Consider the following 72,089-nt stretch of genomic DNA (forward strand, 5'->3'; position numbering starts at 1 on the left):
AGTTGTGGTTGTCGCAACCCAAGGGAATTAGAAAAGAGCTATACGCGCGGGTTGCGGATCATGAGTCGTGAGTTGAGTGCTTCATTGGAGCGAGCGGTTCCAACTCTGGGTCAGACCAAACTCTCGAGTCTGAGTTTGGCTCTGGTGGTGCGTTGGGTAGGCGGAATGAGATTCTGGATTTTGAGGTGGATTCCATGATAAGGGGAATTGTTTATCATTTGATGTCTCAGACCTGTGTGGGTCTGTACTCGGGTACGGGAGGTACCGCGAGATGCATGGAACTATGAGCAGTAGACAACAGAGGTCGGGGTTGAGTTGATTTTCAGTTGGGGGTGTAGCATTCGCTTGGGGTAAAGCGAACTTCGTGACTTGTGTGTCACAATGGGCCGGTGTAGTTATAGGGAAGAGGAGACGGTTGGGATAGTGCAATGGATGGCCTTGGAGGTCCAACTGATGGGTCGAGACCAGACCTGGTACTCAGTGTTAAAAAGGGGTATGAGGAATGGAGCTGAGGCTTATGATTTTTTTGATGTCAGAGGATATTTCTGAGCGAGCACGATTATTCTCTCGTGTCTGACGGCAGAGTGTTGAGAATTCTTTGTTCGGATGGGTTCTGATAGCAGTTCAGTGGATGAGCCCTGGTGGGACGTAAACCCTTCCGTTTCTTGGGGCGTGATTCAGATCGTTGCTATGTTTGGTATGAGTGATCGGTAGCCGATTGTTGGATTATATCTGGAGAGAATCAGAAGGGTTGGTTTTCTTTTGGGATTGGGAATCCATGTTTGGATTCAGGTGTCCAGAGGGGGGGGGGGTGATAGCTATTCTGTGGGTTTCCAGCTTGGATCTGCAACTTTGAGGTAGTAAATCGATCCCTTCTTCTATTTAGTAGGAGATCCTTGAATTTAGGGTTTTCTATACCCTTTTATTGGCTTGAAATGATGAGTATATTGTCCCTTTGAGTGTTAGACTCTGGATCTGGACCTTTAGAGGTCCAGAGAGCCTTATCCAACCTGCTTTATGTTGTTCCATGGAAGATATGAACTTAGGTTGCCTTTTTAGAGATGATTTCACCAAAAGGAGCCCTATGTATGTTGCATGAATGTAAAGGTCGGACCTTTATGTGGTTATTGTGTATGGGAAGGGCAGATCTATAGGTTAGAGAAGCAGATATGACCTCAGAAGGTCATTTGAGTGTTGCCATGGAAGCAACTCGCCGAGTTCATAAGTGGACTCGACGAGTCGAGTCGGGGTTGCCCTGCGATTCGTGACCAGAGTAACCCTTCGAGTAAAGGGATGACTCAACGTGCCAAGTGAGGCTAGAAGGATTCAGAGGACCCGCATGGACTCGCCGAGTCGCCTATGTGCACTCGACGAGTCGGGTCAAAGTTTGACCGTTGAATTCAGTTGACCTTAGGGTTTTGGTCAAGCTGATTCAAGAGAGTTCAGGGAGGGGTAGAATGGCCTTCTACCCAATCTTCAGAGATGAGACTATGAGAGGGCATTGATCAGGAATGTTATTCGGATGATAGGAGGAGGCTAGGTCGGGACGTCGACCACGAGAGTTTATCCGACTTCATACGAGGTGAGTCTTCTCACTATACATTACCTAGAGTGGTATCTATGTGCAGACCGGAGGGTCTTATGTGATATGTGTATGTTGAGATTATGTGCTTTGTGTTATATGTATGCTATGTGTGATATAGACCGGACCGAAGGATCCAACGATATAAACCGGACCGGAGGGTCCAACGATATAGACCGGACTGGAGGGTCGTACTGTAGCCACGAGTGGCGTAGGTGTTGTATGTGGTATTTTGGGGAGCTCACTAAGCTTCGTGCTTACCGTGTTATGTGTTATGTGTTTCAGGTTTTTCTCGGTATCTCGGGACGGCACCGGCTTGATTGTACACACCAGTGAAAGAATTATGTTTCGAGGATCCGAGATTATTAAGTAATTAAGAAGGGATTGTGTTTTGTAAACTAAACAAATGATGTTTTATGAAATGTGTATTGAGAATCATATGTTTTTCAAAAGAAAAATTGTCTTGAAAATTTACAGTGTTACAAGTTGGTATCAGAGCCTTGGTTTGAGGGATTCGGATGCACCTTCGGGTATATCTGGACTCAAACTGAGGAATTGAGGAAAATTTTCAAAATAAATGATTTTTCTAAAAACGAGTGTCTAGACTGAGATAAGATGTGAAAGAGTTTGGGGCCAGAAGGCCATGATGAACGAGTTTTAGTGGAGCATCCCTGGAGAGGGAAATAGAGTTAGCTCCGAGGGATTGTTGGTGATATGCCAGTTGGAGTTGCAAGACTCAGGGATGAGTAGGGATGGTGCGTTATGGAAGAATACGGTCTGGGCCGGGTGACCGACCGATAGTGGAAATGTCACTTTCTGTGACCTGAGTAGTGCTAATTCCGTTTCCTGTGGGAGACGTAAGAGGTGTTGAGATTTCGGTTCCTGAGTTTGGGGGTGAGCTCTGTGGGATTGCACTGAGGGTGATCTTCAATCAGAATATATGGTAGTGGGCCTGCCGCGAGGTAAAGATATAGCTTTATCAGGTCGTCAGTGGGGACCGAGATGGTCAAGGACCAGGATGCACCCGACTGAGTATAGTAGGGCATGTGTTAGCTGCAGTGTCGGACGATCAAGAGGGGTATATCAGGGCGGTGGCTCTTATTGTCTTGGATGGGTATCGAGAGTGGTAATGTGGGTTCTACTCCTATCATGAGAGACGTGATGGGGCGTGGGTTGAGGAGTCGAGGATGAGGAGGATGACAGTTCACTATTTCCAGATCAGGGTTGACACTGGACAGTTGGGAAGTCCGGTGATGGAATGAGTGAGATTCTGACTAACTAGAGGCAGTCATGATGGGAAGTTCTGAGGATTTCATCTGAGATTCGGGGTATTGGAAGTTGCTGGATCTCTGTCGAGGAGATCATCGAGCGTTGCATAGCACCTTCCAAGAGTATGTGTGATGTTACTAGCGGAAACAGTCTGTGGGATAGATTGTTGGTGCACCAATTGGTGATGGTTCGAACCCTAAGTAGGGGAGAACAAGGTATTTTATTAAGGGGATCAGAGATTTGTTCGAGAGAGGTTAAAGATCTGGATATAGAGACCCGTTGTGCGGATTCATGAGTCCAGGGTTATTGGTGACCGAGGATAGGTGCAGAGGGAGGTAATGCATGTGGTATGTGTTGAGAAAGGATGAGTGAATTGGAAGATTCTTCGTGGCCTGTGCTTCTCGGGGTTAACATATGTCGAGTTCGAGTGCGATCGGGTCGCTGGATTGCGAATTCAATTGCTGAGATTTGCAAGTGAAGGTATAGATTGTAATCTATACCCCTGAAAGGGGCAACAGTTGATTCGTCAACCAATTTCAAGGTTGAGATGAGTAGTTCCGTATGATTAGTGACCAGTAGAGGGGAAGTTTCGGGTTCTCGACAACATGTTCGGAGTCATTATCGATGCCTCGATGTTTTAAGTTGGGAGATGGAATACTCTGAAGGTTCAAGTGGTGCGAGAGGAAGATCGGTTGAGAGGTTCCGAAAGAGCAATACGGTATCCAAGAACGGGGTTGTGATTATAAGATCAGTGGATTGGACAAGACATCGTGAGATTCTGTGTTGGTGTACCAAAGTATCCGGGGGAAGCACAGCGACTAGTTGATGTTAAATGAGATTATTAAAGAATGAGGATTGCAGCGAGAAAAGAAATTGTCGTGTCGATTGCCGTCAGGAGTAGTGACACTTACTTTTGGATGGGTATGTGTGCACTTATCTATGTCGGGCAGTGGAACGTGGGTTAATGGATGCAGCGTGTGGAGCCGACTTGAGGTTGAGACCGTGGGTGGTAAAAGAAAGTGAGGTGAGGCTGCAGGGAGCTGCAGCATGCACGAGTCAGCGAGAGGGTGTTGTGATACTGCAGGGAGCCGTAGTACTCACTAGTCAGCGAGAGGGTGTTGTGATACTGCGGGGAGCTGTAGTATTCACTAGTCAGCGAGAGGGTGTTGTGATACTGCGAGGAGCCGTAGTACTCACTAGTCAGCGAGAGGGTGTTGTGATACTGCGGGGAGCCGTAGTACTCACTAGTCAGCGAGAGGGTGTTGTGATATTGCGGGGAGCCGTAGTACTCACTAGTCAGTAAGGGGGTGTCATGGTGCGGCAGGGAGCTGCGTTATTTGTTGATCAGAGCATGACGCAGGAGAGTTCTTAGGCTTGAGTAGCCTTATTGGATTGAGTATTCGGGAGCCTGGGGGCCAGATCAGGAAAGAGACGGAGGTCCCTATATTTGTCGGGGATCGTTATACTCTGATTTGAGTGGTGGTTGTCGCAACCCAAGGGAATTATAAAAGAGGTATACGCGCGGGTTGCGGGTCATGAGTCGTGAGTTGAGTGCTTCATTGGAGCGAGCGGTTCCAACTCTGGGTCAGACCAAACTCTCGAGTCTGAGTTTGGCTCTGGTGGTGCGTTGGGTAGGCGGAATGAGATTCTGGATTTTGAGGTGGATTCCATGATGAGGGGAATTGTTTATCATTTGATGTCTCAGACCTGTGTGGGTCAGTACTCGGGTATGGGAGGTACCGCGAGATGCATGGAACTATGAGCAGTAGACGACAGAGGTCGGGGTTGAGTTGATTTTCTGTTGGGGGTGTAGCATTCGCTTGGGGTAAAGCGAACTTCGTGACTTGTGTATCACAATGGGCCGGTGTAGTTATAGGGAAGAGGAAACCATTGAGACGGTTGGGATAGTGCAATGGATGGCCTTGGAGGTCCAACTGATGGGTCGAGATCAGACCTGGTACTCAGTGTTAAAAAGGGGTATGAGGAATGGAGCTGAGGCTTATGATTTTTTTGATGTCTGAGGACATTTCTGAGCGAGCACGATTATTCTCTCGTGTCTGATGGAATAGTGTTGAGAATTCTTTGTTCGGATGGGTTTCGATAGCAGTTTAGTGGATGAGCCCTGGTGGGACGTAAACCCTTCCGTTTCTTGGGGCGTGATTCAGATCGTTGCTATGTTTGGTATGAATGATCGGTAGCCGATTGTTGGATTATGTCTGGAGAGAATCAGAAGGGTTGGTTTTCTTTTGGGATTGGGAATCCCTGTTTGGATTCAGGTGTCCAGAGGGGGGGTGATAGCTGTGTGGTTCGAGATCCTATCGATGGCGCTAGATCTATATGTTGATAAGGAGCGATTTCGAGGGCGAAATCTAATTTAAGTGGGGGAGAATTGTAACATCCGGAATTCCCAGGTATTCTATGTTATTCATTTATTTTGAATTAAAGAGAGGGACTCGACGAGTTGACGCCTAGACTCGTCGAGTAGGATCGCGATTTGCTGACTGGATTAATGAATGGACTCGACGAGTCCGTGCTGATGGCAGAAACCCTAAATCTTTGGGCCTGTGCCCTATTTAAGGGTCCTTATAGCCCTCATTTGCGGCTACCAGTCCAGAGAGAGAACCCCTAGAGAGCTTGAGCGAGTTGGGTGAAAGAGAGAGCCTTTTTGATCCTTGTTAGTGTGGCTTTGCAAAGAAGAAGGTGTTTCTAGCAAGAGGAGGTCAAGGGGATTGCTATTCTGTGGGTTTCCAGCTTGGATCTACAACTTTGAGGTAGTAAATCGATCCCTTCTTCTGTTTAGTAGGAGATCCTTGAATTTAGGGTTTTCTATACCCTTTTATTGGCTTGAAATGATGAGTATATTGTCCCTTTGAGTGTTAGACTCTGGATCTGGACCTTTAGAGGTCCAGAGAGCCTTATCCAACCTGCTTTATGTTGTTCCATGGAAGATATGAACTTAGGTTGCCTTTTTAGAGATGATTTCACCAAAAGGAGCCCTATGTATGTTGCATGAATGTAAAGGTCGGACCTTTATGTGGTTATTGTGTATGGGAAGGGCAGATCTATAGGTTAGAGAAGCAGATCTGACCTCAGAAGGTCATTTGAGTGTTGCCATGGAAGCAACTCGCCGAGTTCATAAGTGGACTCGACGAGTCGAGTCGGGGTTGCCCTGCGATTCGTGACCAGTGTAACCCATCGAGTAAAGGGATGGCTCAACGTGCCAAGTGAGGCTAGAAGGATTCAGAGGACCCGCATGGACTCGCCGAGTCGCCCATGTGCACTCGACGAGTCGGGTCAAAGTTTGACCGTTGACTTCAGTTGACCTTAGGGTTTTGGTCAAGCTGATTCAAGAGAGTTCAGGGAGGGGTAGAATGGCCTTCTACCCAATCTTCAGAGATGAGACTATGAGAGGGTATTGATCAGGAATGTTATTCGGATGATAGGAGGAGGCTATGTCGGGAAGTCGAGCACGAGAGTTTATCCAACTTCATATGAGGTGAGTCTTCTCACTATACATTACCTAGAGTGGTATCTATGTGCAGACCGGAGGGTCTTATGTGATATGTGTATGTTGAGATTATGTGCTTTGTGTTATATGTATGCTATGTGTGATATAGACCGGACCGAAGGATCCAACGATATAAAGCGGACCGGAGGGTCCAACGATATAGACCGGACTGGAGGGTCGTACTGTAGCCTCGAGTGGCGTAGGTGTTGTATGTGGTATTTTGGGGAACTCACTAAGCTTCGTTCTTACAGTGTTATGTGTTATGTGTTTCAGGTTTTTCTCGGTATCTCGGGACGGCACCGGCTTGATTGTACACACCAGTGAAAGAATTATGTTTCGAGGATCCGAGATTATTAAGTAATTAAGAAGGGATTGAGTTTTGTAAACTAAACAAATGATGTTTTATGAAATGTGTATTGAGAATCATATGTTTTTCAAAAGAAAAATTGTCTTGAAAATTTACAGTGTTACAAGTTGGTATCAGAGCCTTGGTTTGAGGGATTCGGATGCACCTTCGGGTATATCTGGACTCAAACTGAGGAATTGAGGAAAATTTTCAAAATAAATGATTTTTCTAAAAACGAGTGTCTAGACTGAGATCAGATGTGAAAGAGTTTGGGGCCAGAAGGCCATGATGAACGAGTTTTAGTGGAGCATCCCTGGAGAGGGAAATAGAGTTAGCTCCGAGGGATTGTTGGTGATATGCCAGTTGGAGTCGCAAGACTCAGGGATGAGTAGGGATGGTGCGTTATGGAAGAATACGGTCTGGGCCGGGTGACCGACCGATAGTGGAAATGTCACTTTCTGTGACCTGAGTAGTGCTAATTCCGTTTCTTGTGGGAGACGTAAGAGGTGTTGAGATTTCGGTTCCTGAGTTTGGGGGTGAGCTCTATGGGATTGCACTGAGGGTGATCTTCAATCAGATATATGGTAGTGGGCCTGCCGCGAGGTAAAGATATAGCTTTATCAGGTCGTCAGTGGGGACTGAGATGGTCAAGGACCAGGATGCACCCGACTGAGTATAGTAGGGCATGTGTTAGCTGCAGTGTCGGACGATCAAGAGGGGTATATCAGGGCGGTGGCTCTTATTGTCTTGGATGGGTATCGAGAGTGGTAATGTGGGTTCTACTCCTATCATGAGAGACGTGATGGGGCGTGGGTTGAGGAGTCGAGGATGAGGAGGATGACAGTTCACTATTTCCAGATCAGGGTTGACACTGGACAGTTGGGAAGTCCGGTGATGGAATGAGTGAGATTCTGACTAACTAGAGGCAGTCATGATGGGAAGTTCTGAGGATTTCATCTGAGATTCGGGGTATTGGAAGTTGCTGGATCTCTGCCGAGGAGATCATCGAGCGTTGCGTAGCACCATCAAGAGTAGGTGTGATGTTACTAGTGGAAACAGTCTGTGGGATAGATTGTTGGTGCGCCAATTGGTGATGGTTCGAACCCTAAGTGGGGGAGAACAAGGTATTTTATTGAGGGGATCAGAGATTTGTTCGAGAGAGGTTAAAGATATGGATATAGAGACCCGCTGTGCGGATTCATGAGTCCAAGGTTATTGGTGACCGAGGATAGGTGTAGAGGGAGGCAATGCATGTGGTATGTGTTGAGAAAGGATGAGTGAATTGGAAGATTCTTCGTGGCCTGTGCTTCTTTGGGTTAACATATGTCGAGTTCGAGTGCGATCGGGTCGCTGGATTGCGAATTCAATAGCTGAGATTTGCAAGTGAAGGTATAGATTGTAATCTATACCCCTGAAAGGGGCAACAGTTGATTCGTCAACCAATTTCAGGGTCGAGATGAGTAGTTCCGTATGATTAGTGACCAGTAGAGGGGAAGTTTCGGGTTCTCGACAACATGTTCGGAGTCATTATCGACGCCTCGATGTTTTAAGTTGGGAGATGGAATACTCTGAAGGTTGAAGTGGTGCGAGAGGAAGATCGGTTGAGAGGTTCCGAAAGAGTAATGCGGTATCCAAGAACGGGGTTGTGAATATAAGATCACTGGATTGGACAAGACATCGTGAGATTCTGTGTGGGTGTACCAAAGTATCCGGGGAAGCATATCGAGTAGTTGATGTTAAATGAGATTATTAAAGAATGAGGATTGCAGCGAGAAAAGAAATTGTCGTGTCGATTGCCGTCAGGAGTAGTGACACTTACTTTTGGATGGGTATGTGTGCACTTATCTATGTCGGGCCGTGGAACGTGGGTTAATGGATGAAGCGTGTGGAGCCGACTTGAGGTTGAGACCGTGGGCGGTAAAAGAAAGTGAGGTGAGGCTGCAGGGAGCTGCAGCCTGCACGAGTCAGCGAGAGGGTGTTGTGATACTGTGGGGAGCCGTAGTACTCACTAGTCAGCGAGAGGGTGTTGTGATACTGCGGGGAGCCGTAGTACTCACTAGTCAGCGAGAGGGTGTTGTGATACTGCGGGGAGCCATAGTACTCACTAGTCAGCGAGAGGGTGTTGTGATACTGCGAGGAGCCGTAGTACTCACTAGTCAGCGAGAGGGTGTTGTGATACTGCGGGGAGCCGTAGTACTCACTAGTCAGCGAGAGGGTGTTGTGATACTGCGGGGAGCCGTACTACTCACTAGTCAGTAAGGGGGTGTTGTGATACTGCGGAATTCCCAAGTATTCTATGTTATTCATTTATTTTGAGTTAAAGAGAGGGACTCGACGAGTTGACGCCTAGACTCGTCGAGTAGGATCGCGATTTGCTGACTGGATTAATGAATGGACTCGACGAGTCGGCGAGGTGACTCGACGAGTCCGTGCTGACGGCATAAACCCTAAATCTTTGGGCATTTGCCCTATTTAAGGGTCCTTATAGCCCTCCTTTGTGGCTACCAACCCAGAGAGAGAAACCCTAGAGAGCTTGAGCGAGTTGGGTGAGAGAGAGAGCCTTTTTGATCCTTGTTAGTGTGGTTTTGCAAAGAAGAAGGTGTTTCTAGCAAGAGGAGGTCAAGGGGATTGCTATTCTGTGGGTTTCCAGCTTGGATCTGCAACTTTGAGCTAGTAAATCGATCCCTTCTTCTGTTTAGTAGGAGATTCTTGAATTTAGGGTTTTCTATACCCTTTTATTGGCTTGAAATGATGAGTATATTGTCCCTTTGAGTGTTAGACTCTGGATCTGGACCTTTAGAGGTCCAGAGAGCCTTATCCAACCTGCTTTATGTTGTTCCATGGAAGAAATGAACTTAGGTTGCCTTTTTAGAGATGATTTCACCAAAAGGAGCCCTATGTATGTTGCATGAATGTAAAGGTCGGACCTTTACGTGGTTATTGTGTATGGGAAGGGCAGATCTATAGGTTAGAGAAGCAGATCTGACCTCAGAAGGTCATTTGAGTGTTGCCATGGAAGCAACTCGTCGAGTTCATAAGTGGACTCGACGAGTCGAGTCGGGGTTGCCCCGCGATTCGTGACCAGAGTAACCCGTCGAGTAAAGGGATGACTCGACGTGCCAAGTGAGGCTAGAAGGATTCAGAGGACTCGCATGGACTCGCCGAGTCGCCCATGTGCACTCGACGAGTCAGTTCAAAGTTTGACCGTTGACTTCAGTTGACCTTAGGGTTTTGGTCAAGCTGATTCAAGAGAGTTCAGGGAGGGGTAGAATGGCCTTCTACCCAATCTTCAGAGATGAGACTATGAGAGGGTATTGATCAGGAATGTTATTCGGATGATAGGAGGAGGCTAGGTCGGGACGTCGAGCACGAAAGTTTATCCGACTTCATACGAGGTGAGTCTTCTCACTATACATTACCTAGAGTGGTATCTATGTGCAGACCGGAGGGTATTATGTGATATGTGTATGTTGAGATTATGTGCTTTGTGTTATATGTATGCTATGTGTGATATAGACCGGACCGGAGGGTCCAACGATATAGACCGGACTAGAGGGCCCGACGATATAGACCGGACTGGAGGGTCCAACGAGCTATGACCGGACCAGAGGGTCCAACGTGCTATGGGACTGGAAGGTCCCGCTGAGACACATCGACCGGAGGGTCGTACTGTAGCCTCGAGTGGCGTAGGTGTTGTATGTGGTATTTTGGGGAACTCACTAAGCTTCGTTCTTACAGTGTTATGTGTTATGTGTTTCAGGTTTTTCTCGGTATCTCGGGACGGCACCGGCTTGATTGTACACACTAGTGAAAGAATTATGTTTCGAGGATCCGGGATTATTAAGTAATTAAGAAGGGATTGTGTTTTGTAAACTAAACAAATGATGTTTTATGAAATGTGTATTGAGAATCAAATGTTTTTCAAAAGAAAAATTGTCTTGAAAATTTATAGTGTTACACATAAATATGAAACCATAAGCACAAAGCTTAGTGAGTTCCACAAAATGCTACATACCAAAACATACAAGTGTCATGGGCTACCCCCGTGGTCTTTCATTGCATTGCCGAAGGCCAAATCCTGGTCTTACATATAAGTGCCATGGGCCAGATCCTGGTCTTTCATACAACTGCTAAGGGCCATATCCTGTTCTTTCATACAACTGCCAGGGGGCAGATCCTGGTCGTTCGTACGATTTCCAGAGGCCAGATCCTGGTCTTTCATGCTGGCATCATAGAGAAAACTAGCATTCCACATAACAAGTAATGGGCCGGCATTGGTGCCTTCGAACCATGGATATAGTGAGAAAACTCACCTTATAGTCTGAAAGAATAGCTGCACTGATCACTACTCTAAAAGCTATCTCTACCGGTCACCTATATAATTAACAGGAACCCAAATCTCAAACTATAAATCAAATTACCCAAAATGCCTTTAGGTTAAACTTGGTCAACCCTGGTCAAAGTCAAAGTTAACGGTCAAGGTCCAAAAGCCAGTACTTCTTCCCGACGGAGTACGCCCTGCGTACCAAGATAGTATGCCTAGCGTACTCTGATGTTGACCAAAAGCGGGGCGCTGACCACGTACACACAATGTACCACCAGGTACGCCCAACATACGCAACCCAATCCTAAAACTCCATTAAGAGCTTATTCCATTAAGCTCCTACATACAAAACTCTAATCCAAGCCCAAAATGATGTCCTAAGTCATAAAGTTTCCAACTTTATGACTTTGCATGGCTATAAAGTGCTTAATGTCCAAAACCCTAAGTTCATAACCCAATAAGACATAACAAGTCTTCTATGGAAGGGATATAAAGGTCAAGATCAAATTTTTATGGTTCATAATAGCTCCATATTGGATAAAGGTTCCAACTTTATCCATTATAATGGTCCCAACAAAACAAGATCTAGTCTTTAAGTCTCAAAGGGACCCAAGAGTGCATCTTTTTCAACTTAGTCTATTAAGTACAAGTCTCTAACCACCAGATCTGAATCAAAATGATGTTTAGATGGATAAAAACTTTCCAACTTTATCCATAACAAGGTCACAAACTTTCAAGATGTAAACTTTTTTTTTGAAAAGAAAAGCAAGAACTTTCAAGATCTAAACTTTATGCACTTAAAGTGACCAAAAGCTCATAACACCCAAAACTATCTAGATCTAACAATTTCATCATCAAAATTCAAACTTTATACATCTAGAAGAAAGATCAAGGTGAAGAAAGTCTGGATCTACAAGCTCCAATGCAACCAATACTTCTTCAATGAGTTCCTTCTTCTCTAAGGTGCAACAAGAACACTACAAAGCACTTAAAATACCTTATTTTGGCTCACAAGGATCAATCTAGGGTTGGGGTTACAAGAGAGGGTGTTGGAGAGGTGGAAGCCGAGAATGGAATGAGTTTGGGGGAATTAAAGGAGTCAGAGTGAACTTTAAGCCGAGATTCAAGATCTCTATTCACATTATCAATTTTGCTTTGAATCCGATGCTCCTAAGCATTGAGAATCACATCCACTTCAATTCCTGAGACATAATGATTACTGCCTGCATTTGCTTGAAACTATAATAAAGAATTGAGTTTCCTATTCAGGATCTTAAACTGCTTTCCGGACATTATCATGTGATATGTGATATTTTCTTCCTCAGAATCAAACTCAATTTCAGCAAACGAACCCTAAAAACTATTCTTCATCAGTTACTGTGTCTTGAACTGGTGAGGTATTGGTGGATTGGGATGGGAATAAAGTGATAAAAGGTTGTTGTAAAACAGTATTAAATGTAGGAGAATGAGTGGAAGAAGGAATATGGGATGTATTGAGTACAAGAAATGGTGGTAACGAAACTGTAGTATCAATAACAGATGTTTCGAAAGTAGATGATACAACAATAGAAGGATTACCTTGGGCTTCATTTGTCGAAACTCCATCACCCTTGTTGACATTTACATCCGTATCAGATACGTTTGCAGTGATGCCTGAGGTTCGAACCTCCACATTAAATGACTTAGTTTGCGAGATCTCAGGTGGTATGACCGTTGTCTGCTCAGGATTCGAAATCTTTGGTTGTTCACTGTGATTGATGGTTGTGTCTACTTGAGAAATTTGAAAAGATCAGTGCAGACACTACGCGACATCGAGGTGAGTTACCTTCCAGTAGCGGTGGGTCTATGGCCACAATGCCGGCCCACCAGTAGGAGTTGTATGTTGGATGATTGTCTTTGTGATATTCATCTGGGTTTGCTACTACCTGATATGTTTATGTGCTAACATGATATGCTATATGTGATAGTGGTAGTAGGGGGGATATAGCCCCAAGTTTGGTCGTTAGGACTGAAGGGTAGGTCGAGCACCCCAGAATTGTCTGACCGTATGTTTATGCTATTATGTGGTAGTAGTAGGAGGTGAAATAGTCCTCGTGTGTCGGTCGTAAGGGCCGACGGGTAAGTCAAGCACCCCAGAATGGCTTGACCTAGGTAGTCAGGTACCCCAGAATTTCCTGGCAGAGTATGTGTGTTATATGGAAGTGGTAGGGGGTGAAATAGTCCCCGGTGGTCGGGTGAAATAGACCGACGGGTAAGTCAAGCACCCCATAATGGCTTGACCTGGGTAAGTCAAGCACCCCAAAATGGCTTGACCTGGGTAGTCAGGCACCCAAGAATTGCCTGACAGTATGTTACTGTATGGTATGTGGTATGATGAGGGAACTAACTAAGCTTTGTGCTTACAGTTTACAATTTTGGTTTCAGGTACCTCTTCAACGAAGGGGAAGGAGCCGGCGCGGTAGCGGCACATCACACACACTCCGGATTCCGCACTATGATAATCTTGGGAACGTACTCTAATTTTTATTACTATGGATGATATGGTTTTGAGACACGTTGTTACAGTTTTATAAATCGAATTGATGTTGGTGATGTTTTTGGGTAAACTATTTTACGAGTTACTTAATTAAAAATGAAGATTTTCGCCTTGAAAATTGGGATGTTACACATGCTCTGCTACATGTCTCTGTGTATATCTCCTATATATACTCAGTCATATACATACATGCTCAGATACATGTTTTTTTTATGTATATTCATGATGCATTTCCATCTAATAACTTAATGGCATTCACTTAGTGCCTCAAGGTTCTCATACATACATGTAAAAATACATAATTTAAACATATATATCATTCATAAAGAAAGAGATAGAGTGATAATTCACCTTATCAGAGGGATGAGATGACAAGCACGACAACTGTGGTGGTGGTGTTAGGTTTTTGTCTTCTTGAAGGTCGTTGGTGGAAATCGACGGAGGTAGGATGAAGCGGAAAAAATATGTAAAACAAAGGTGGTTCATTGGTTGTAGCAGCGATGACATGTGAAGGTTATGGTTCGATGGAGATCACATTTATATGGTGGTTGCTGGTTCACCAGAGGCGCTGGTTTGGTCGCTAGAGAATGTAATGGTGGTAGTATATCTGCTAGTGTTGGCCAAGGAAGATCAATTTTTGTCCGATTTTGTTGCAAAAAATAATGGTTATCCACCAGTGATCGTAGGATGTGACAGATGAATATTGGTGATGGTGGTAGGGTTGTCGAAGGAGGTGACAAGGTTAGGCCTGTGGCAGCGATAACGGTGATTTCGTGGATGTGGTAGGAGATAAAAGATGGTTGAGAGAATTTGAGTTAGTGGTTTTGTGTTAATCAAACTACAAATCATCAGATAAAGTTATGATTAAATATTTAGGTTCTTATTTTTATATATTTACCATTTTTCCATTCCTTTTATTGATAAACCAAAAATACCGTTTATAAAGTTACAACATATATTTGACAAAAAGATATATATATATATATATATATATATATATATATATATATATATATATATATATATATAATAAGCTAAAAATAAGTGGCTCTTAACTTTTAATGGTTTTCATTTGATCTTTTACCTCTTTCTTTCTCTCTCTCCATCTCTCTCTCTCTCTCTCTCTCTCTCTCTCTATATATATATATATATATATATATATATATATATATATATATAAAATAAAAAATGATATAATTGAATATAAACCGGTTGTCTAACCTTCTTTTTAAATATTCTATCTCAGTATATATATATATATATATATATATATATATATATATATATATATATATATATATATATATATATATATATATATATATATATATATATATAACAATGATAACCAGAGAACAAAGGAGAAGATTGTGTTTATTCTATATATTACAATTGAACATGACACCTTTATTTATAGGTGTTATACAAGAACTAAAAAAGGAAGTTATTAAAGTACTTTGTACACCCTATAATTCCAAAGAAAATATTGAGCTGGGATATGAAAAGAAGATCGATCTCATGATTGGCTCACACATTTGACTTTCCTTTCTCACACTCCCCTTCAAGTTGAGTAGTAGGATCTCCAATACTTAACTTGGCTAGACATTCGTTGAATATTCTTCTGTTAACTGCCTTTGTCAAGATGTCAGCTAGTTGATCTTTTGATTTGACAAATTTGAACTCTATTATTCTTGCCTCTAGTTTCTCCTTGATAGAGTGTCGATCCACCTCTACATGCTTAGTTCAGTCATGTTGCACTGGATTTTCTGAGATTTGAATTGCTGCTTCATTGTCACATATGATATTACTGGTTTTGGTTTGGAAAAAACCCATTTCTTTTAGAAGCTTTCGTATCCATAGAATTTTTGTCAGTCCTCGGGCTATTCCTCGAAACGCTGCTTCTGCACTGGACAAGGAAACAACCTTCTGTTTCTTGCTTCTCCATGTGACAAGGTTTCCACCAACCATAGTGAAATAACCTGATGTTGAACTTCTATTCCCTTTATCTCCTGCCCGGTCTGCATCCGTATATCCTTGGATGTCAAGATGACCATTTGGTTTAAAAAGAACACCATGACCAGCTGTCCCTTTGAGATACCTAATAATTCTCCATACAACTTCCATGTGAGAGACCTGAGGTTGGTGCATGAATTGACTGACCACCCCTACGGTGTAAGCAATGTCTGGGCGAGTATGTGAGAGGTAGATTAATTTTCCTACTATCTGTTGATACCTTTCTTTGTCTGCTAACTTTTCTCTTTCTTCCATATCAAGTTTTAAGTTAACTATCATAGGAGTATCTGCCGGTTTACATTCCACCATTCCAGTTTCTGCCAATAAGTCGAGGAATTTTTTTTTGGCATATAAAGATGCCTTGCTTAGACCTTAGAACTTCTATTCCAAGAAAATACTTAAGTCTTCCCAAGTCTTTCATCTCAAACTCGGTAAACAAGTTTCTTTTTAACTTTATCATTTCTTCCTCATCATCTCCGGTAATAATCATATCGTCAATATAAATGATCAAACACGTTATGCGATCACCTCTCCTTTTTAGGAACAAAGTATGATCTGAGTTACTTTGTTTAAAACCATAACTCTTCATAGCAAGAGTAAATCTTCCAAACCAAGCCCGGGGAGATTGTTTAAGACGAGCTTCCATATAGACCTCTTCTCTTAATTCTCCATGAAGAAAAACATTTTTTACGTCTAATTGATGGAGAGGCCATCCTTTATTGGCAACAACTGAGAAAAGAACTCTTATTATGTCAATATTTGCAACTGGGGAGAAAGTTTATGAGTAATCAATCCCGTATGTCTGAGTATACCCTTTAGCGACTAGACAGGCTTTATATCTTTCAACTGTCCCATCTGGTTTGTGTTTAACAGTGAATACCCATCGATATCCCACCGGTTTCTTCCCTCATGGAAGAGAGCATTTCTTCCAAGTTTCATTCTTAACCAAGGCTTCCATCTCATTTTCCATTGCTTCTTTCCATTTCTTTGATGCCAAGGCGTGTTCAATGGAGTTGGGAGTTTCTTCCGTGTATAGGGAGGATGTAAAAGCTTTAGCTTCCTTTGATAAATTTCCATTGGCTATGTTTGCCATATGATACTTTACGTTTTTATTTGGTTGCTTTTCTGGAGAGTATCGTTTTGGGGGAACTCCCCTGTTTGCCCTAGGTGGAAGAGTGTATCTTCCGGTTGTTTCTTGATTATGACTCAAGGTTTCTTGGTTATCTTGATCTGCTTCCTGATCATTATGATTAGATATTTCTAACTCTCTCGAAGGATCATTAGATGGAAGATATTGAGAGGAGTTACTAGATGAAGGATCATGAGAAGCACTTACCTCGGATGACGTCAGGTTAGGAAGATTTTGTTCAGTGACACTGATCCTTGGTTCACCGGATTGTGAGGAGCTTGATGACTCATTTTGGATACTGTGATTGATTTCTCCTGATGATGGTATCCATTTTAGCCAACTTATTGTGTCAACTTTTTCTTTCTCCCTTTGACCACTTAGTTGGGAATTGTAGAAGAAGTCGGTTTCCAAGAAATTACAGTTCATTGCAGTGAACATATGATGCCTTTTTGGGTTATAACACCGGTATCCTTTTTGGTTGACTCCATATCCCATAAAGACGCATTTTTTGGCACACGGATCGAGTTTTCTTCGGTTATTTTTGGGTATGTGGACAAAAACTGAACAACCAAAGACCTTTGGTTCAAGAGTGAGGGGAGGAGGAAGTGTAGTGAATTCAGTTAGGGTTTGGATGGGAGTTTTGAGATTAAGGGCTTTGGTTCGAAGACAATTAATGAGGTAGGTGGCTGTGGCTAAGGCTTCAGGCCAAAAAGACTTTGGGACTTGAGATTCAATCAAAAGTGCACGTGTTATCTCAAGAAGGATACGATTTTTTCCATTCGGTCACCCCATTTGGTGGATTATTCCCTTTGTTTGACAGAATTGTTTCATGAGCTCATTAACGAATTCTCCCCCATTGTCAGATCGAAGGATTTGAATACTCTTTTTGAATTGGTTTTGAATAATTGTATAAAATATTGTGAATTTTTCAAACACCTTTGATTTCTGTTTTAAGAAGTAGAATTAGGTCATCCGAGTATAATCATCAACAAATATAACAAAGTATCGATAATTGTGCCCACCACATGCTTCTGTCGGTCCCCATACATCAGAGTGGAAAAGTGAAAACGGAAACTTAACCCTAGTATTATTTGGTTTAAATGTATGTCTGTGATTTTTGGCCAAAACACATGTTTCACATTTAAACTCTTTAAAGGGAATAGTTTTGGAAATAAAAGGTGTAAGTAACCAGCAGAGGGATGCCCCAATCTTCTATGTCATAACCAAGCTTCTCTATCAATACTTCCATGAGCTAACATCACAGTTCCTTGTTGAGTCACCTAGTCCACATAGTACAATCCATGGTGCTCAGTGCCATGCCCAATGATCATTCCCGTCCTGATGTCCTGTAAGATACAGAAAGTGGGGTGCATTAGAACTAAACAATTTAACTCTTTTGTAATGTGTCTTATTGATAGAAGTTTATGTGATAGAGCTGGTATATAAAGGCAATTTGATAATTTCATTGTTGGTGAAATTTCAATTGTTCCTCCTCCTTTCACATGTACAATACCCCCATCTGTAGTTTGAATGTGTGTTTTTATAGGTTTAGATTTTGACATAAAATCTGAGGATTCAAATGTCATGGTGTCAGTGGCACCACAGTCAAGGATCCAAGAATTATCTCTTTTTTCACATTCTTTTACAATATTTGCTTTTCCAATTAAATTTTCATCTTCTCCTCTAAAGGATAATAATGGATCCCCACCATTTAGCAATTTTAGAATTTCAGGGGAGAAAAATTTCGGGTTTAAAAAGGATGAAGACAGAGTGTTAATTTTAAGACTAGAACGGTTAGAATTGGTAGAGTTTGAGTTAAAAAACTCAAACCCTATACCCGCGGCATCACCTACTTCTTTTTTTACACCGGTTGTTAATCCACCAAATCCCTCATCTCCTATGGTGCTTTTCTGGTAGTCACCATTGTTGTTGGTAGTGTTTGCGTTACCCATGGTGGTGGCTGCCATCCCTTTTTCTTTGCTTCCCCGTTTGTGTCCATCATTCCGCCATTTCGGGTATCCAACTATTTTAAAACATTGTTCTTTGGTATGTTTAGTCATACCACAGTGGTCACACTTGAGTTGGGACTTATCTGCCCGAGATGATGATGCAGATCGTTGCCCTTCTGACCGGCGATGTCCCTTTGTTGCAAGCCCTAATCCTCTGATCTCGTTGGGTCCAGTAGCAACTAGACCAACGGCCACGTCTTGATTAGATAAAGAGTCTACTGAAGTTGCTCCAAGAATATTATGGTGAGCGGTTTCTTTTCTGAACTGCTGCATAGGCGCCTTCGGATGATGGAAGAGGATCCCATCGGAAAATTTCTCTTTTGATTGGGTCATACTTGCGATCAAGAGCATTTAAGAACTGAAATAGTTTTTTTTTGGTTCTTATCTTGTTATACTTGGTGATGTCTTTTGCACAGGTCCTTGGATTGGGGCTCTTCTTTCAATTTCTCCCCAAATTCCCTGTAATACTATCCAGAAATCTTCCAAAGGTACACCATTTTGCTTGAGTTCATTAGCTTTGACATGGAGATCGAAGGTCTGGAGTTTGTCCTTGTCACTACTATACGTAACCATGAGTGCATCCCACAACGTTTTTGCTGTAGGGAACTCAGTAAGATTACTTGCAAGAGCCGGGTCAATATTCTGGATAAGCCAAGAGAAAACCACAAGATCATCTTGTTCCCACTGCTCATATTTTTCATCAGTGGGTTCTGGTGGGTTTGTGGTAAGGTGGTTTAAAAGAGATTTCGATTTCTTCCCTATGGCAACTCGTATCATACGAGCCCACAAGGGATAGTTTTGGCTAGTGAGGTTAAGGCTGATTTTAAGGATATCAGAGAGGTTCTATTTGTGGCTTTGGGTTTGAGAATTGAGGCCATTTTTTAGGAGATTGGCTATTTTCATAGTGAGGTTATCATGATTTACCCCTAAGCTACCGTCTGATTCAGACATGGCAACTTTGCTGATTGATATGGGTAGATGATGAGCAATATTGTTGTAAGGATTACCAACACTGCTCTGATACCATGTTAACAATGATAACCAGAGAACAAAGGAGAAGATTGTGTTTATTCTATATATTAAAATTGAACATGACACCGTTATTTATAGATGTTATACAAGAACTAAAAAAGGAAGCTATTAAAGTACTCTGCTATGTTACAGCCTGCAATTCCAAAGAAAATATTGAGTTGGGATATGAAAAGAAGATTGATCCCATGATTGGCTCACACATTTGACTTTCCTTTCTCACACACAAACACACACACACACACACACATATATATATATATATATATATATATATATATATATATATATATATATAATGATGTTAACTAGCCGTTTACCCGCGCCAAGCGACGGGTCCGAATAATTTTTTTAGAAATTAGTTTTTAAAAGCCATTAGTTCTTTTGCGTAAATAGTTTAAAAAAGAAAACTTTGTTATGGATTAAAAATAAATGCATATTGTTATTTTTATATGTAAATGTACATTGTTGATTACAACCCTGATTAAACCATTGTTTTTTCAGTATAATTATGATTTTTGTTGTTTTTTTGTCACAACGGACGGCAAACATGTTCACTCAACAATTATTTCAATTTGAAAATATGTTATATTTTAAGGAACACAAATTACTAACAATGAGCATGTTCAAGAATTCTACATGTTAGAAGTTATTTGTATCGTCTATTGGTTTCATTAAAACTATAATAAATTCTCTCTTGATCTCTAGATAATTTTTCTTTATAGCAATCAATTTCTTCTAAAATCATTTTATTTTATATTCCAATGAACACAATATATGGAATAGAATGGGATATAAAAACTTATTTATACACTTTATTTTTTTCATATTTTTAATTATATGAAGATTTCATTTTTGGTTTTGTTGTAGTTTGTTTTACTTGATTTAATAAAAATGAATGATTTTCATTAATGTCTATATTTTCCTAAGTCCAACCAAAAAAAATCTTATTAACAAAATCCAATTTCACACACACACACACACAAAAATATATTATTGAAATAGAATCTCTTCCATTTTAAGTGAAAACCATAGCTATTAAACTAACAATATACATTCAATACTTTAAAACATAAAATAAAGATTCAATCTATCACAACTAAAAAGCAACACGTTTCCAATGCTTTCCATGTTTTCATAAGAAAATGGCCAATGGCCAATGTATTATTTCGCTTAACAGGGTTTCATTCATTAGATATCAAAACTTCAGTATTTAACATTTTTATAAACCAAATTAGAATATTAATAAACCCATTAAACAATAAATAAGCACAATATAAAAAAAGTAAAATAAAAAACATTAATCCTCCTCTATTATCATACGAATACAAATTACAAACCATTAGATAACGAATATAATAGTAAAATACAAAAAAAAAAACCCAGCTTTGACACTTTAGTACATAGGCATCATCAATTTGAATCAAAACAGAGTAAAAAGGTAACCAACCAGATGAATCTGGAACATAAGAAAAAAAATACTAAGTATAATAACTCAAGATGAAATTAAAGTAAGTCATATAGGAACAAATTTACCAGATTGACCTTTGAGTATTGGCAATCATTCATGTAAAGGTTTCTTATGTGGTTGTTGTAGTGATTCATGAAAAATTTAGGCATGCCAAAGTGATGTAATGAAATTGTTATGAATCATTAAGGTAAATATTTCTAAACTACCCAGAAATGAAATTAAAAGTGAATGTAGCATGCTTTATACCCAAAGACACACAGTTGACAAAACAACAAACTTACAAATAGCACAACATGCATACACTAAATAATCTACCATACTAATGCAATTCATTCAATAATCTACAACAATGTTTAAAGAAAAAAAATGTACATCTGTTTAGGCCTATGTAAACTGGTGTATGAGATCACATACATACATATCAGATCACACATACATATTAGATCATACATACATACATATATTCAGATCACATATTACACACACATTTATAGATCATATCGCACACACATATGACAAATTGCTAGAAAGTACAAACTATATGCAACTAACTAAAGTATAATGGTAATGATGATTGACCATTTTACCCTTACCTTAAACAATGAAAAAAACCAACTGAACTCACAGACAAAAGGTAAAATTGATAATTATATTATATCCTTCAAACACATATCGATATGAATTATGCAATAAAGTTGCAATGAATCAAACATATCCATCATCAAGGACCAACCCAACAACACGAACCTTGATATTCAAACAATAATCATATTAGTTTCTAATAAGACTTCAAATGAACTGGTAAAATTTAACCAAATCATATTCAAATATTGGAATCAAGAGAGGAAGAAACATATAAAAAAGAATAAGAGCCCAGTTTTACTTGGTGGTGATGGTCGGTGGAAGTTTTAATCCACCTAAATTTCAAGATTAAAGGACAAATTTGAAATGGATGGGTCAGGAGAATGATGGGGGTGCAAATAAAGTGTTTCATTTATAAAATTAGGTAAAGAGTTACCCAATTGTTCTTAAAACCAGAGAATTTCAAAGCATAGTGACCTATTTAACATAGAAGTATTGATGTAGTGTTACCATTTAAACAATGTAAAAACCCCATCGATTTGTGCATTTAGAATGAGAACATACCAGATTGATTTCTCTTGTGTCTATTTAAACAACTCAAAAACCCCAACAATCTGTGCATTAACCAAATCAAATAATTAGCAAACAGAAAGATAGATGTCTGGAGGAAGGGACAGAGTAACCAATACAAGAACATACAAGGCTGATCATCCCCTAGCCATTTGGCTTCTTCTGCATCTTCTATCAAAACCATTTCTAGATCTTCATCAATCAACCTAGACATTGAAGGAAATTGTTTGTGTTGGGTTCATCTAGGGAAAGGGTTTATAGAGAGAGTGGAATTGAAGGGAAAAAATATCACCTGAAGTGTTACCCATGTCGAATCATAGGAGAGTTCTAACATAGATCTAGATAATTGCAACCCCAAAATTTACCTTTCGGTTTTATGAGGTATCTGAATAAGTCACAAATTCCGGTTCATATCCAGCTACAATCTTTCATTTGTCGTTCAAGTTATTACAGATAAATCAAAATCATTTTGTCTTCGTCGTTAATATCCAGATGAAAAATTAATATTAGGTAAGGATCTACCAATGTGAGACATCATATGAACCTTAGTGATTCCTTACTAAAGACAACGATACAACACTTCCAATTGCAGCCCTTCAGTAGAGATTGATGTTTATCAAAAGAAAAAGAAATACATGAGAGAGATTGTTTTCCTTCAAGCCTTCCTCATTGATGTAGATGCTTACTCGCCTTCCATTGCCACAAAATATTTGCACAAAAACAAAAGTCGACAATCCAAAATCAAAAAATCAAAACTACAAATAGGAGGTTTACCACTTCCAAATTTACCTTCAATTTCACGGTAATGGTGGAGAGAGAGTGTGTTTGTGTTGTTTGTGTATTTATATATATGTGGTAGTAGTAAACAGATTTAGCTTAAATTCCAGATTTACCTCTTCATACACTCCTTACATTCTCATAACCATTGATCAAGTATTGTCTCCTTGGTGGCATTGAGTCATAAAAACATCATCGCGTTCTCTTCCTCCACTGTCAAAATCAATAAACCATGAGATCAGTCTTTTAAAATTCCAGCACTTCTTCTCGTAAGCATATGAGAAACACTTGCCAACCTTGCAAAATTACAACCAATCATACATGCAACAAAGAGAAAAGACAAACCATTGATTGAAAGCGCTTGAAACACATCATAGATGCCTTAGTGTTGAATATGAAATCACCAATCGGGGGGTACAAAAGAACCCAAAAAACTGAAATCAACATCAACAATCTTATCAGTGTTACCAATTCTCGGGTAGTCTGCTATGTTGGAACAACGGTAAAAAAACAAAGAAATCGCAATTGAGACTAATCGCAATTGATAGGGTAGGATGGTAAATACATATGAGACTCACCTGGAGGTGTTCTTTGACTTTTAACCCTATATTGACACCATCTGCAAAAATGCAATAACTCTTCAAGCTTTAGCTAAAAGGATAACAATGGATCAAGAGAAAAATAAAAACAAATCGCACCTGAGAGAGATAGAGAGACACAAAATAAGATCGTGGTGTGGTTCATCGTCGGAATAATGGTGTAAGGGCAGTGACTTTGTGGAGACGGTTAGGGTTGTGGAGACTGTTAGGGTTTCTCGTCATAACAGAAGGTAAAGGAGGAGTAAGAGAGGAGGTGACAATGGCAGTAGCTAGATAGGGTTTCAAAAGCTATATCTTAATTAGACACATGTGCGATTGGGGTTTTGAGAAGAGAAACAGAGGTAAAGAAAAGTAGAGTTGCAGGGCGTCGATCATCCAGGTTAGAAGGAATCATCAGGAGGAAGAGCATTTGAGTGAGCGAGGATGGTGATACCGCAGGTCCAACAGAAATTGAAGCGAGTTAGAAGAGAGGAGATAGAGGGGGTGGGTTTGACGCCATCAGATGTTGTGTCTAGGAGGGCTAGGGTTTAGTGTTTCCAACAATGATAGAGGTACGATTTCAAGCTTAATAAGATTGTAGTATATGGTGTAATAAGTATACCTCTTAAATTTCAAGAAACATGCAATATGCTTAATAATATAGTAAGGATATTTTATCTCATGATTTAGTTAAAGATGTTATATTTAAAAATAACAAAGATACAAGCAATTAATACATAAAAATGTTAATTTTTGTTGAACCACGAACTTTATTAAAAAGCAACATGGGAAGCTGGAACACAAAATGATACAAATAACGAAAAAGAAAAGAAAGAAAAACAAAATTAAAAAAATTAACTAAGTAAAATATTTTGCCATCGATAGTTATACAATGTTAGGCCACTCGGAATGGGCAACGGGAGATCCCGTTATTCCGACGTGGATATACAAAAACGGCGTCATAACGCCTCAACACCGCGCCCTCTTGAGTTATTTGGTGTTATGGTAACATATGTTATGGTGGTGACGGGAGGAAACGGCTAATTTGATTGAAACATTCAAAAATTCGACCGTTTGCAAACGGTCACCAATATAAAAAAAATTCTCTATCAATATAAATACACAACATTTTTATTTCAATTGTATCTACCAAACCAAACAAATCTTTTCAACAATTACTATTCCTTTCAATTTCATTTTTTTATTACTCTATTTAATTAAAAATGGAATATTTTGATCCGTTCCATCCATACAATCATGATATCGACGAGGATGATATGTTCGTGAGTATGATGTATCAATATGTTACCGATATGATGCCGCCAGAACCAGCTCCAACCAGGCGTGCGACGTTGAACAAAGATCGTGAAGAAGGGCATATACATCTACTACATGATTATTTTGCAGATAATTGTGTCTACCAACCAAACGATTTTAAAAGAAGGTTTCGTTTGCAGAAAAACGTGTTTCAACGGATAGTCAATGCAATGGAAAGCAGGTACCGTAATTACAGTTGTTTCAAAATTTTAATATATGTTCTTTAGAGTATTAAATAATTGTTTTAAAAATTTAATATATGTTCTTTAGATTATAAAATAATTGTTTTAAAATTTGTTCTTTAGATTATTAAATAATTGTTTTAAAAATTTAATATATGTTCTTTAGATTATTAAATAATTGTTTTAAAAATTTAATATATGTTTTTTAGATTATTAAATAATTGTTTTAAAAATTTATTATATGTTTAGGTATGAATATTTCGAACTAAGGTATGATGCGAGAGGTAAACGAGGTTTTACTGGGTTGCAAAAATATGTTGCTGTAATCAAGCTTATGGCTTTGGGAGAATCCCCCGATTCTATTGATGACTATATGAGAATGTCAGAGCGAACTGCACGAGAAAGTTTGTATAGATTGGCGATAGGTGTTATCGAAACCTTCAGTGAAAAATACTTACACAAACCTTCATTGAATGACATGCAACAACTATATGCGGTGCATGAAGAACGAAATGGTTTTATGGGAATGCTTGGAAGCATTGATTGCACAAAGTGGATATGGAGAAATTGTCCTGTGGCGTAGAAAGGTCAATACACAAGTGATCATCTTGGATCGTCTTCGTTAGTATTCGAGGCTGTTGCGTCACAAGACTTATGGATTTGACATGTTTTTTTCGGAGTTGCGGGTTCTAACAACGACGTAAACATTCTTTATCAGTCCCCAATATTTCAGGACCTTTTGACAGGAAAGGCACTGGATGCTCCTTTCACAGTAAATAGCCATGAGTATAAGTTCGGGTATTCCCTCACAGATGGAATATAGCCACCATATTCCATGTTTGTGAAGGCGTTTCGACACCCAATAGAACCAAGAGATAAATTTTTCAAGAGAAGATGTTAAATAAAATAAAAAATTATAGTAATAGAATTACCTTTAAAGAAGAGAGATAAATTTGGATTTAAAGGAATTTATGCCTAGAGTAGAAAATCTCGATGAAGTAGAATGTAGGTTTTAATGGTACGAATACCAAAATAGCATCAACAAATCATGTTTAAAGGTGCATATTATAAACTTTGCATCAAAAGAGTGGGTTTAATGGTGCGTTTGTTTGAAACGACATTAAAAAAACATATTTAATCCGATGGGTTGAACATAGGGATGTCAACGGGACCAAACGGGAGCGGAAATAGCTGCCCAAGCTCCCGCCCTCGAAATCAGTTATTGCCCCCGCCCCCGGTCCCGCTCCCGGATCCCCTGTTTACATAGCCCCCGATTACCTCCACCGCCCTCGGTCCCGCCCCCGTTCACCCGGTTTATAGGCTTAAAATTGGATTACATAAATCAACATTACCAAATCACAAAACTCTAAAAAAATCAAACCCAATACATAAACAATAAATTGTTGCAATGCGTGAAGCCCCGGTTGGCTAGTCACAAGGCTCGTTGAATCAAGCCCCAACTTGGCTGACCTGAAGCTTCTCTCCCATATAAGTTGAAGCTTCTCTCCCATATAAGTTAACAAAGGAATCGGCATAAATCATTGAACGTGGTCCAAACGTTGAAAACTTCACATAAATCACTAAATGAAAACGTGGTCCAAATGTTGAAATCGACAGAAATCATTGACTATTAACAGAAATCATTAAATGAAAACATCATAGAGGAAGATTGTAAGAGGAGATATAAGAAATCAGGCTACCCTATTCGTGTAATCGTGTTCGAATTGTGGAGAGACGAAAGTCGTTGGACGTTAAAGATGATCAGTCGATTAAGAGTTAAGACCGGCAACGCCCTTAGCGAAGTCGTTGTGCCGGTGAGGCGGTGACTCTGTCACCGGAGAGACGGGATTGGCCGATTGAGCTCGTGGCGTCTTGGCCTTTTGGATGGGAGTGTGAAGTCGCCGTGAACTCGTGAAGTGAAGATCGAAGAAGGAAACGGGAAAGTGAAACCTAAACCTAAAATTAGAAAATCTATTTTGTATATGTATTTTATATTCAATATATATTTTTTACATAATTGTATAAACGGGGCTCCCGCAGGAGTACGAGACGGAAATACCGACTCCCGACCTCGGTCCCGAAAATAAATGAAGTTTAATCTTGCCCCCGCTCCCGCTCTCGGTTTTTTAAAAAATTTAGTCTCGTATGGTATCGCGGTCCCACAAGATTTTTGACATCCCTAGTTGAAAACACACCAATAAATTTTTTAAGTGATGCGATTAATTTTTTGTTGATCCAAAATCACAATTTTATGGTTTTAGTATTACATCTAATAATATCACCACATCAGCATATTAAACTTGGCATCAAAAGAGTGGGTTTAATGGTGCGTTTGTTTGAAACGGCATTAAAAAAACATATTTAATGTGATGGGTTGAACACGCACCAATAAATTGTTTAAGTGATGCGATTACTTTTTTGTTGATGCAAAATCACAATTTTAAGGTTTTAGTATTAGATCTAATAATATCACCACATCCCCGCACGTTGCGCGAGTATTTAATTACTTAATTAAAATAATAACTTTTAACAAACTTTAATTTATTATTTATATATGAAAAACCAATGTTAGTAGCAAAACAAAACATATAGTTACCCTGTTCGTTTTATGAACAACCATGGTTTTATGTCATTGGTTATTTCTACTATAAATTGATAATTTTAAAAACAGTTTTAAGTTGTGTAAATTTTATATCAAACGTATTAAGTTGTGTAGATTGTATAAAAATGTATGTTAATATCTAATATAACGAATAACAAATAGTATGGAAAAAAACTACAACTTTTAATTATGTAAAACCTCTACAACATCTACTATAACATTTATATCAACAAAACTTATTAAACCTTATAAATCATACAAAAATATATAGAAATCAACATACATTTTGTATAGATAAACATTATTATCTCCTAAAACAAATTGTGTTGTAATAACCATTGATGCGATAAAACTCATTTTTTCGACACTTCATATTTAAAATCACAAATCTCTTCAAACACATGATTTTTTCTATCACAACTTACTTGTATACTACTAATATAGTTATAATGTGTATAGATAAGAGGAAAATAAAAATACATTACATATTAATAACCATATGTTAAAAACTCTTGAATGTGTAAATATTTAAATAATAACATGCATAAGGCTAATCTTTATATACAATTATAATAGCTCAAAATAATAATAAAAATATGCTATAAATGTGATGTTACAAATGTGTTTATATATATATATATATATATATATATATATATATATATACACACACACACAAACATTTTAGTCACCAATAACTTAGATAACCCATCTTCACGAAGTCTTGTCTTACCTATTTTGCTTATTGTCTTGATCTTTTTGGAAAAGAGAAAGAAATTCATCTTAATTTATTTTCCAAACACAATGAAATAGTCTTCAGTTATTGTGCTCGGATTTGTTTATCATCGGTTAGTTGTCATACAATGAAGAAAATCATCTTCCGCTTACTTTTTTCATATATAAGATTATCTATAAAAGAAAAATCATGTTAAAACGTTAAATAAAACAAATCAATGTTTTTGTTCGAAAAACGAACACGCATAATATAAAAATAGACCTTGAAAAAAATTTGTTTTCTTCACATAAATCATTTTGTTTGAAGCTTCCAATCTACCATACAATCACCCAAAAAATTATAAATCCTACCAAAATAATCTACCAATGTGAACTATATATATACCAAGATTAATCAATCAGTGTCATAAGTAGCATTAAGTATAAAACTCTTAAATGGTAATTAAAAATCATTATTACAAAGAAATATGAAAAGACATAAGTTTCAAATCAATGTAGTGCTTAGAAAAATGTGTCTATTATAAGATATGAACTTATGGAGTGTGTGATTTTCTTGGAATGGGATTATGTGTGATTAATTACTTCGAAGGTGAAAGGGTGTGGGGGTTTCAAATACATGAGGTGTTGGCAAATTTTTATGGAGGTTTCAAATGCATGAGATTCAAGATAAAATGCTAGCTTTATAAGTATGTATGATTCTATTTTCATCCTTTTAACATTTAATATATTAAATTTATATCCCACTACTACACTCGTTGTTTGCAAGAACAATTAAAACCATAAGATAGAATTAATATTACATTACTTAAATATTATTTACTGTTCTTCCATTTGATTTTCTGAAAAGTTAATTCATTTTATTGTTGTTTTTTAAATAAGTGTCCATAATTTCATTTTTCTATTTCTTTTTTAATAAGTGTCTATTATTTTGTTTTAATGATGAAACAAAAAAATAAAATTGAAAAACTTTTTTAAATAAATGTCTATTATTTTGTTTTATTAATTTTATTTTTGAACATATTTATCTTGTGTAATTTTGAATAAAAATAATCCATCTTATCTATAAATAAATTTAGATGTATGATCCTTCATTTAAGATATATTGTTTTTTTATTCTAATCCTTTTTCTATTTTTAACATAAATAATGTTACATATATGTTTCTATATTTTAAATTTATCTTTTATTTTGATCTTAATCTTTATTTTCAATATATATATATATATATATATATATATATATATATATATATATATATATATAGAAAAGGGTTCAATTGAGAAACAAAAGGTTGAGAATGAGGGAATCATTCTCAGCCACGTATTTATTTTGCCGCAAAACACTTAGACGTACCGGCGGAATGTGTAACGGATACACATGTGTATTTCCAACCAAACATGTTTCCTTAAAGTATGCTAATCATTACCTTAAAATAAAAAAAAACACATATATATATATATATATATATATATATATATATATATATATATATATATATATATATATATTTATTTATTTTTAGAATCTTATTTTTATCGAAAATTTGTTTTAAAATATCAAAATTCATAATTTTTTATTTTCTATAAATAGAAATTTATATTGATATAATTATAAGATAAAATAATTTTTTTTAGAGTTTCAGCTATCGTTATTCATAAGTGAATAAAAACGCATCAGATTTTTATTACAGTACATTCATTATTCACTTATGAATAAAACACATGCTTAACTTTTTAGAGTTTAAATATCGTTTATATATGAATATAACACGTTATAAAGTTTTTTTACCTAAAATATTTTTTACATCATCTATTGTCACATGTTATATTTATATATGAATAAAACGTGTATTAATTGTCGTCATATGTTATATTCATATATTAATAAAACATTTATAAGATTTTTGTTACAATTCATTTGTTATTCATATATAAATAAGTAGTATGTTAAAAAAACGAACTGTTTTGAAAATTTGAACTACTTATTCATATAGGAATAATAAATGAACTGTAACAAAATTATGATAAATGTGTTCTTCGTATATAAATATAAGTTGTGAGGAAAGTCAATACACGTTTTATTCATATGTGAATATTACATGTGACGAGAGTTGATGTAAGCTCTAAAGAATTTATTATATGTTATATTTATATATAAATGATACTTAATATATAAAAAAATTAATTATATTTTTAATTCATAAGTGAATAACGAATGTGCTGTACTAAAAATCTGATGCATTTTTATTCACTTACGAATAACGATAGTTGAAAATATAATTTTTTTTTTAATTTTATCTTAAAACTATATCAATATGGATGTCTCTTTGTAAAGAATAAAAAATCATGAATTTTGGTATATTTAAAATTATTTTTAGATAAAAGTAGCTTCTTAAAATTTTAAAAAAGGAAAAAACTATGTTTTTATATATATGAAAGTAATTATTAGCATAGTTTAAGGAAACATGTTTTGTTGGAAAACACATATGTATTCCTTTCCCATTTCCGCTGGTACGACGGAGGCTTTTGCAATGAGTGACTGAAAATGATTCCCTCATGCTCAACCTTTTTTAGTTTCTCAGTTGAACTTACCTATATATATATATATATATATATATATATATATATATATATATATATATATATATATAGGGTTAGGTTATTTTGTTTTTACTAACTATTGTGTGCCAGAATGCACAGATTTGGACCACCGGATGGAATATAATCAAAGGTCATGATCTGAGAGTCTATGATATTACAATAGGGTAACATGCACCATATAATCACATAATTTTCTACATAAGGGTATTTTGGTCAATTTACCTATATTAAAATAGGAAATTTCCGGATTTTAAGTAATAATTAATTCCTTTATTTTTAAAAATCTGAATATTTTAAATTAATTCAAATTTAAAAATCTGATTTTATTATGTCCGAATGACAAAATATTTTCGATTTTATTCTTGCAGAATACATTTCAATGCATTAATATTTGATAATTGACCTGATATATTATTCATATACATCCAACTTGGGTCTATGAATTTATTCTTAATATACATCCGAAATTAAATACAAGTTCATACAGACTAATATCCATATACATTTTAATATAGTTATATATATTCTAACAGAATATCATAAAAAATGAATAAAATTCTTAAAAAATAAAATTCTTGAATATACAATTATTGAACAAATACAATTGATCCTCTTCAATAGTCCATATAATCCACTTGATCTTCACATATATTCTTGTTGTTGAACTCGATTCTAAATCTTTCTCTTGTATGATCAATATTGAAGTCCTTCTCCATGCAATTCTGAAAGAATAAGATACATTACTCGTTAGTATTAGCAGTTAAACAAATATACTTGTTGTTAACAAACATTCTCAAATACATTCTAACAGAATGCATTTATATTCTCATAGAATGAAAGTTGTGAATTGCACCAAAACCCATATGTAACAATTGAAGAAAATGCACAAACCAATAAGTAAGTGCAGAAAAAATAACAAGTTTTAGACATGATAGTTCATACAAAATTCAATGCTTAGGTTGAATTGGAACTTAAGCATTGGAATCCAAGAGTTCATTCTAACAGAATTGGAATTCGAGATTCCATTCTGGCGGAATTACTCTCATCATATTAGATACCAACGTGATTTTGCTACTGCTACTAATTGAAGATTATTCCTTTGGTGCTTGATATTCATGAGGATACACCCATAATAAAAAATTTGTGGTAATTATCCAATCATAAGAATCAAAATTACAAAAGGAGAGAGAGGTATAAAGGACTTACAAAATGCATACCACAAGGTTAAATTCTTTAGATTCTCTTTCAGGCATTTCAACAAACACTTGTTAGGCATTATCATTAAACAAGCCAAAATTCTGTGAAAGGCTTAGTGTGATCGGAAGCAAAATAAAAAAACATAAATTCTTTACAGAACATCAAAGTTTAAGTTTTTCAATACTGAGACTTGGAAAAAAAATACTTACGTGAATGAAATATCTCCAAAAAGCTGAGACTTGGAAATCGAGAATGGTAGGCAAGAACGGAATGCAAATCATCATCTTCAACCCACTAATAACAATATTTTAATAATCAGCAACAAGAGAAAATGTGGAGGCGGTAATGGTATTGATCGATGGTGATGCAACCTATGATGGGAAGAGAATCGATTGCCGACAAAGAATTCCAACTTCGACGTCCTCTCTTTTTCAATCGCAGGAGGGTTATGGATGAGGTCCGACCCTGCTCTCTTCTTCGATCGTCGGCGGGTTAATCAGGGGGAAGAAGGTTTCTGAAGGATGAACGAATGGAAGAAATATGAAGGTTTGATTATTAGGTCAACATATTTATTTTGGTGATTTTAAATCAAATCCCCCATTTATCTCAATTACCATAATTGTAGAGTCATTGTTTACTAATTTACCCTTATTCATTTATTTAATTATTAAATTATTGCTAAATTCTCATTGGTCCATATATGCATACAATACTTGTAGGAAACATTTGAACCTAGCTCTCTCTCTCTCTCTCTCTCTATATATATATATATATATATATATATATATATATATATATATATATATATATATATATATATATATATACACACACACACCACAAACTAAAAGGGGAAAAAGTAAAAATATAACACTATTTAGTTTGAATTGGCAAACTGGCAAAGTGGATTAAAGTAAAAGGGAAATATATGAAAATACCACACAATAAAATTTCATGGATTTAAATACCAAGAAAAGTCAACCATATCATTTCAAAAATAGGGTCATCATCAAAAATTCAGATGCTAATAAAATCCCTCATAAAAAAATCATGGCACCAACAAATATCTTCTGTACTTATCTTCTGTACCAGTGGGAGTGGCATTCCTTAAGCAATATATCATTCCATTCTTTAAAAGTAAACAAACAACTTTTTTGGGAAATTATGGAATTGTCCATTTCATTCCTTTAACCATTCCTTGGTATCAAATGGTCAATAAAGATATACAAAGCAATTTCCATTGGTAACGATTGAAAAGAAAAAATTGAAGTTAAAACACAGTGTTATAATTCAGTAATATATTCAAACTAGAATTCTTTAATAAAATATATAAAGTTGCTATTATATTCAATACAACATGTGCTAGAGAGATGGTATGTTGAAAAGGTCTGGATGTTTGAGTCTGCATTCTATTAATTTTAAACATACGTTATAACTTTTATTTTGAAACTTGAACAAAGACATATTTATAGTTTTAACAAAAAAACAACACAATTTTATTACAACAGCCACCCCGAATGGTTGTTGTACATAAAACCTTCCATTTTGGATCAAATTTTCAAAAATCTGCATTCAATAAAAATGCAAGAAGACCAAAGAAGAAACACGACACCAAACACATTCCTATGAAAGATTTAGTCACCACAACTGCTATATCCTTAATATCAGTGAATTAAGAGTTTACAGAGTGACAACATAGTGTACCTCAAATTTTACATATGCTATGGCCGGAGTATGGACGGTGCAATTACTTCAAATTCCACATTGCAATCAGTCAAACTTCTCTATGGATAAAGGTAAACAAAACGATGGGGATTAGATCAAGCTTCTTTTGGCTTTTGGCCAACCTACACTTGCGAAACTTGTATTATAAATGACTAAACCATATAAATTAGGAATTCATTTAGAAAATTAAAATACATAAATTGTTGTTTGGAAAGCCTCCTTAATTGGGGGCGATGTATATTGCAGTATATATATATATATATATATATAAGACAATGTTACAGTGAGATCGCTACTCTTTTCGAAGAATACAAAATAAATATAACTAACGTACCACCCTAGTTTGAGCAGAGAGTTTACAAATGTCCAAATTGAGTAGAGAGGCCTTTGGTAAATATATTTGCAAACTGATGTGCTGAATGGACATGTAAAACACACACATGTCTAAATAGCAAGACACTTCCTAACAAAATGTATGTTTATTTCCACATGTTTGGCACCTTGGTGCTGAACGGGGTTAGAAAATAAATACATGACACTCAGATTATCACAAAACACAACCATGGCTTTAGACAATGGACAAGACAACTCGCGAAGAAGATTGCAAGACCAAGAGGCTTCAACAAGAACAGTAGCCACCCCGCGGTGCCCGAAAGTAGGGTCAGAGACAAGAGTCCCATTAGGAGATAACTTAGATTTAGTATCTGGTGGAGTGCTGCAAGGTTTGCAAGAAGATGTAATGGCTCAAGCCATAATTTCTTTGGCAAAGTAGGTTTGAGATAAAAAGAGACCCTTCTCAGAGCGAGAAGCGACAATCCAAAGATAGAAAGACAAAGGACCAATATCTGCCATAGGAAAGTCGGAGGAAAGAGAAGTGATAATTCGAGAGATATGAGTAGTGGACAAGATAGTGATGATGATATCATCCACACAAAGGAGAAGAAATATATAATCAGAGCTAGAGTGGTAGGTGAAGAGAGAACAGTCAGAGCAGTGGTTGGTAAAACCAAGAGTATCGATAAAGATAACAAACCACTAGTACCAAGCTTGAGGGGCTTGTTTTAAACCATAAAGAGCCTTACGAAGACAACAAACATGATTAGGAACGGAGGGATGAACATAACCTAGAGGTTGTTTTGTGTAGACCTCCTAAGATAGATCCCCATGAAGGAAAGAATTTTTGATATCCAACTGATGCATAGGCTAGTGTTGGATATTGCAATTCTATGAGCGGTGAGAATTGTGGTAGGTTTGAAAACAAGACTAAAGGTGTCATCAAAATAAATATCGAGTAGCTGAGAGAAACCTCGAGCAACAAGACGACCTTTGTTTCATTCAAGAATGCCTTTACTGTAGTTTTTTTGGCGATAAAGCCAACGAAAACCAACAATATTGACATGAGGAGGAGGGGAAACGAGATCCCAAGTGTGATTAGACGTTAGAGCGAACATTTTAGAGTCGAAATCAGATTTCCAGTTCGGATCACACAAGGCTTGATTAGTAGAGCGCAGAATGGTAGACATGTCAGTGGTGGCAGACAAATTGAAGATCTAATATGGTTTAAGAGACCCTATATGAAAACGAGTGACCATGTAATGGGTCGAAGGAAGGGAAGGAAAAGAGCGGGGAGGGGTAAGGGTAGGAAGTGCGGGTGTAGAGGTAGCAGCAGGCTGATCATTGGTAGAAGTCGTCTCCGAGAGAGGGTTGGGATTCAGCTTAATAGGGGAAAAGGGGAAGGGTTGTGATCAGAGGGGAAGGGATCATAGTGCGAGTGTAGTAGCGATTTAATCGAGTATGAATGTAATCAGAGTAATCAAAGTAGTATGAACACGAAGAGTAAATAAGATCTTGTTTATAGCTCAATTATAATTTCGAATACAGAGAGAATACTAGACAGAATGTCTTGGAAAAGTTCTATCTACCTCTGAGTACAACTCCTATATATAGGAGAATAAGAAAGTATACAAAAAATACTAAGGGCTAAACATCAAGACTTCGAAACTATTATGCCTTAGTAAATAGATAAAATGACTTTCGAAACTGACTCAAATAAGTTCGACACATTACAACATAATTGACACTAGCATTCTCCCCCTTTGTAATAAGTGACGAACTCAGTTTGTGAGAATTTGAGCAACCATATGCATTAATCTTCGAACCTCTGGATACCAGATCATAACCTTCTTCAGCTCAGCCTTATCTCCTTTGTTGTTTTTCTTACAATTATTCATACGAACAATAAAGTTCGTATATTGAGCATTTGTATACCGTTCCACTTTCGAAGCTTGAAATAAGAACCTCTTAGCTTTTCCTTTCTTGTATTTTCCCAAAAAAACTAATCCCATTGGCTTTAAACAAATTTCCTCATCAGCAAACTTCTTCAGTTCTTCTTGACTCTTCACAGTTTCTTGAGCAACTTTTATATCCTTTCCCAGTGCCGTACATAGCTCAATATCAGTTAAGGCTAGACAACCATAGTAATTATCTATAAAGATTTTGATGTGACCAAGACCAAGTCTCAAAATCTCTTTGCCTGTCCCTTGAAGTTTCGAAGCGTCCATATCTTTCAGAATCAATGCAACTTGAATAAGATCATTCAAGTTCATCAATGGAAATTCAACAATTGAAAAATCACAAACCACATTGTTTGCCCTTACAACATGAAATCGAAAATTCTGAATCATGTTTTCAATCAACACATCCTTAGTCACGCTTATCACACGCACAAAAAGTCATCTTCATTCTTGAATTTCTCAATAATTTTGTATTGTGCTGTGATGAACATCATTTCATTGATTGGGAGATGAAGTTGATTCATATCTGTGTTCTCTATTGCATAGCTCTTTCTTGGCTTCTTCTCGAATGCATACATTTCATTATATGACACTCTAGCTTCAATATTTTCATAGCTATGAAGTTTCTTTGGATCACCTTTATCCATTGTAGGAGGATCATTTTCGCGAAGCCTCATGATGCTTTGAATTTGGCATTGCTTCTCTAATTCTGCCTCTATCTCATCTTTTCTTTCATCATTTAATTTTTCAATAACTATCTCTTTTCCTTTTCCCCTGTCAGCTTCTGAAGACTTAGGTTAACTTCCTTCACCAGTAGAACTAATTACAATGCCTTTAGCAATTGGCCTTGTTGTAACTGTAGTTACCATTGTTGGTTCAGCCTTCGAAATTTTTTTTAGTTGTAGGAATTTGAGCTTTGAAAATCTTTCCAACAACCTTTGTATCTTCATTCGATTTCGCTAATTCTCCTTTACCAACATCTTTCTTTTCTCCCCCTTGCACCCCTGTAACAACAGGTGGGGCATTCGTTGGTAAGAGATTGATCAATTGAGACAATGGAGCCAACACTTTGTGAACTTGAGCCTCGAACAAACGAAACTTCTAAGCTAAAAACTTAGGAGTTATAATAGATGATGAGCCAGACTTCGAAACAAGCTCCTTTAATTCGACAAGCATGGTATCAAGTTTACCAAAACTAGTAACATCAGTAGTTACTTTCTCATCAAACTTGGGAATGAAAGATTGATGTGTTTGAACAAACTTAGTAACAGCAGCAACAATAATATCAAGTTTCTCAAGTATGGAAGAATACTTTTTATCCAACTCACTGAGCTCTGTAGAGACACTCACTTTCATCTCTTCAAGCTTTCTATTCACATTTTCACGAACTATTTTTACATGTTGCACAAAAAGAACTTGACGTTCCTTAGCAACATGTTTCAAATCCTTGAGCTCCTCATTAAAAGTCGAAGACGTAGACTTCACTCTTAACTCATTATTTTTGTCCAAAACATCAAGCTTGTCTTGAATTCGAGATTCTGATTCTTGAATCAACACATTTAATTTATTAAGAAGACAAAGCTCTTGTGCTTTGACCATGACATCAACTTCAATACCAGAAACAAAATTCCTACCCCCTGCATCTGCTTGTGATTGCAACAAAGAGTTAAGTTTTCTGTTGAGAATTTTGAACTGTTTCCCCGACATAAGCATATGGTCTGGTATGTTTTCTTCTTTAGGATCAAATTCTAAGTCAGCAAATGATCCTCCAAACCCTCCATCATCAGTATCATCATCATTGATTGGTTTGGGTGGCTCAGTGGATTGAGACGAAAATAGAGAAGTAATGGGTTGATTTATGACGAAATCAAAAGTAGGTGAATGTGTGGTGGTGGGAACAGTGGTGACAAATGGTGGTAACTAAGTATTGGTAGTGGTGATTGAGGTTTCGAAAATACCTTGAGTTGAAACTGGGTCTTCATTGTGCGAAACTCCTTCACCCATATTGACAATTACATCCGTATTAGATACGTGTGTAAAAATGTCTTGAGGTTCGAACCTCCTCATTAGATGACTTGGTTAACGAATCCTTGGGTGGTGTGACTAGAGTCTGCTCAGGAGTTGATACTTTTGTTGATTCACCAAGAATAGTAGTTGTGTCCACTATAGAAGTTTCCACAGGGCTACTTGAAATTCCTATCTCCTCAATATTTGATTTGATGGGAGATTTCTTTTTGGATGAAACATCATCCAATGGTGTTTCAGGAACTTCATAATCTTCCATAGAATCTTCCCGAATAATCAACTTTCTCTTCTTTCTTTTCTTCGAAATGTGCTTAGCAACATCCTCAGCCCTTCGCTTTTTGGAGGATGGGGAAACAGGAACAGGAACATCACGAATAACAAGACCTTTCCGTGTAACATGTGGCTTTCGAATCATAGAAGGAGAAAATCCAGAAGATCTTTCAGGAGAGTGTCGTGATCTATGAGATTTTTTTTAAGACGCTTGAGTACCCCAGTTTTCGAAGGAACAATTTACTTTGAAAGTGCATCAGTTTCAGGCTTAACATATTTCTTTGACTTTTTCGAAACTTTAGTCACTACTCCAGCCTTCTGCTTGGGTGATTGATCAACTTTTTCTTCAGGATCAACAACAACTTTCTTTGGTTTTCGAGACTTCTTTGAAGAATCTTCATCACGTTTTGCCAACAACACACCAGTACCATCATTTGTATTTATAGTGAGAAAATAAGCGTCCAACACCGGATTCGAAGGATCAACCTTCTTGAGCATCCCATTAGGAATCCTAGCAACTGTAGGAAAAATACGCACATCATCTTCAATCATCTTTGGATAATGATACTTCAAGAATTATGCTTTAGGCTCATCAGCAGGCACGAAAATACTTTCCTTTTCATAAGCATATTGAAGAATTAGACTCCAGTACCTTGCACATGAAACCCCATCTACTGCATTCATGTTTTCAATACTCTTCAAAAATTCTTTCCACATCTAAGTCGCATAATCAACAGGCAGATCATAGTAAATGCCTGCGACCATAACATACACCTCCATGCGTCCTATGTCTAAACCCACACTCCGACCTATGAGGCATCGAAGGTAAATCCCAAAAAGAAAATTCCATAAACTTGGTAGACTGGACTTCTTGAATTCACTAATCTTGATGAGAGTAGGTTGATAACCCATCTCATTGAACATGTGTAACACTTGTTCATTAGTGACTTTGTAGAAAGGTGGAGAGTTAGGGATTTAAAGGATCTTGACAAACAACTTCTAGGTAAGACGAAACTTCTTATAATTGATTAAATTGAATGTCACAGTATCCAACGTCTTGCTGTATGAAGCAGTAAAACCAGCCATAGACAACCAAGACATTGGAACTTCAAACGAACTGAACATCACAGTCGATAAAACGGAATGTTTCAAAGCAACGATGAGCATCTTGAGTTCTTCAGGATACACAGAAACATCACCATCCACTTGATAATTGGTACTCTGGATCTTCATGATGGGTTGAGAAGATGCATCGCCAGTAGTGTTGGATTGAAGAGTGGCCATGATTAGGGTTTGTTTGAAATCTTTGAAAAACAGAGAGATAAAAAGAGCATTGATCGTCTTTGAGTAATTTTGGAATGCGTAAAGTTGGAATGAATACCCAATTGCCCCTTTTATATGTATCCCTAATTTGAATTTCAAACGGTTACCATTAATAAGCATAACACGTGTCCCTTGAAAATCGTACCATTAGTTGTCATACACGCCATGTTAGATAAAGTAATTAGAATAGTTTCCGAGAAACGCGTACAGTTACCAAACCGTCACTTCAAATGTCTTTTCGTTTGTATTGATGGATAAGAACAAAACCTTTAGAGTGGAGGTTAGGCTCTTTCGCTTTTGGGTTTAAAACGAAGTCATATGCCAGACTTTCGAAATCATCAGCCTTAGTTGGTAATACTCAGAACCTCAAGGATTTCGTGAGTGCTGTGTGCCAAAGAAAAAGATAAGAAGCAAAATAAACACAATTTTTGAATTTTGTGATGTCGAAAATTAAATTTCGACATAAAGACAGATAAATCCCGGGCAAAGATTGCTTCGCTAATCATCAAGAGAGATGATCAAGAGTTTGTGTGGTTTCCTGTGAATCACAATCGAATACTTATGGAGAAGTATCGAAGGGCTTCTTTTAGTTTAGCTTTAAGGGTGGTTTAAAATTTCATTACAAAGCATACTCAACATAAGTATGACAATATGTAAACGAAACTACCTGTTTGACCAGTGTAGTCAGTGACAAGTAAGCTTTGAAAAGTTTATTAAGTAACAAAGGTTGAGAAAGATACTCAAACGGAAATCATATTCTTGAAACCAAAATGTGACCTAAATCTTGTTGGGAAACAAATGTCGTGGGTTTCGAACATTTGATCAAGATTACTATTCAAGAAAAGAGTATGATTTTGAGTATCGAATATAGGTACTGAAATAAATGTTTCGTCATTTCTGGAACAAAGTTCCCCGTCAATTCTTTAAAATGGTTCGAGATTTAGGGTTTCACTTTCATCACGGTCTCATGATGTTAGATCATAAACATAGAATTTTGATATGTCTAGATCCTGATTGGTTTTTACCAGAGATCTCTTGGACATATGTCATTGTGTGTGATTGTGTAAGAAATTTAGGAGTAAAAAGATGGACTTTTCGAAACAATTGTACCTCTGCTATGTTTGGACTAAGCACTAAACTCTTAACTCATTTGAGAAGAGGAAGGTAGCTCAAGGACTAATGTGAAGATAGCCTGATTGGGAAGAAATTTTCGTGATGAAAACTTCATTAAGGCTTTGAAAACACACATTGAGTCAAAGGAGGCTTAGGTCAACATGCTACAACATGCTTCTAGGGACAACCTAACTAGTAAAAAGTTTTTCGGAAAATATACCTGATCCTAGAACTGTAAGCATGACCATGGATGCTCTTTGCCAAAAGCCGCATTAAGAAAACAAAATACAAACACCAAAAACAAGATAATCATTTTGTAGTTTTGATTTTTCGAAATTTAAAAGACAAAACAAAAGGAAAATCTTTTTGTTCTTTTTGATTTTTCGAAAATTTAAAGACGAAACAAATATAAAATCTTTTTGTTCTTTTTGATTTTTCGAAAATTGAAAGACGAAACAAATATAAAATCTTTTTGTTCTTTTTGATTTTTCGAAACAAACAACAAAAAAAAATATTTTTGGTATTTTTAGATTTTTCGACATGAAAGTAAATTTTTTTTGTACAAAGCTCACGAAAATTTGTGATTAAGCAGTGTGTAGATAATGTCGAAATTGAAGCGTGTCGAAGCGCTGAACGTGAACAGTAACCTCTGAATGACAAGATATTTTCTTTATACGACCATTCAACACCTCTGAATCGACACTCATGCTTCTTTCTTTTGTTATTCTTTCGAAATGAACCCAGGAACTGAATTACCTTCAATCATTCCTAGACCTACCAAAATTCTCACGAATGATTTTTCATCCAATGGCTTTGTGAAAATATCAGCAAGTTCATCAGTGGTTTTCACAAAGTGAACTTCGATATTGCCATCCTCAACATGATCTTTTATAAAGTGATAGCGAAGAGCAATATGCTTGGTTTTCGAATGTTGCACAGGATTGTGACAAATACGTATGGCACTTTGTGAATCACAATACAATAGAATTTTCTTCATGTTGATTGCATAATCAAACAGTTGGCTTTGAATCCATATGATTTGCAAAGTGCAAGCTGCAGCAGCAACATACTCTGCTTCTGCTGTGGAAATCGAAACACATGTTTGCTTTTTTGATTGCCAACTTACTAACTTCCCATCCACTAATTGACATCCGCCACTTGTGATTTTTCTATCGAGATTACAACCTCCTAAATCAGCATATGAAAATGCTTGTATGAAGAATCCAGTTTTTGAAGGATACCACAATCCTAACGAAATTGATTCTTTGAGATATCGAAAAATATTCTTCACCACTGTTAAGTTTGGTTCTCTTGGATTTGATTGATATCTAGCACAATTACAAACAGAAAACATAATGTCAGGTCGACTTGCCGTAAGGTAAAGTAACGAACCTATCATGCTTCTATATAAAGTAAGATCAACAATAGGTTTGTCTAAGGAAGGTGTTAGCCTTGTTCCAACCGCCATTGGTACTCGTAATTTCGTGCTATTCGTCAAGCCAAAATTTTCAAGCAAATTATTTGTATATTTTTCTTGATTGATAAACATTCATTCTCTGCTTTGACGAATATTCAATCCTAGAAAAATGTTTATTTTCCCCATCATGCTCATATTGAATTGACTTTTCATCAGATTTTCGAAATCTCTAGATAAAGCAGGGTCAGTTGAGCCAAAAATAATATCATCAACATATATTTGAACAAGCATAAGATGATCCCCAACTTTCTTTCGAAATAGTGTGGGATCAACTGATCCTTGTTTAAAATTTGATTGTTTTAAAAATGAGGCAAAAGTTGCATACCATGCTCTTGGTGCTTGTTTTATCCCATATACAGCTTTATCTAAAATATAACAATGATTAGGAAAATTTTCATTTATGAAACCTGGAGGTTGTTCAACGTATACAGTTTCTTAAAGTTCGCCATTGAGAAAAGCACATTTGACATCCATATGATAGACATCAAAATTCTTGTGTGCTGCATAGGCAAAAAATATTCGAACAACCTCGAGTCTTGCGACAGGGACAAAGGTTTCCTCATAATCAATACCTTCTTGTTGCGAATAGCCTTTAACTACAAGCCTTGCCTTATTTTGAACAATATTACCATCTTTGTCGGTTTTATTTTTGAAAATCCATTTTAACCCAACTATCGAAACATCTTTTGGTTTAGGAATTAATCTCCAAACCTTGTTTCTTTCGAATTCAGACAATTCAGATTGCATTGCAACAACCCAATCTGAGTGTTCCATTGTAGTGTTAACTAATTTTGGTTCAATTTTCGAAATAAAGACATTAAACATGCAAAACTCCTGATATGTATTAAGAACCTCATTCTTTGCACGAAGTTGAGCTCTAGTTAACACACCATCTTGTGGATTTCCAAGTACTTGTTCTTTTGGGTAATTTCTTATCCATTTCTCCAATGGTGGATATGCTGGATCAAAATCCAATGGTTCATCTTCGAACATTTCTTCATTCTCTAAACCTACAACATAATTATTATCAATTAAATCATGAAAAGCTTCTTATTGATTATCATTCAACACATTTAACTCCACCTCGACAAATTCATTTTCAGTTTGCTCCCCCTCAACATCATCATTCATTCACATATTCTCCCCCTTGAAAGAATGCTCCCCTTCAACTTCTTCTCTTGTTTCGAATCCTCAACCTTTACCTCTTTCTTCTCAAACTTCTTCTCCTGACTAACCTTCCCAAAAAAGCTTCCCTTCATTTCTACTGACTTCATCTTCGCATTAAATGGCTTCTTGTAAAACTTCTTCACCTTATTGTTGGAGTAAAATGCAACATCTTCATCGTCCGAATTGACATTAAGACCTTATTCCTCAGAACCTTCGTTATCAGTAGCTTCCTTCTCACTTTCTCTACCACTGAACTTCGATACTAGAGCTAAAGGACCACCCAGACTGATCCTTGACTCTTCTGCCATTTCATTCACCTCAGTTTCATGAGTTTTTAGCTGGTTGTAAACATCATTAAAGGTAGAAAAATCGAAGCGATGCTGTGTCTTAATCATCAAGCTTACACTCTTCCATTCTTTATGAAGACCCATAATAAAAGTAATGTTGTATTCCATGTTAGTCCTTTTGATTCCATACCTTGTGCAGTTGTAGATAAGCTCGTTTAGAAGACCGTAATACATTTCAATCGTTTCTCCATCTTTCTGCTTGAATTCTCTTAATTCAATCAGACACTGTTTGACAGAGCTGATTTTGGTCTTCTCACTCCCCTGGTACTTTTCCTTCAACGTATTCCAGAGATCTTTTGAAGTTTTGCAAGTGTGAACATGATTATACACCATAAGAGGAAGAGCACCACGAAACTCTCTCATGCATTTCTTCTCATAATTCTTCAACCTATAATTCTGTTCAGTTACACTCAGAGTTGATGAAGAAGTACCTATGCTTTCAACGGAAGAAGGTGGAATTACATCATTAGTAATGCATTTCCATAACTCTTCATCTATGCCATTCAAGTAATCCTCCATCCGATCAGCCCACTGATCGTAATATTCTGGAATCAGCATTGGAATCTTCGTAGACGACTCAAGGAGATGAGAATACGAAGTCATCATGTTCATATTAAAATTCGCCATGAATGTGCAGACAAATTCTCAGAAAAAGTTCAGAAATTTGAGAATTAACGGATGAATTGAACAGAAAGAACAAGAAGAACACCCGATTAAACAAACTAGTTGCATAATTCAATTACAACTGAAGATCAAGGATGATTTTCAGTATCAATGATGCGGAAATTTTTGAAATAAAGATGCGACTCAAAAATCGATTGATACAGAATGAAAATAACATCATTGCAGTATGATTCCTGCTCTGATACCAATTGTAGTAGCGATTTAATTGAGTATGAATGTAATCAGAGCAATCAAAGTAGTATGAACACATAGAGTAAATAAGATATTGTTTATAGCTCAATAATACTTTCAAATACAGAGAGAATACTAGACAGAATGTCTTGGAAAAGTTCTATCTACCTCTGAGTACAACTCCTATTTATAGGAGAATAAGAAAGTATACAAAAAATAGTAAGGGCTAAACATCAAGACTTCAAAACTATTATGCCTTAGTAAATAGATAAAATGACTTTCGAAACTGACTCAAATAACTTCGACACATTACAACATATTTCACACTAACAGCGAGGCAACATGAGAGCTGTAAAAATAGAAGAAAAGAAAGTGATCTTTGTCAAAAGTGACATGACGAGAAATAATATCACACTAAGTAATGAGATCAAGACATCGATAACCTCAATGATCACTAGAGGGTCCAAGATAGGCAAAAGTAGAAGAATGAGGAGAGAGTTCGTGATGAGCTGTAGCTAAGAGATTTGGGTGGCAAAGGAAACCAAAAACACATAGGTGATCATAAGTGGGGAAAGTACCGAAAAGGAGCACAAAAGGAGTTTTGAAAGAGTGGGTAGTGGTAGGAATAAGATTGATGGTATGGATAGCGGTGAGAAGGGCTTCAACCCAAACCTTGGGTAGAAGAGAAGTTTGAAACAAGAAAATATAAATGATGTTTTTTACAATTTGTATGGTGCACTAAGCCTTACTATTTACCTGTGATATGTAAGGACAAGAAAACCTAACCTTAATGACATTGGTGGCAAAAAAGTTAAGTAAGGGGTGATTATGGAACTTACGAACATTATCTCACTGGAATAATTAATGTCGGTTTGAAATTGAGTTTTAACATAAGCATGAAATTTAGTGAACACATCCCACACAATAGATTTAGCATGAAGGGGAAACACCCATAAAAAATAAGAGAAGTCATCCAAGAATAAAATCTAATATTTAAACACATTCATACTAGTAATGGGAGAAGTAACTAAATCAGGATAGGTTAACTCAAACAAAAGAGAGGTTTTAGTCATATAATTAACAAAAGGTAAATGACCGTGCTTCCTAAGCTCAAGTTGACAAGCATGATAGAAGGGAAGCTTATTTATAGAATTCGAAATAAACCTATGAGAATGTAAAAAAAATCCAAAATAGAAGATCTAGGATAACTAAAACATCAGTGCTAGGTTGGTAGGGAGACCAGAACATAGAAAGTAGTAGTGGGGGAAGGAGTATGAGTAGTAGCCAATAGATGGAACGATTGGATAAAGATCACCAACACTGTCGCATCGTTGAATAAAAGCACCTATTTTAAAGTTCATTAAAGTGAAACCAAGCAGGTCAATGTTAGCAGAAACATAGTTATCAACAGTGAATTGACTATAACTAACACAAGATTTTTAACCAGTTTATTGGAAAGAAGCATATTGTTTAAAGCTAAGTGGTTGCTAGAATGCCTTAAAAAAGGGTGACCAATAAGAGTAAGAGTTAGTACAAAACAATTACCAAATATTATGGATTTAGAATTACAAGGTGTTAGAGAGAGCATGTTACTTGAATTGACAGATATGTGTCACCTAACACCCGCTTCCGTGTAAAAGTTATTGTCAGGAGGTGGTTGAACCGACAAGACCTAGAACATAGTGGGTAAATTAGAGAAGTGGTGTGAAGTAGATTTAGCATGTCCACCAAAAGACAAGGCCGCGGATGGTTCCTGTAATAAATAAGAAGGCAACTAAGTAGGAGGTTAATGATGTGTCATCGATGACTAATAATACTGTGACAACCCGAAATTTCTATTCTGTACAACCATTCACTTCAATAGGAGTCAAAACTATTTCTGCTAATTTTCAAGCTTTTTGAAATAAGTTTGAGTATTTTAAGATTAGTACTTCAGGAGATACCAGGAGAGAGGATGCTCTAGGGTTTATTGTGCAACAATAAAGTCCCAAAGCTCCAAGAGTTTTGAGTTTACAGCCTAAACAAAGGTGTTTATGGCCGTAAACCCTAGATTGGGGGTATATATATGACACTTAGTCATTATTTACCATTTTTCACAAATTCAAGATCCAAACTCAATTCTCTCTCAAGTATCATCCAACAATTCTTCAAGATCTTCAACTTGTAAGTGTTCCTAACCCTAATAAGTTGATATATTACTTAATCTAGTGATTTAACACACTTCCATCTGTGAAATCATTCCAAAAGGTTAGATCTTCAAGTTTCACCAAGAACACCAAGAACACACACTAGTGTTCTTGGACTTTTAGCACATTTTCAAGCCTCTATCTTGTAATTAATTCTATCCTAGAGTATAATAAGGCTTGTTACACTTCTATACATCACGAAAACACCAAGGAAACCAAGGATCAAAGGTGTTTACGGTCCAAGAACACCTTAGACCGTAAACCCTAAAAAGGGTGCCAAAGTGTGCCCTAGTCCCTTCTAAGCCTTAGAAACTTGCATAGATCCCTTCCTTAATGAGTTTAGTACTTGAAACATCAAAAGACCATAAACCATATGGGTTTACGGCCGTAAACCCAAGGAGAAGTGGTCCAGGGACCGTAAACTCCATTTAGGAGTGAAATGGTGCCCTAATCTCTTCCTAAGGCTTATACTTCAAGTAGAAATGCTTCTAAGGACTTGTAAGGCTTCAAAACGCAAAATGGTCAAGAAACATGAGTTTACGGCCGTACACTCATGGGTTTACGACCGTAAACTCAATGAGTTATGGTCACAAAACCGTAAACTCAAATAAAGGGTTCCCTTGAACCCTAAACTCAATAGCAATGTCCTACAACACTTAGATGCAATCCTTAGGACTTATAGCACTTATATAAGGTGTTTTACATGTCCTAGGATGTATTAACTTTGTTAATTAGTTGTTTAAAGACTAATTGGATACATATATGTGCTATTATATGTTAACTAGGATCATCGTGTGTGTACAAGTCTTCACTTGACACCTAGCATCCCATACATTCCGTTCATCCAAACCACTCACTACAGGTGAGTTCATACCCCTTAATTAACCTTTTAAATGTTTTTAAATGCTTTTATGGGGGGGGGGGGAATACAAGTTGAACAATTATAGTTAATATATCAATCACATGTGATTAATAACTACCAAACAAGTGGATTTCTTACTTTTCAAACTGTGTTACCAAACTGTTTTACTTCAAACTGTCTTACAAACTCTTTTACATACCAAATGCTTTTATCAAACTCTGTTACATGTTAAATACTTTTACTTAAATTCTTTTAACTTATATTATGTGTATCTATATAGATATAGTTATATAAGTAGGATTGAAAGGACTTAGGACTGATAGCTCACCTTACTTCCTGTTCCTTGTTTGATTGTGGACTCAGGGCATTCAGGTTATTTGTCCGAAGGTCATTTGAATCCTAGTTATATATCATGTATATGTGTGTAGATATAAAAGGTTACTTCTTTCATTCAGTTCAATGCCTTTGGGTAGCAAAGGTATACAAACATGTTCATATACACAAACAACTTTACTAGTAAACTATAATAGGTATAGTTTAGGAAGATACTATTACTAGAACAATGAAACATACAATGAGTCAGTTCATTCATGAGTAATACATAGTGATGAGAAACAAACATAATACATAGTGATGAGAAACAAACATAATACATAGTGATGAGAAACAAACATAATACATAGTGATGAGAAACAAACATAATACATAGTAATGAGAAACAAACATAATACACAGTGATGAGAAACAAAACATACAAGCTAAACAGAGAAAGAACACACAATACAGCTAGCACATACATATACATATACATTACATACAGTTATGTGAGCCACTTAACGGGGGACATGGCACTACCTGTCATGACCCGTTTTGTATCCAGAATCTCCTTAATTGGGGAGCGTATGAGTTTGTGTATAGATCTATACTGGATTGACTATCCTACACCTTGCTGCTCGCTACAGTGGGACTTGCAAGTCTACGGGTGCCAAACGTCATTTCTTACGATGTCTTACATCGTCGTTTTACTATAGAGTCGGTAGCAGGATACAGGCCGATCACATGGTACTTTAAATAACAAATAGTTTAAAGTAATTAGTACAGCAGTAGTTACTTAATACAACACTACAGTACTATTTCATGTTCCCTTTACATTTACTTTGTGATATTCACACAATAAACAATAATGTAAGAACTATATTTTTGGTTAATAATAGTCAGATTTGGGAAAATACACACTCTTACAAGAGACACACACACATATACTAGATGCCTTGGTAGAAGGCTACTTTTAGTAGGAAACATAGGGTTTTCTAGGAGAGTTCAAACAATTACAAACTTTTACAAAACTTATACATTACAGACTTACAAACACTTTCATACAAATACAGACACTAATATACTTATGATCTTACCAGCTTTAAAGCTGATAAACTCTTTCAAAATAACTTGTATTCTCAGGTCACCAGTAGACAGGTACCGGTGCCAGGTTCTGAGAAGATGGAGCTCGTTCAAGACTCATCTTTTATTCTTGATGTATATTTTTTGGTGTCTATATAACTTGACAGAACACACTTGTATGAAATTATATTATTAATGCAATGGATGATGTTGTTGCTTGTTTACTACTTTGCATTGTTGTGATACTGAATATGACGTCCTCCACCCCCCGAACGTTTCCGCCGTTCCGGTTTTGGGGTGTGACAGATTGGTATCAGAGCTTTGTTTATAGTGAATCGAGTGTATCAACCCATAAAAGATATACGAACTATAAACACAGCGGGATTAAAATACTCTGATAAAGAGTTTATACTTTTAAATAATAAAATATTTAACTAAGTATACATACCTGCATTCATACTAAAATCAGTGTCACTAGGACAGAACAAAAGTATTACGATTGTTGGACAGCACAAGTAGACTTAGAGACATATGGTCAACCCTGGGAAGATGTAGCCTGATCAACTACATTATCCGAGGAGTGATTAGCATGTGCCTAAGTGTGGTTGTGAGGTTGCAACAAGTCTAAAAACTTACCAACACTACTACAACGAGAACAGTAGAACAGAACATAAACTTAAAATACTATAGGAGTATTTTGTGAGAGTATAAATTACATATCTGAGAACTAAAAAGGTCTTTATTGGTATGTCAATAGTTGCGGGGTGGATACGTTAAGGTTATAGGTAACTAGGATGGCATAGAATTAGAATCTGTGATATTTGCTCAACTTGCTGTTCCTTGTTTGGTTGTGGGCTTAGAGTTAGGGTCACTTATTCGAAGGTCTATCCTGTCTAGGTTACCTATGACTGGTATGCACTACGCAAATGTTGGAGTAACTAATAAAGATCATCTTATAATTATCTAGTTAGTTCGTCTATTGATTATTTCCTTATCCCTTTTCTCGCTTAGATATAATGGCTGGATTCCATTTTCCCGGAGACTCGTACTATCCCAACAATGGCAATGCAGGATGGCTGGGAGAAGAGCCAGAAGATGATCACCCAATCCCTTTGGATGATCACGAAGCTGAAGACTTTTCTGATGGTTCTGACTCAGAGCGTGAAGTCAACAACCTACCCCCAGCTGCTCAAGACCCAAACCTGAACCCTCGTCCAACATTTCAAGGACCCACTCCTCTGTGGGCCACAAACTTGAACAGATGGAGTCAGGAACAGGGTCAACCCATACCGTACAATGGAGACAGAAGCTTCTACAACCTCACTGAGGGAGGTTCAGCTGACAGGGTCCTACCCATAATGGTCCGTAGGATTGCTCGGAACACCGAGCAAGGTTGAGCATCTATCGACCAAGTCGTGGAGATTGACGCCAACTCTGGCGTTAACACCGTCCACATTCGCCAACTTAAGTCTGCTCATGAAAAGACTTAGGTCCGCAATGCAGTTCTGCAAAGGGAACTCGCTGAAACCCAAGCTGAAGTCAGGGAACTTCGAGCTCAGCAAGCAAGATCTGATAGGTGCGTGAGAGACATAGAACGCCTTCTGTCGGATTCAAGAACTCACTCTAGTAGTTCTCGTCACCGATAGAGTCTTATCGACTTCTCTTTTGGATATCACCTAGTTTGTGTAAAAACTCTAGTCTAATTTCCTATCTTAAGTAAATCTTAGACCCGTTAGGTCTTGATTAGGTAGTAGTCTGTCAAATTTTTCCCATCTTGGTTGATGTAAGACCTACTTCTAGGTCATTTTTCCCGAACTCATTACATCTGTAATTCCAGTATTATTGACAGATATCTAATCTCATGGAAATTATATCCAATGCTTTCGTTTACAATCAATCGTGTTATTCATTTGTGCTGTTGGACTATGGAGAGTTAGTCCATGAGTCATTCTTATCTACTTCCTATTAAATTCTTATCAATATCTTCATCTTTCTAAACTTATAGTTAAAAGATGCCTCTACGTAAATCAACAAGACGCGATCCTCCCGCACCAACACCACCTGCTCCTCAATTCGACACGACAGCCCTGAATGCTGCTGTAGCTGCGGCTGTGGCTACGGCTATGGCACAATATCATTCTTCTGGTTCCACTGGAGGAGGAACCCCTGTCCTATCTACTCATGGTGAAATCCCTGTGTGCTCCAGAGAGTGATCCTGCAAGGACTTCACAAACTGCAAGCCATTGTCCTTTAAGGGGACTGGAGGAGTCATTGCCCTCTCGCAATGGTTCGAAAAGACAGAGTCGGTCTTTGAGATCTGCTCATGCCCGGAGGGAAGCAAGGTCAAGTTTGCTGCTTGCACCTTTGAGTCAAAAAGCCCTGAAATGGTGGAATAGCCATGTCAAGTCACTATCTCTTATAGTGGCAAATGCTATGGACTGGGAAGCTCTGAGAGAGCTAATAGTTGAGGAGTACTGCCCGAGGGGCGAAATCCAAAAGCTAGAGGACGAACTGTGGAGCCTAACCATGAAGGGCTCCAACATAGTCTCCTACACCGCCAGGTTCTATGAACTGGTGGCCCTCTGTCCCAACATGGTTCCTACAGAGGGGAAAAAGATTAAAAGGTACATATGGGGGCTGGTGCCTCCATTCCAGGGAAATGTTTTGGCTTCAAACCCCACTACATTCGATAGTGCCAAGGGATTGGCACAACGGGTTATAGACCATGGGGTTCGTACCCCTGCCGCAACAACAACCCTGGCCATCTCAGAACCCGTCAGAACCGCTGATTCCAAGCGGAAGTTTTGGGATGACAAGAGAAAGACAAAGGCTGCCAAAAAGCAGCAGGTCGTGGCAGTTCATGCTGCGATAGCACCTGCCGCTGCTGCTCCGGTAAAGCAGTACGCTGGAAGTTTGCCCAAGTGCAACAAGTGCAACTTCCACCATGTAGGAGCCTGCCGGTAAAGCAGTACGCTAGAAGTTTGCCCATAGTGGTCACTGGTACGTTTCTCCTCGATAACTCTTATGCATGCATACTGTTTGATAGTGGAGCGGAGAGGTGCTTCGTGAATAAAAAATTTTCTCATTTACTCAAGCAAAAATCACGAGCACTTAAAGAACCGTTCACTATAGAAATGGCTATTGGAAAGACAGAGAGCACTAGCAGTATATTCATAGGGTGTACCCTAACACTTGATAGCCAGTCATTTTCGATCGACCTCATTCCGGTTTCTATTAAACATTTCGACGTCATTATCGGCATGGATTGGTTGAGTCTTCATCGTGTCGACATCATGTGTTACGAAAAGGCTGTACGCCTTAATCTGTCGTCTGGCGAAACCCTAGTAGTATATGGCGACAAACCCGACACGAACCTTCGTATCATCTCGAGCATTCAAGCTCAGAAATTCTTACGAAGGAATGCCACGCATTCCTTGCTCATGTGGTCGATGTGAGCCAAGAAGCGAAAGACATTCAGAACATTCCAGTAGTACGCGACTTTCCCGACATCTTTCCGGAAGAACTCCTAGGATTACCTCCGCAACGTCAAGTCGAGTTTCGAATCGACTTAGTTCCAGGGGCTACTCCCGTAGCCAAATCACCCTATCGTCTAGCACCTGCGGAGATGCAAGAACTGTCCTGTCAACTTAACGAACTGCTCAACAAGGGATTTATAAGACCAAGCTTCTCACCCTGGGGAGCTCCAGTCTTGTTCGTCAAGAAGAAAGACAGATCGTTTCGTATGTGCATCGACTACAGGGAGCTCAACAAACTGACCGTCAAGAATCGTTATCCTTTGCCTCGTATTGACGATTTATTTGACCAACTTCAAGGGGCGAACTTCTTTTCAAAAATCGACTTAAGGTCCGGATATCACCAACTACGAGTGCTAGGGGAGGATGTTCCGAAGACAGCCTTCCGAACTCGTTATGGGCACTACGAATTCGTAGTGATGCCGTTCGGATTAACAAACGCACCTGCTGTATTCATGGACTTAATGAATAGGGTGTGTCGTCCTTACTTGGATCAGTTCGTCATCGTCTTCATCGATGACATACTTATCTACTCTCGTAGTAAGGAGGAGCATAGTCAACATCGGCGACTAGTCTTAGAAACCCTTCGTTCGGAGAAGCTCTATGCGAAGTTCTCGAAATGCGAATTTTGGATCCGACGAGTCGAATTCTTAGGGCACGTGGTTAGCGAAGAGGGAGTACACGTGGACCCTTCCAAAATTAAAGCCATTGAGAACTGGTCAGCACCGAAGACGCGTACAGAAATTCGTTAATTTCTAGGTCTCGCTGGCTACTATCGCAGGTTCATTCAGAACTTCTCCCGCATTGCGAAACCTCTTACGACACTGACCCAGAAGGGCGTGGCCTTTGACTGGGAAGAGAAGCAGGAGAGAGCGTTCCAAACGCTCAAAAGAGCCTTGTGCACCGCACCAATACTATCCTTCCCCGAAGGAATAGAAGACTTCATTGTCTATTGCGATGCGTCAAATCAAGGACTCGGATGTGTTCTAATGCAGCGAGGTAAGGTCATCGCCTATCCTCGAGACAGCTAAAGACACATGAGGTCAACTACACTATCCACGATCTTGAACTAGGAGCAGTTGTGTTTGCTCTGAAGATCTGGAGACACTACCTGTACGATACAAAGAGCTCAATCTTTACAGATCCCAAAAGCCTACAACATATATTCGACCATAAAGAGCTCAACATGAGACAAGGACGGTGGTTCGAGCTACTCAGTGATTACGAATGTGAAATTCGTTATCATCCGGGTAAAGCCAACGTAGTAGCTGACGCCCTAAGTCGGAAAGAATATTCTGGTCGTAGAGTCAAATCATTGACTATGACTATCCATTCACACTTGTCCACGCAAATTAAGGAGGCTCAGCTCGACGCTTTGAAACCTGAAAATGTGGCGGGTGAATCCCTGAGAGGGATGGATAAGAACTTGGAGGTTAAGGGTGGCGGAGCTTATTTTCTCATGGATCGGATCTAGACCTCGAAACTTGGTGGTTTCAGAGACTTGGTCATGAACGAGGCACACAACACTCGTTATTCCGTCCACCCAGGTTCAGATAAGATGTATCTGGATCTTAAAAAGTTATACTGGTGGCCTAACATGAAAGCAGAGATTGCTACCTTCGTAAGTAAATGCCTTACTTGCGCAAAGGTCAAGGTCGAATACCAGAAACCCTCTGGCCTAATACAACAGCCAGAGATACCGGAATGGAAGTGGGAGCAGATCACTATGGATTTCATAACCAAGTTGCCCAAGACAACGGGTGGACTTGATACCATATGGGTCATCGTCGACAGATTGACCAAGTCCGCACACTTCCTGCCTATCAAGGAAACAGACAAGATGGAGAAACTTACAAGAACTTACATTAGGGAGATTGTACGACTGCACGGTGTTCCCATATCCATTATCTCAGACAGAGATAGTAGATTCACTTCGAGGTTCCGGCAGTCGTTACAAAGTTCCCTACGAACTAGGCTGGACATGAGTACATCCTACCATCCACAGACAGACGGGCAAAGTGAGAGGACTATCCAAACCTTGGAAGATATGTTGCGAGCCTGTGTGATCGAATTTGGGAAAGCATGGGATACTCATTTACCCCTTGACGAATTTTCCTACAACAACAGTTATCACACGAGCATAAAGGCTGCTCCATTCGAGGCACTCTATGACCGGAAGTACAGATCCCCTCTGTGCTGGGCTGAGGTGGGTGATACCCAGTTAGCTAAAGGACGAATTCTTGAAAGCACTCTCACAAGTCCGGAGATCATTCGGGAAACGATAGAGAAGATCGTTCAGATTCGTGAACGATTGAAAGCCTCTAGAGACCGACAGAAAAGCTACGCTGATAAACGAAGGAAACCGTTGGAATTCCAGGTGGGCGACCGTGTTCTATTGAAGGTCTCACCCTGGAAGGGCTTGATATGCTTCGGAAAGCGTGGAAAGCTAAATCCAAGGTACATAGGGCCTTTCGAGATTCTCGCAAGAATTGGCCCTGTAGCTTACAAACTTAACTTACCACGCGAACTCAGTAACGTACATTCTACTTTCCACGTATCGAACTTGAAAAAGTGTCTGTCCGACGAGACTCTTGTAATCCCACTTGACGAGATCGAGATCAACGAGAGCCTCAACTTCGTGGAAGAACCAGTAGACATCATGGACCGGGAGGTCAAGCAAACGAAACAAAGCCGTATCCCGATAGTGAAGGTTCGCTGGAACGCCAAGCGAGGACCTGAATTCACTTGGGAGCGAGAGGATCAGATGAAACTGAAATATCCTCTTCTTTTTACTTAATTATTTGTAACTACTTATTTGCTTAAACTCTAATTTCGGGACGAAATTCCTTCTAACGGGGGGATGATGTGACAACCCAAAATTTCTATTATGTACAACCATTCACTTCAATAGGAGTCAAAACTGTTTCTGCTAATTTTCAAGCTTTTTGGAATAAGTTTGAGTATTTTAAGATTAGTACTTCAGGAGATACCAGAAGAGAGGATGCTCTAGGGTTTATTGTGCAACAATAAAGTCCCAAAGCTCCAAGAGTTTGGAGTTTACGGCCTAAATAAAGGTGTTTACAGCCGTAAACCCTAAATTAGGTATATATATATATATATATATATATATATATATATATATATATATATATATATATATATATATGACACTTAGTCATTATTTACCATTTTTCACAAATTCAAAATCCAAACTCAATTCTCTCTCAAGTATCATCCAACAATTCTTCAAGATCTTCAACTTATAAGTGTTCCTAGCCCTAATAAGTTGATATATTACTTAATCTAGTGATTTAACACACTTCCATCCGTGAAATCATTCCAAAAGGTTAGATCTTCAAGTTTTACCAAGAACACCAAGAACACACACTAGTGTTCTTGGACTTTTAGCACCTTTTCAAGCCTCTATCTTGTAAGTAATTCTATCCTAGAGTATAATAAGGCTTGTTACACTTCTATACATCAAGAAAACACCAAGGAAACCAATGATCAAAGGTGTTTACGGTCCAAGAACACCTTGGACCGTAAACCCTAAAAAGGGTGCCAAAGTGTGCCCTAGTCCCTTCTAAGCCTTAGAAACTTGCATAGATCCCTTCCTTAATGAGTTTAGTACTTGAAAACATCAAAAGACCATAAACCATATGGGTTTACGGCCGTAAACCCAAGGAGAAGTAGTCCAGGGACCGTAAACTCCATTTAGGAGTGAAATGGTGCCCTAATCTCTTCCTAAGGCTTATACTTCAAGTAGAAATGCTTCTAAGGACTTGTATGGCTTCAAAACGCAAAATGGTCAAGAAAAATGAGTTTACGGCCGTAAACTCATGGGTTTACGACCGTAAACTCAATGAGTTATGGTCACAAAACCGTAAACTCAAATAAAGGGTTCCCTTGAACCCTAAAGTCAATAGCAATGTCCTACAACACTTAGATGCAATCCTTAGGACTTATAGCACTTATATAAGGTGTTTTACATGTCCTTGGATGTCTTAACTTTGTTAATTAGTTGTTTAAAGACTAATTGGATACATATATGTGATATTATATGTTAACTAGGATCATCGTGTGTGTACAAGTCTTCACTTGACACCTAGCATCCTATACATTCCGTTCATCCAAACCACTCACAACAGGTGAGTTCATACCCCTTAATTAACCTTTTAAATGTTTTTAAATGCTTTTATGGGGGGGGGGATACAAGTTGAACAATTATAGTTATTATATCAATCACATGTGATTAATAACTACCAAACAAGTGGATTTCTTACTTTTCAAACTGTGTTACCAAACTGTTTTACTTCAAACTGTCTTACAAACTCTTTTACATACCAAATGCTTTTATTAAACTCTTTTACATGTTAAATACTCTTACTTAAATTCTTTTAACTTATATTCTGTGTATCTGTATAGATATAGTTATATAAGTAGGATTGAAAGGACTTAGGACTGATAGCTCACCTTACTTCCTGTTCCTTGTTTGATTGTGGACTTAGGGCATTCAGGTTATTTGTCCGAAGGTCGTTTGAATCCTAGTTATATATCATGTATATGTGTGTAGATATAAAAGGTTACTTCTTTCATTCAGTTCAATGCCTTTGGGTAGCAAAGGTATACAAACATGTTCATATACACAAACAACATTACTAGTAACCTATAATAGGTATAGTTTAGGAAGATACTATTACTAGAACAATGAAACATACAATGAGTCAGTTCATTCATGAGTAATACATAGTGATGAGAAACAAACATAATACATAGTGATGAGAAACAAACATAATACATAGTGATGAGAAACAAACATAATACATAGTAATGAGAAACAAACATAATACACAGTGATGAGAAACAAAACATACAAGCTAGACAGAGAAAGAACACACAATACAACTAGCACATACATATACATATACATATACATTACATACAGTTATGTGAGCCACTTAACGGGGGACATGGCACTACCTGTCATGACCCGTTTTGTATCCAGAATCTCCTTAATTGGGGAGCGTATGAGTTTGTGTATAGATCTATACTGGATTGACTATCCTACACCTTGCTGCTCGTTACAGTGGGACTTGCAAGTCTACGGGTGCCAAACGTCATTTCTTACGACGTCTTACATCGTCGTTTTACTATAGAGTCGGTAGCAGGATACATGCCGATCACATGGTACTTTAAATAACAAATAGTTTAAAGTAATTAATACAGCAGTAGTTACTTAATACAACACTACAATACTATTTCATTTTCCCTTTACATTTACTTTGTGATATTCACACAATAAACAATAATGTAAGAACTATATTTTTGGTTAATAATAGTCAGATTTGGGAAAATACACACTCTTACAAGAGACACACACAGATACTAGATGCCTTGGTAGAAGGCTACTTTTAGTAGGAAACATAGGGTTTTCTAGGAGAGTTCAAACAATTACAAACTTTTACAAAACTTATACATTACAGACTTACAAACACTTTCATACAAATACAGACACTAATATACTTATGATCTCACCAGCTTTAAAGCTGATAAACTCTTTCAAAATAACTTGTATTCTCAGGTCATCAGTAGACAGGTACCGGTGCCAGGTTCTGAGAAGATGGAGCTCGTTCAAGACTCATCTTTTATTTTTGATGTATATTTTTGGTGTCTATATAACTTGACATAACACACTTGTATGAAATTATATTATTAATGTAATGGATGATGTTGTTGCTTGTTTACTACTTTGCATTGTTGTGATACTGAACATGACGTCCTCCACCCCCGAACGTCTCCGCCGTTCCGGTTTTGGGGTGTGACAAATACACGCCATGAGGCTATTGAGGAAGTCCATTTGTAAGCTGAAGTGTAGAGGGAGGGGCCTGTGGTATAAAAGAAGCCATCAGGTGAGGCGGGATGCCTGGAGTCGCCATGTAACATTCTATTTTGGGATTTAAATAAAATAAATAAATAAATAAATAAATAAATAAATAAATAAATAAATAAATAAATAAATAAATGAACCCTAGGATGAGAAGTATATTTCATATTTTTATTGAAGCCCTAAATCCATAATAGCTTATTAGTGTCAGCCTTGGGAGTAAAATGTTATAAATTCAGGAATTAATGGTTTAAATGGTATCATATTGACGTGTGTTGAATAGATTGTGGGAAGCAAAGGCTAAATGGTAAATTCCGGATTTAATTTGTAAAGATTTTTGAGGGCAGGGGCTGTTAGTTAGGTTTTGGACTTAAGTTGAAAAAGGTTTGTGGAGGAGGGGCCGAACTTGGAAAATGGAACAGGTGTTTGGATGAAGTCACGGGATTGAACCCGATGTTTCTTCCAACTCTTTGTTAGGACAACCCTAAACCTCATCTTCATCAACTGCCATCATGGGAGCTCTCTCAGTCACCGCCACGTTGCTGTTCCGTCTGCCGTTCGCTACCGTGCTGTTGAAGCACTGCCTGCACCACCCGCTGCCAGCAACACTGCGAACAACCTAGAGATGCATCGAAGACCAAAGGAGGCACTGTGTTCGTCGTGTGAACGTTGGGAGCCACCAGAAATGCACGGTAAGTGCACCCACAACCCATCTTTCTCTCTCTCCCTCTCATTCTTTTTAGTGGGTGTGACGCCGGACTTGTCACAACGATCGTCGGTGGCTGTAAGGCTGTTGTTGTGTTTTTCCAGCGACGCCTGCTGCCTAGGCGGTGGCTGTATATTTGTATTTTCGAGTGTTCATGTCGACTGCTGCATTTATGAGGGTTATACTTGTGTTATTTGGCCAGAAACCGACCGCCACCACTTGTTGCCGCCTGCCACCGCGTGGGTGGCTGTATGCATGTCGTTTAGAGTGTGTGAGTACGTTTCCTTTATGTTGGGTTGTTGATTGGGTGATTTGGTCGTAGAAAAGTTAAGGAAAACCACCACCACCACCGTGAGCCGTCGTCGACCACCACCGCCTAAGGTGGCAGTGGTTGGTGCTCGACATAGTAAAATCCTAATCGGCCTAATAGATTAATCTGGGCTTAGTAGGATTGTGATTGGGTTGGAAACCCTAATTAAGGTTTAGAAAACCCTAATTAGGGTTTAGAAAACCCTAATTAGGGTTTAGAAAACCCTAATTTTGGGAACGTTAGTTTGGGATTTACCGGGACCCGCGGTTGGACTGTTAGATTGAAATTGTGAATTATGTCCGACTTCATTATATGCATGGCCTATTGGAGTGATGGACTTAATGGATTAAGTCCTTAATGGGTTAAGTAAGAACACTTATCCCTAATCGTCATTGTATGTGAAAACCCTAATTATAATTGGGCTTCAAGTTGGGCCTTTCTTTTGGCTTTGGTGTTTGGTTCCTAGTTGGGCCATTTGAGAACAAGTGTACGAACTAGATTATCTAGATAGGTTTTAGGGTAAGTCCATGGTAATGGGTTTGGGCCCAATTGGAAAATTTGGCCATAATTGGGCCTTGGTTGATTATTTGACTTTTGGCCTTTAGAGTATGAGTTACGCCTGGGTCTTGGACCAAGCTAGGATAGGTGTAAAATGGTCCCTTTTACCCCAAGTGTGGATTTATGGTTATGGATTGAAACCCAAATGGTTAATTGGGTTTTGTTCTGATGATTGACAGTTTGGGGATCTGTCAGCCAATAGCCAAGGATTTATTCTTGGGACTTCAGTAGTGCGAGGTGAGTTTCCTCCTGGATTGAACGAGTCTAAGGCACCAATGCCGGCCTGTATAGTTTATATGTTCTTGATAGGAACACGGAGTGTGGGCGGGGCCCGTATCCCCTAGTTAGCGGAGTGTGGGCGGAGCCTGTATCTCCTTTAGTGTGGGCGGGACCCGTATCTCTGAGTAGGATGATTATGTGTATGGTATGTGGTAGTTTGGGGAGACTCACTAAGCTTCGTGCTTATGGTTTTCAGTTTTGGTTTCAGGTACTTCGGTTTTCAAAAAATAGGAGCTCGAGATGATTGCAGAGCACACACGATATGTTTCCGCCGTGGATGTCTTACTCTGATTTTACAGAAATTGATATATATATATATATATATATATATATATATATATATATATATATATATATATATATATATATATATATATATATATATATATATCCTTGGATGTTTTACTCTGATTTTACAGAAATTGATATATATATATATATATATATATATATATATATATATATATATATATATATATATATGACAAATGTTTATGATATTTTGAGATACACGACTTCTGATTTTTATATAATGTTGGATTACAATGGTTTTATTTATAAATTAATACGAAATTTTTGGACTGTATTTTTGGGATGTTTCAAGTTGGTATCAGAGCCTTGGTTTGAGGGATTTGGGCACACTCTTGGGTCTGTCTGAACTCAAACTGAGGACTTGGTATAGCTTTCTAAAAGAAAAACTGTTTATACAAAAAAGGATTTTGAAAAGACAAAAGGGTGTGCTATATGCAATCAGCCGAGCTCAAGTAAGTTCTCCTAAATAGCCCATACAAGTTTTTTATGTTATGATTATGAGAACTGCATGCTAGATTATGGCTAAGGATCTAGGAATGATGCCTTATGTGCCTGTTATACGTGTATGAGAACTGCATGCTAGTTAGGGCTAAGGATCTAGGAAGGATGCCTTATATGCATGCTATATGAGTTTATTAAATTTTATGCTAGTACTGATTAGTCAGTAATATGATAGTGTGAGTAGAATATGCTTGATTATGTTTACTCAATGCTCGTATACTGCTTGCTTTGTGCTTTTAGGAGTTCTAGTTATCTTTAACTAACTAGTAAACGAATATGTTGAGTTACATATTATGAGGACTAAATAATTGTAGAAGGTTAGGTTCAACTCTATTTCGCAACTCTTGTCTGAGTCCAACCATTGTAGGGTAGGACCTCTCATTCGGAGAATTATCTAGTCTTAGTGATATGTAATGGTATTTACGAGCTAGTCAGTGGAGATAACAGAGACTTCTTGTGTAGCTGATGGCGGAAAGTGGGTCAGTGATTACCCTAGGGCTAGCCTAGGATGAGATTAGTAGAGAGCAGAAGTAGTGAAAGGGACTTGGTGGAGTCAAGGTAGTTCTACACATAGATGTGGAAGATAGTATGGGCCCATACTACTAAAAGCAGAGGATCCGTACTCGAATCAAGGAAGGCTGAGATGAACCCAGGGAACATGTAGTGTGTGAGATCTCTCGAGTTATGATGAGTATTTTGATTGTTGTTATGGTATATTTCCGAGTACAGTGACACTACGTGTTAGACCAGATGGTAGTTCTGGTTTCGGCGGGGGATCAGGCTCGGATTCTGGAGCCGGTCAACTTGATTTGCAGATGAGGGAGTTCATCTCACCTGAGGTTACGTGCATTATAATTGACCAAACTCTTGTGATCTTCGGTACGGTCAAGGAGGGAATTTTGGAGATTTGTGATGAGAGGTTGGGTACATTCCGCACCAAAATGGCGACCATGATAGGGACGTGTATGTCGATGTTTCGGGAGTTCATAGCTCGTGGAGCTCCAGATTATCATGGGGCTAAGGACCCCATTGCTAGCAGCAGATGGTTGGCAGTTTTCACCAACGCTTTTCGTACCAGTCATTGTCCCGAGAGGGATAAGGTCCTACTTGCTTCTTGCCTCCTGAAGGACAGGGCAAGTGATTGGTGGGAAGAGGTTGGGATTCATTATGAGACTTTTGCAGATATGATATCTTCTGTTTTCTTCTGGGCGGTTATCAGGAATTTGTATTATGTGGGATTTTTGGCTTGGGATTTGGATAAGCAACATCTTGTATGGATTTTCTACTATTGTTGGGATTATATTATCAAGAAGTGTGATATGACATTCTGCATGCCGAAAGTCTTCAATGAATCATTAGAGGGTCGTATCTCGTCGAGTGGGTTCAGTGTGCACCGTTGTTATCTTGGTCTTTGTCAGGATCAATTCAGGGGTGTTGCTTGGAGGATCTTTGGTCAGGGCTAGCGTGATAGTTCTCCAGTGGAGTCAGGGTTCAATGGTTCTATCAATTGTTCAGGTATGATCAGCAGTTGCCCATGGAAGAACTGTAGAGTTCAAGGCACTACCATTACTGGGGAAGGAATGGTAGCAGGAAGATGATGATGTTAGTTGTGTGAGTTGTTTGATCATTGGATGTGTCAAGAGAATTGTATTTTCGCATAGACTGGAGTCGGTTAGAGTTCAATGATTACTTGAGGATAGAAATTAGAGTAGAGGTTCGTCAGTGAATGACAAGGGTTATGGTTATTAGTCACATGCATAAGAACTCAAGGAAATGGCATGGTACCATGAGAGGTGATTTAGATCATCAGATTGGTTAAGGTCTCAAGAGCATTCTCCCGGATCCTAGTAGTTGGGCAATCGTTGAGATTTGGCTAGTCATGGAATGCTAGATTGGTAATTACAGGTTATGGGCAGTTCCTGCTATACGAGGTTCGATGGGTTGGAATCCATCAGACTTATAGGATGAAAGAGCTTCGTCAAATCCAAGTGAGGGAGAACTGATCAGAATTTCCGGGAATTGGATCGGGTGTGGAACTAGGGCAAGTTTCACATCCTGGTCAGGAATAGAGACGACCCAAGTGACCGTTTGGATTGAGGTGGTGTAAGTGGAAGTTCAGGGAACTCCCAACCGATGGTCGGCATTTTCTTGTTATGCATAGCATGTTGTGGATGGATCCAGACCGAGAGTCGTGTAGAGCCTCGGTACCTGTTCTTGATTGATGCGGGTTAAATTCAGGATATTTGAAATTGAGATGGTTAGGTTGTGATGAAACCCGAGGTGGTAATCATGGTTGGTTAGAAGTGTTGTGCGACCGCGATGGATCGTAACATTCACCTGTTCGAGGTAGACTACCATTGGTAGTGGATATGAGCGTAAAGGAGGGAATCAGTTTGTGCCTTGGCCACGCCAGTCAGGATTGTCACAGAGTATTTCTACGTTATAGGTTGAGGACCATTGGGGTCCGAGGTGGAGCTGGGCCTATGTAACCATAAATGGGTGGGACCCGTGGGTAAGGCCGCTCCATGGTATATTTTGGGTAGGACCCGTGGGCAAGGCCCGTTTGTTTATAGTAACGCAGGTGGGACTTGGCAGAGACCGTGGGTCAAGGTATTGGATTCTGGATTTCAGGATTCAGTTAGTGGTCAGTGTATGTGACACAGAAGGGTGTATAGGCTGGATAGCTTTGTTATTTGGACTCTTGGGAACCTGGTCGTTGGACCAGGTGCGGGACTGGTAGTCTCAATGTTTGTTTGGGAACCTTTATACCTCGATCTAGCAAGGGTTGTTGTTACCAAAAGGTCTTGGGTGAAGTACAAGTGCAAATCTATGGAACTCGGATTACGAGTTGAGTATTGGGTTGAATTTTTGGGTAAGATCTCAAGTCGGGTAACGCGAGTGTTTTTTGCAGGATTATCATTTCCGTGAGTTGAGGATCGGGGTATCTATGTGCCGAGGGCATCGATAGAAGCGTTCAAGGGTAATGAAAGGATTCAATGCTGATGATAGATAAAGCTCTGGTGTTGTGACTTGGAATGGTTCCATTTGTAAAGGACATCAAAATAAGCCAAGGAAATATTAGTGATTTGGAACTTATGTGTAGGGTAGCTCGTATTTAGAGGAGATGTCAGGTCACTTGTAGTTAGGTTTGGATAATCCCAGATTAGATGACTTGATCAAGTTGTACAACTCTCATCTGAGTCTAACTGTTGTAGGGACGAGTTTCCTATTAAAAGGATTATCTGAGCCTTCTGCCAAGAATAAGTGGACTGCAGGGAAATTTGGTCTGTGATTCTACTTTCTAGTATGAACCTCAAGTTATTAGAAGTTGAGTAACATGTTGGGAGATAAGTGGGTTGGATTCAACAATGGTTCAGTATGGGCGGTCTGTCAGGCATCGCCACCACCACCCGCTGCAAGCAACGCCGCGAACAACCGGGAGATGCGTCGAAGACCAAAGGAGGGGTTGTATTCATCGTGTGAAGGTCGGGAGCCACCGGAACGCACCGTAAGTCCACTCTCAACCCATCTTTTCTCTCTCTCTCTCTCTCTCGTTCTTTTCAGTGGGTGTGACGCTGGAATCGTCACCACCGTCGTCGGTGGCCGTTGGGCCGTTGTTGCATTTTTACGGCGACGCCTGCCACCTAGGCGGTGGCTGTATATTTGTATTTTCGAGTGTTCATGTCGACTGCTGCATGTATGAGTGTTATACGTGTGTTATTTGGCCAGATACCCACCACCACCACCATTAGGTGGTGGCTGCCACCGCTTGCTGCCGCCTGCCACCGCGTGGGTGGCTGTATGTGTGTCGTTTGGAGTGTGTGAGTACGTTTCCTTTATGTTGGGATGTTGATTGGGTGATTTGGCCGGAGAAAACTTAAGGAAAACCACCACCACCACCGTGAGCCGACGTCGACCACCACCGCCCAAGGTGGCAGTGGTTGGTGCTCAACATAGTAAAACCCTAATCGGCCCAATAGCTTAATCTAGACTAAGTTGGATTGTGATTGGGTTGGAAAGCCAAATTAGGGTTTAGAAAACCCTAGCTTTAGGAACGTTAGTTTGGGATTTACCGGGACCTCGGGGTTGGACAATTAGATTGAAATTGTGAAGTATGTCCGACTTCATTGTATGAATGGCCTAGTGGAGTGATGGACTTAATGGGTAAAGTAAGAACACTTAACCCTAATCGTCATTTTATGTGAAAACCCTAATTATAATTAGGCTTCAAGTTGGGCCTTTCTTTTGGGCTTTGGTGTTTGGATCCTAGTTGGGCCATCTGAGAACAAGTGTATGGACTAGATTATCTGGATGGGCTTCAGGGTATGGCCCATGTATGGGGTTTGGGCCTAATTTGGAATATAGGGCTATAATTGGGCCTTAATTGATTATTTGGCTTTTGGGCCTTCAGAGTATGAGTTGGGCCTGGGTCTTGGACCAAGCTAGGATAGGGGTAAAATGGTACCTTTTACCCCAAGTATGGGTTTATGGTTATGCATTGAAACCCAAATGGTTAATTGGGTTTTATACTGATGATTGACAGTTCGGGGATCTGTCAGCCAACAACCAGGGATTTATTCGCGATACTTCAGCAGTGCGAGGTGAGTTTCCTCCTGGATTGAAGGGGTCTAAGGCACCAATGCCGGCCCGTGTAGTTTATATGTTCTTGATAAGAACACGGAGTGTGGGCGGGGCCCGTATCTCAGTATTATCAGAGTATAGATATCAGTCAGATTGTTGGATTGCTATACTTGTTGTCTGTGTGATACTTGTATGTGTTTGTTTATGTATATGAGTCTGGGCAGGGCCCGTATCTCATTATTATTCGAGTGTGGGCAGGACCCGTATCTCATCATTAACTGAGTGTGGGCGGGGCCCGTATCTTACCATTACTTGAATGTGGTTATTTGTATTTTGGTAGGTTGTGTACTTGTTGTCAGTGTGATACCTGTATGTGTTTGTTTATGTATTTGAGTGTGGGCGGGGCCCGTATCTCATTATTATTCGAGTATGGGCGGGGCTTGTAGCTCATGATTAGCTGAGTGTGGGCAGGGCCCGTATATCATGATTAGCTGACTGTGGGCGGGGCTCGTATCTCATAGTCAGCAGAGTGTGGGCAGGGCTCGTATCTCCTAGTTAGTGGAGTGTGGGCGGGGCCCGTATCTCCTAGTTAGCGGAGTGTGGGCGGGGCTCGTATCTCCTATTTAGCGGAGTGTGGGCGGGGCTCGTATCTCTGAGTAGTATGATTATGTGTATGGTATGTGGTAGTTTGGGGATACTCACTAAGCTTCATGCTTACGGTTTTTAGTTTTGGTTTCAGGTACTTCGGTTTTCAAAAAGTAGAGCTCGAGATGATTGCAGAGCACACACCATATGTTTCCGCCTTGGATGTTTTACTCTGATTTTATAGAAATTGATATATATGACAGATGTTTATGATATTTTGAGATACAAGACTTATGATTTTTATATGATATTGGATTACAATGGTTTTATATATAAATTAAAACGAAATTTTTGGACTATATTTTTGGGATGTTTCACGCCAGCAGCTACGGATGAAAGGGCTACTGGTAGGCTGCAAAGGAAGGAACTTTAGAGGACTGGTGCTAATGTTGACCGAAGATCAAGGGAGCAACTTTGTTGACAACGGAAGGCTATTGTGGTAGCCTATTTCTCTGTATAACTGCAAACATGTGATGATGAGACGTATTCCCAAGTGTAAAATTCTTTGAGGAAGCTTTATTATGACTTTGGTTTTTCATCCACCTATTTTTGGACTTTCCTGAGGTTTTGGTGGAGTAAAGTGTAGAAATTTGGAAGATAGTAGTTCGATCAGTGATGGAGTCTGAAGCAGCCTCGTGGGTCTCATGTAGAAGGAGAATATGTTTCCCCTCAAGGAAGGAGCAAAAAAGTTTTATATTGGTGATAACATTAACAATACAATGATACAAGGGTAGGAGCTGTCGTAAAATTCGCAAAACCAACTCGATTTCTGTGAGTGGGGAGTCAACATCCTTAAGATCATCAACCAAGATCTTGACAATATGACAAAATCCTGTAATAGAGCATGCACCTTTCTTTGTGTTCCGGAATTGATCCTGCAACTAAAAAATTCTAGACATTTTGTTGTTTTGAAAAAATTTCTCCAATTTATCCCAATGATTTTTTGCATTACAGTCATGGCCATAAATAATTTGAAGTTATTTTGGATCATATTTACTATATAACCAAGATTTTATGCGGGCATCCATAGAAAACCATGATACATCATCATCCTAGTTGGTGATTATTTACAAGAGATATGACTACAACTCTATGTTCCATGAAAAATATTGGAGAATATTTGAGGTCGTAACTTATACTGAGACTCATCTAAGCATAAACTTGGAGAATTAACCCTTGTAAGCTTTGGACTTGATCCTTGAGAGAATTTGGAGTAAACAAAAAGGAATATGAAAATGGTGGGGGTTTGTGGGGTGATCTGGACCCTAGTTAAAGAGGGAAGGGTGATGGGATATTTGCTTTGTTATCTGCTATGTAAATTCTTCAATGTATGATGGGTAATATTCTTGGTATTGGAAAGATGAAATATCAAGTTACAAAGTCAACCTTTCCTTATCGTCTTTCCTACTGAAATCACATGTGATTTCAGCCTAGCACCAACCGAGATCACCTTGATTTCAGTCCAAGTGAAATCGAGAACACTAAGGTCTTTGGTCTAGATGGGTTTCGGTCTAGTAGGTTTTCAGTCAAGACATGATTTCGGTCTTAGGCATGTGATTTCGGTTCTTGGCAACCGAAATGCCAAGGTTATTGGGTTCCGAAACAAAGTACCCTAAAAGTAAGGTGTAAAGTGTTTTGTTTTTACTATTTGACTTTTGTTGACTTGCATGACTTTTGTTGACCCGAAATAGCTGGTTGTCACATTATCCCCATGTTAGAGGGAATTTTGTCCCGAAATTATTTCTAGAGTGGGTACTCATGAGCTAGGGAAGAGATGCGGGTACTTTTGTTTCATCGGTACTCTCGTTCCCAAGTGAATTCAGGTCCTCGGTTGGCGTTCCAACGGACCTTCACTATTGGTATACAAATTTGTTTCGTTCTCTTGATCTCCCTGTCCATGATTTCTACAGGTTCTTCTATGAAGTGTAGACTCTCGTTTACCTTGATTTCGTCGAGTGGGACTACAAGGGTCTCGTAGGACAGAAACTTCTTCAGGTTGGACACGTGGAAGGTGGGATATACGTTACTAAGTTCTTGTGGTTGTCGAAGTTTGTAAGCCATCAGGCCGATTCTAGCAAGGATCTCAAATGGCCCGATATACCTTGGATTTAGCTTCCCACATTTTCCAAAATGTATCATTCCCTTCCACGGTGAGACCTTCAATAGTACGTGGTCACCAAGATGGAACTCCAAGGGTTTCCTTCGTTTATCCGCTTAGTTCTTTTGTCGATCACGGGGCGCCTATAATCGTTCATGGATCTGAACGATCTTTTCCGTAGTTTCGCGTATGATCTTCGAGCCGGTGAGTGTGCTATTGGGCACTTGCCCCTTTTCTAGCTGCGTGTCACCCACCTCAGCCCGACAAAGAGGTGATCTGCACTTGCGTCCGTAGAGAGCTTCGAATGGCGCAACTTTGATGCTAGTGTGATAGCTATTATTATAAGAGAATTCGATGAGTGGTATGTGGGTATCCCAGGATTTACCAAAATCTATCACACATGCTCTCATCATGTTTTCCAACATTTTTATGGTTCTCTCGCTTTGCCTGTCAGTTTGAGGGTGATAAGCTGTACTCATCTCGAGTTTGGTCCCCAAGGACTTCTGTAGGGATTGCTAAAACCGTGAGGTGAACCTACTATCTCTGTCGGAGAAGGTGGATATTGGCACCCCATGTAGTTGTACAATTTCTTTAATGTATGTCGTTGTTAGCTTCTCCATCTTGTCGGTCTCTTTTATTGGTAGGAAGTGTGTAGATTTGGTTAACCTGTCCATGATCACCCAGATGGTGTCAAGTCCACCCGTTGTCTTGGGTAGCTTGGGTATGAAATCCATGGTTATCCGCTCCCACTTCCACTCGGGTATATACGGTTGCTGAAGCAAACCCAAGGGCTTTTCATATTCTACCTTGAGCTTGGCACAAGTCAGGCACTTTCCCACATAGGTAGCGATCTCTGCCTTCATGTTTGGCCACCAATAAAGCTTCTTGAGGTCTAGATACATCTTTTTTGATCCAGGATGAACAGAGTATTTGGTCTTGTAAGCCTCATTCATGACTACGTCTCTATACCCGCCGAATCTCGGTGTCCAGATTCGATTCATGAGGTAACGAGCTCTGTCATCCTTGACTTCAAGGTTTTTATCCATTCCCCGCAAGGCCTCACCTGCGACATTCTCAGTGTAAATGGATGGTCATGGTTAATGATTTTACTCGGCGACCCGAGTATTCTTTCCGAATTAGGGCGTCCGCTACTATGTTGGCCTTTCCCGGATGATAATGAATTTCACATTCGTAGTCATTTAGCAGCTCAACCTATCGTCTTTGTCTCATGTTGATCTCCTTCTGATTAAGGATGTGTTGTAGGATCTTATGATCTGTGAAGATGGTGCACTTTGTGTCGTACAGGTAGTGTCTCCAGATCTTCAGGGAAAATACCACCGCTGCTAGTTTGAGGTTGTGCGTGGTGTAATTGACCTCATGTGCCTTGAGTTGTCTTGAGGCGTAGACCACAAAGTCTTCGGTCCCTTATGGGAGAGACAAGAATGGAGCACTGCACAGGGGTTGTTTAAGCGTTTGGAAGGCAGTTTCTTGTTTATCCTTCCAGCTGAAAGTCACTCCTTTCTAAGTCAAGGTAGTGAGCGGCTTTGCGATCTTTGAGAAGTTTCGTATGAATCTTCGGTAGTAGTCGGCAAGGCCCAAAAACTGGCGTATCTCCATTGGTGTTCTCGGTGTTGCCCAGTTTTCAATCGCCTTAACTTTGAAAGGATCCATGTGTATCCCTTACTTGCTGACTACGTGCCCCAAGAAATCTACTCTTCGAATCTAGAACTCGCATTTCGAGAACTTTGCGTATAGCTTTTCTGCCCTTAACGTCTCCAAAACCTGCCGTAGGTCCTGACTATGTTTGTCCTTGCTTCGTGAATAGATTTGTATATCATCGATGAATACTATTACAAATTTATCCAGGTAGGGTCGGCACACATGATTCATTAAGTCCATGAATACTGTTGGCGCATTAGTCAAACCAAAGGGCATCACTACAAGCTCATAGTGTCCGTAGCGAGTTCTGAATGATGTCTTAGGAATATCTTCCTCCTAAATTCGCAGCTGATGGTACCCTGACCTTAGATCAATCTTTGAGAAGTAGCTCGGTCCTTGCAGTTGATCAAATATGTCGTCGATTCGAGGTAGGGGATAACGGTTCTTGATAGTTAGCTTGTTCAGTTCTCGATAATCTATGCACATGCGGAAAGATCCGTCCTTCTTTTTCACAAACAAGACCGGTGCTCAAGGTGAGAAGCTCGGTCTGATAAATCCTTTGCTCAGTAGCTCGTTCAGTTGACTGGTCAGTTCCTGCATTTCAGTCGGTGCTAAGCGGTATGGGGAATTGGCTATGGGGGTGGCTCTGGGAATCAAGTCGATTCTGAACTCGACTTGGCGTACCGGAGGTATTCCTGGAAGGTCTTTTGGAAATACATCGGGAAAGTTACAGACCTCTGGAATATCTTTGATGTATTTCACTCCTTGTTTTTCATCCACAACGTGGGCTAGGAAGGCGTGGTATTCCATGCGTTGACACTTTTGAGCCTTGATGCAAGAGATGATTTGTAGATTCACGCCGGGTTTGTCTCCAATAATAATGTCAAAGCTACTTATTGTGACCGACATTAGGTCGATTTAGAAGGAATGATTGTTTAGAGTTATTGTGCATCCTACATATATATCTTTAGTGCTTTCTGTTTTTCCATTGGCCATTTCTACGGTGAATGTTTCACTTAGCGATTGGGGTTTCTGTTTGAGTAAGTGTTTAAACTGGTGGCTCACGAAACTTTTCTCCGCACCATTATCGAAAAGTATGCATGCATACGAATTGTTTTGTAGAAACGTACCAGTGACCATGGTGGGATCCCTCATGGCCTCCTCATGCCCCATTGCTAGAACCCGTCCCACGCCTCTACTATTTTTGTTCTGTGCCTTTGGGCAATCTCTCTTGAAATTTCCCGTCTCGCCGCATCCGTAGCATGCTCGACTCACCCCAACATTATCGGCTTGGGTGGTTTGTTGTGCCGATGCTTTGTAGAAATGGGCAGTATACCCCTTCATGTTGCAATTGTTACATTTCATTTCTCGACAGGCTCCATGGTGATGGCAGTTGCACTTTTCGCATTTCGGAAGAGTCCCATCATATTGCTTGGCTATCGCAGGGCCGGTAAGGGTGGTGATGGCATGGACGGCCACAGTTTGTTGCTTCTTGGCCGGGTCTTGAGTTGGCTGGCCATTCTTTTTGTTCCAAAACTTCTTCCTATTGTCACCCCCTTTTGGTTGTTCGAGCGTGGGGGTTATAATGTCTTGATGAACTCCCTGATCGGCAAGAGTTTGTGCCAA

The 72,089-nt window shown here is 38.7% G+C and overlaps 2 protein-coding genes and 1 pseudogene across 2 annotated transcripts; 1 reads left to right on the forward strand and 2 right to left on the reverse strand.

The window, feature by feature from the left end:
• Window positions 1–15,308: 15,308 nt before the first annotated feature.
• Window positions 15,309–15,887, reverse strand: LOC145124718 (secreted RxLR effector protein 161 pseudogene; annotated as a pseudogene).
• Window positions 15,888–19,097: 3,210 nt separating this feature from the next.
• On the reverse strand, window positions 19,098–19,493 carry LOC145124727 (uncharacterized). Its single transcript, XM_079060178.1, has one exon. It carries the CDS (start codon window positions 19,491–19,493, stop codon window positions 19,098–19,100), a length of 396 nt encoding a protein of 131 aa, XP_078916304.1.
• Window positions 19,494–24,946: 5,453 nt separating this feature from the next.
• LOC145124734 (uncharacterized) lies at window positions 24,947–25,805 on the forward strand. Its single transcript, XM_079060189.1, has 2 exons — window positions 24,947–25,221; window positions 25,472–25,805. Exons 1-2 carry the CDS (start codon window positions 24,947–24,949, stop codon window positions 25,803–25,805), a joined length of 609 nt encoding a protein of 202 aa, XP_078916315.1.
• The last annotated feature ends 46,284 nt before the right edge of the window (window positions 25,806–72,089 follow it).

The sequence above is a fragment of the Lactuca virosa genome, chromosome 1 (genome assembly GCF_052849685.1).
Source record: "Lactuca virosa cultivar CGN04683 chromosome 1, Lactuca_virosa_CGN04683_v6, whole genome shotgun sequence".
NCBI classification, from domain to species: Eukaryota; Viridiplantae; Streptophyta; class Magnoliopsida; order Asterales; family Asteraceae; genus Lactuca; species Lactuca virosa.

Coding starts and splice junctions, on each gene's coding strand:
- LOC145124727 (XM_079060178.1), bottom strand. CDS start 19,493: ATGATACGAGTTGCCATAGGGAAGAAATCGAAATCTCTTTTAAACCAC.
- LOC145124734 (XM_079060189.1), top strand. CDS start 24,947: ATGGAATATTTTGATCCGTTCCATCCATACAATCATGATATCGACGAG. Junction 25,222..25,471: donor GTCAATGCAATGGAAAGCAG/GTACCGTAATTA, acceptor TTATATGTTTAG/GTATGAATATTTCGAACTAA.